Source organism: Arachis hypogaea, chromosome 16 (assembly GCF_003086295.3).
Source record: "Arachis hypogaea cultivar Tifrunner chromosome 16, arahy.Tifrunner.gnm2.J5K5, whole genome shotgun sequence".
NCBI classification, from domain to species: domain Eukaryota; kingdom Viridiplantae; phylum Streptophyta; class Magnoliopsida; order Fabales; family Fabaceae; genus Arachis; species Arachis hypogaea.
In genome coordinates, this window is record NC_092051.1 from 141,522,910 (window position 1) to 141,585,527 (window position 62,618).

General features: G+C 35.4%; 3 protein-coding genes and 1 long non-coding RNA gene across 7 annotated transcripts; 2 read left to right on the top strand and 2 right to left on the bottom strand.

The window, feature by feature from the left end:
• Positions 1-18,535: 18,535 nt before the first annotated feature.
• On the bottom strand, positions 18,536-20,592 carry LOC112755391 (uncharacterized). The gene is made up of 2 exons (XR_003178985.2): positions 20,244-20,592; positions 18,536-18,791 (listed from the first exon to the last, which is right to left on the bottom strand). It is a non-coding gene; the product is annotated as an uncharacterized lncRNA (long non-coding RNA).
• An 8,227-nt stretch (positions 20,593-28,819) lies between these two features.
• Positions 28,820-36,880, bottom strand: LOC112755392 (uncharacterized). 4 transcript variants are annotated; one of them, XM_029293742.2, is made up of 3 exons: positions 36,373-36,880; positions 36,041-36,258; positions 28,820-31,052 (listed from the first exon to the last, which is right to left on the bottom strand). In XM_029293742.2, the coding sequence occupies exon 3, from the start codon at positions 30,986-30,988 to the stop codon at positions 29,618-29,620; it is 1,371 nt and encodes a 456-aa protein (XP_029149575.1). In that variant the 5' UTR covers positions 30,989-31,052; positions 36,041-36,258; positions 36,373-36,880; the 3' UTR covers positions 28,820-29,617. The 4 variants fall into 4 exon arrangements, 3 of the variants coding, with proteins under 3 accessions (XP_029149575.1, XP_072077459.1, XP_072077458.1); XM_072221358.1 differs by lacking the exons at positions 36,041-36,258; positions 36,373-36,880 and adding exons at positions 31,527-32,021; positions 33,318-34,314; XR_011874604.1 differs by lacking the exon at positions 28,820-31,052 and adding an exon at positions 33,774-34,400 and having other exon boundaries at positions 36,373-36,828.
• A 2,618-nt stretch (positions 36,881-39,498) lies between these two features.
• Positions 39,499-46,262, top strand: LOC112755395 (uncharacterized). The gene is made up of 5 exons (XM_025803456.3): positions 39,499-40,050; positions 40,331-41,652; positions 41,817-41,886; positions 43,670-43,802; positions 45,942-46,262. The coding sequence occupies exons 1-5, from the start codon at positions 39,976-39,978 to the stop codon at positions 45,968-45,970; spliced, it is 1,629 nt and encodes a 542-aa protein (XP_025659241.1). The 5' UTR covers positions 39,499-39,975; the 3' UTR covers positions 45,971-46,262.
• Positions 46,263-53,006: 6,744 nt separating this feature from the next.
• Positions 53,007-56,970, top strand: LOC112755396 (probable GTP-binding protein OBGM, mitochondrial). The gene is made up of 6 exons (XM_025803457.3): positions 53,007-53,284; positions 54,641-54,863; positions 54,999-55,107; positions 55,375-55,457; positions 55,544-55,606; positions 55,737-56,970. The coding sequence occupies exons 2-6, from the start codon at positions 54,729-54,731 to the stop codon at positions 56,883-56,885; spliced, it is 1,539 nt and encodes a 512-aa protein (XP_025659242.1). The 5' UTR covers positions 53,007-53,284; positions 54,641-54,728; the 3' UTR covers positions 56,886-56,970.
• Positions 56,971-62,618: the final 5,648 nt, after the last annotated feature.

Sequence of the window (62,618 nt, forward strand, 5' to 3'; positions counted from 1 at the left end):
AATGATTAACGATTGATGTTCATGAAACTATGTTATACTAAATTTTATATTTTACAAATATTTTATTTAGTATAATTTTTTAAACATAAAAATGTATTATTTTTAATAATATCATACTTTCACTTTTTTTAATTATTCTAAAAGTATATTTTATCGAATACTAATTAAAGTCATCCTTCTATTTGCTTTTACTAATATATTATCTAACAATTATATAAAATTAAAATTGTATTAATGAATTTAATATTAAAGTTAATTTGACTTTTTATTTAAAGTATTTTTTTATTTTTTTAGTCTAATCAACCAAAACTATTCAATTATGAATAGTCACTTCTATCTTATTTTATATTATTAATTAACTAAAATTACTAAAATATAATAATATAATTGTTCGGTAGTCGGGTACTGGACGGTTCGGGTAGGTATCCTGGATGAAGAGGGGGAGATCTCACCTGGTCGTACGTCACCGGGTTGGGGGGAGACGATGTCCCGAGCACTTCGCGTGAGGAGGGGGTGTCACCTGCAAGGACACTCCGACGCTCTAGTCAGTGATGTATGCAGGCGAAAAAAGGGTAAGTGGTATGTAACGTACCTTTAGGGAAGGGCAGGACCTTCCCCATATATACCGTGTCAGAGGTGGGCCCATCAAGGACAGGCCCACCTTCCTTGATACTTCTTTCACACAGCTGTAGCGTAGCTGTCAAGGACGCGTGTCCGGGTCGGCGACTGGGCATCTCGCTCCTGACCGTTCGGGTCGGGTGGTGCTCGGGTCGGGCCGGCCCACTAGTAGTTTGGGTCAGGCCGTAAGAGTGCCCCAACGCGCCAGCAATGATCGTGAAGGTGGTTGGTGGCGCGTTATCTCTTATTCCGTGTGTTGTCGCCAGGTCGGCCGCCCGTGGAGGAGACGTGCCTCTTGCGCGCGTGTCTGTTTGTTGCTGAGGTGACCGTTTGTCGCCTCGTTCTTCGCACGGAGCATTAAATGCTCATAATGGGTTGGAAAACTCTGTGCGCAAAGACCATTTTGCCCCTAGGCCTTTCGCGCTTCCTAAGTGGCAGTTTTAAACAGTTTTGCATTTGTTTTCCTTTCCCACTCTTGCTTATCATATTTTCTTCTTCTTCACTCCCAAATATCCCAAAGCCTCGTTCTAGCATCCTTGTGCATCTCTTTTTTCTTCCAAGTTTTCGCAACCAATCCATGTAAACATTGATCCAATTCAGACAACGGGGCGCAGTTCACTGATAAGAAGTTTGTAGAGTTCCTCGCCGGCTTGGGCATCAAACAGAAATTCTCTTCGGTAGAGCACCCCCAGACAAACGGACAAGTCAAGTCCGCAAATAAGATCATCTTGCTGGGCCTCAAGAAGCGGCTAGACAACAAAAAAAGGAGTGTGGGCTGATGAGCTCGCCTCAGTCCTCTGTTCCTACCGTACAACCGAGCAGTCCGCCACGGGAGAAACCTCCTTCTGCCTGACATACGGGGTGGACGCAATGATATCCGTAGAGATCGACGAGCCGAGCCCACGGTTACTTCTCAAAGGGGTGGAAGAAGCTGTAGAGAAGGACTTAGTAGACGAAACCAGGGAGAAGGCACACCTGTCAGAAGTAGCACTAAAGTAAAGAATAGCCCTACGCTACAACACCAAAGTGCTCAAGAGAGATTTCGAGCAAAACGACCTCGTCCTACGACGCAATGACATTGGCCTACCGACCCAGGGAGAAGGCAAACTGGCGGCAAACTGGGAAGGACCCTACAGGGTCAAAGAAGTGATTGGCAAAGACGCCTACAAATTAGAGAATTTCGATGGAAAGGAAGTCCCAAGAACCTGGAATGCGGGTAACCTGAGAAGGTTTTACCCCTAGCTCAAGCATGCCGTCCAGACGATCTAGCAAACTCGATCACTCTGTATTCGCCATGGTAATAAACTAGTTTAATTACCGGTTAATATTTACTTGTCATTCCTACCAATTCTACTTCTATTATCTTTTCTTTTTCTACCCACACATTACACGACAACAAGTTCCACGACGCGTTAAACGGAACCTCGATACGGCACCCCGGGACTCATCACCCCGGAAGCCATCTAAATTAAAGCCATAACAAACGGCTACAACGATAACAAGAGGCCATGACCTGGCTTCGCCAGAGTTACCAACGAAACGGTAAACAAACAAGAACGGCAAGCCAACGCCGGTATAACGGTAACAAAATAAACGCTACCAAAAGTAAAGAAAGACGATAATCACAAGCTGACCAGGCAACTATTAAATTATAACAGTTTCAAAAATTCTACAACGATGCCACAAATCCATACAAAGCTTAAGCCTAAGGTACAAGAGCTCATTTCTTAGGCATATCGACGATCTTCCCATCTTTGATTGTCTTGAAAACCCCGATTTCCGACGTATCGAAGTCCGGAGCCACGATCTTCACCTGGGCCTTGAGGGCTTCCTCGGTCATGAAGATCGCGTTTTTCCCTGCTCTCTAATCTCTTTATGCCTCTTCTTAAGCCCTTCAACCTCGGCTTGAACAGCCTTAGCCAACGAGACGGCCTCGTCACGTTCTTTCTCCAAAGGCACCACCCGACCTTGCGCGTCATTCAGCTGGCTCTCTAGAGTCATCTCTCGCTCGGTTAAACGGGACACGGTCTCATCAGAGACTTTCATCATCTCCTCGGCAGATATAGCTTTCTCCTCAGCAGGCTTGAGTTTTTCCCCCGCCTCGGACAGCTGCTCCTGAAGCAATTCGACTTGTACTTTGAATTTGTTGTTGGCCGTGGCAGCAGATTCGAGCTTTCTTCGTAGTGAATGCATCCCCGACAACTCGAACTCGGCCTTTCGAGCTATTACAGCTCCACGGAGAAGCGTGCGGTACATCCACCTCGCCTGCCCCGCTAGTTCGGTGCCGAGGAAGTGATCTTTCGTGCCGGGGATCAGTTGGGAGTCGATGAAAGCCCCAGCATCGAAGTTTCTCTCCATCACAGTAAGAGTTCCCTCAGGGCTGGAGGACGCCCTCTGCCTCTTGGGAGTGGGGATAAGCTTCAAGTCGGGATCCTCTTGTCGGGAGGAGGACGAATGCCCGATGCCGGCCGTTTCCTCGTGAATTGGGGAAGCATGCGCCCCGGCAAAGTTTTTGTCAAACATCCCGGTGTCACGAGGTGAAGGCACTGACTGATCCTTTTTCTCCACAGGAGGGTTCTCCGGTTTCTTGTCAACCTTCTCGTCGGCTTTCTCCTCATCACTCTCCTCTAGGAAGGTCTTATACAAACCCTCAAGCCCCGTCACCAAAGCCGACATCTCCACTGCAACGGACAAACAAACGCAATGATATCCGTAGAGATCGACGAGCCGAGCCCACAGTTACTTCTCAAAGGGGTGGAAGAAGCTGTAGAGAAGGACTTAGTAGACGAAACCAGGGAGAAGGCCCACCTGTCAGAAGTAGTACTAAAGTAAAGAATAGCCCTACGCTACAACACCAAAGTGCTCAAGAGAGATTTCGAGCAAAACGACCTCGTCCTACGACGCAATGACATTGGCCTACCGACCCAGGGAGAAGGCAAACTGGCGGCAAACTGGGAAGGACCCTACAGGGTCAAAGAAGTGATTGGCAAAGACGCCTACAAATTAGAGAATTTCGATGGAAAGGAAGTCCCAAGAACCTGGAATGCGGGTAACCTGAGAAGGTTTTACCCCTAGCTCAAGCATGCCGTCCAGACGATCTAGCAAACTCGATCACTCTGTATTCGCCATGGTAATAAACTAGTTTAATTACCGGTTAATATTTACTTGTCATTCCTACCAATTCTACTTCTATTATCTTTTCTTTTTCTACCCACACATTACACGACAACAAGTTCCACGACGCGTTAAACGGAACCTCGATACGGCACCCCGGGACTCATCACCCCGGAAGCCATCTAAATTAAAGCCATAACAAACGGCTACAACGATAACAAGAGGCCATGACCTGGCTTCGCCAGAGTTACCAACGAAACGGTAAACAAACAAGAACGGCAAGCCAACGCCGGTATAACGGTAACAAAATAAACGCTACCAAAAGTAAAGAAAGACGATAATCACAAGCTGACCAGGCAACTATTAAATTATAACAGTTTCAAAAATTCTACAACGATGCCACAAATCCATACAAAGCTTAAGCCTAAGGTACAAGAGCTCATTTCTTAGGCATATCGACGATCTTCCCATCTTTGATTGTCTTGAAAACCCCGATTTCCGACGTATCGAAGTCCGGAGCCACGATCTTCACCTGGGCCTTGAGGGCTTCCTCGGTCATGAAGATCGCGTTTTTCCCTGCTCTCTAATCTCTTTATGCCTCTTCTTAAGCCCTTCAACCTCGGCTTGAACAGCCTTAGCCAACGAGACGGCCTCGTCACGTTCTTTCTCCAAAGGCACCACCCGACCTTGCGCGTCATTCAGCTGGCTCTCTAGAGTCATCTCTCGCTCGGTTAAACGGGACACGGTCTCATCAGAGACTTTCATCATCTCCTCGGCAGATATAGCTTTCTCCTCAGCAGGCTTGAGTTTTTCCCCCGCCTCGGACAGCTGCTCCTGAAGCAATTCGACTTGTACTTTGAATTTGTTGTTGGCCGTGGCAGCAGATTCGAGCTTTCTTCGTAGTGAATGCATCCCCGACAACTCGAACTCGGCCTTTCGAGCTATTACAGCTCCACGGAGAAGCGTGCGGTACATCCACCTCGCCTGCCCCGCTATTTCGGTGCCGAGGAAGTGATCTTTCGTGCCGGGGATCAGTTGGGAGTCGATGAAAGCCCCAGCATCGAAGTTTCTCTCCATCACAGTAAGAGTTCCCTCAGGGCTGGAGGACGCCCTCTGCCTCTTGGGAGTGGGGATAAGCTTCAAGTCGGGATCCTCTTGTCGGGAGGAGGACGAATGCCCGATGCCGGCCGTTTCCTCGTGAATTGGGGAAGCATGCGCCCCGGCAAAGTTTTTGTCAAACATCCCGGTGTCACGAGGTGAAGGCACTGACTGATCCTTTTTCTCCACAGGAGGGTTCTCCGGTTTCTTGTCAACCTTCTCGTCGGCTTTCTCCTCATCACTCTCCTCTAGGAAGGTCTTATACAAACCCTCAAGCCCCGTCACCAAAGCCGACATCTCCACTGCAACGGACAAACAAACGCAATGATATCCGTAGAGATCGACGAGCCGAGCCCACAGTTACTTCTCAAAGGGGTGGAAGAAGCTGTAGAGAAGGACTTAGTAGACGAAACCAGGGAGAAGGCCCACCTGTCAGAAGTAGCACTAAAGTAAAGAATAGCCCTACGCTACAACACCAAAGTGCTCAAGAGAGATTTCGAGCAAAACGACCTCGTCCTACGACGCAATGACATTGGCCTACCGACCCAGGGAGAAGGCAAACTGGCGGCAAACTGGGAAGGACCCTACAGGGTCAAAGAAGTGATTGGCAAAGACGCCTACAAATTAGAGAATTTCGATGGAAAGGAAGTCCCAAGAACCTGGAATGCGGGTAACCTGAGAAGGTTTTACCCCTAGCTCAAGCATGCCGTCCAGACGATCTAGCAAACTCGATCACTCTGTATTCGCCATGGTAATAAACTAGTTTAATTACCGGTTAATATTTACTTGTCATTCCTACCAATTCTACTTCTATTATCTTTTCTTTTTCTACCCACACATTACACGACAACAAGTTCCACGACGCGTTAAACGGAACCTCGATACGGCACCCCGGGACTCATCACCCCGGAAGCCATCTAAATTAAAGCCATAACAAACGGCTACAACGATAACAAGAGGCCATGACCTGGCTTCGCCAGAGTTACCAACGAAACGGTAAACAAACAAGAACGGCAAGCCAACGCCGGTATAACGGTAACAAAATAAACGCTACCAAAAGTAAAGAAAGACGATAATCACAAGCTGACCAGGCAACTATTAAATTATAACAGTTTCAAAAATTCTACAACGATGCCACAAATCCATACAAAGCTTAAGCCTAAGGTACAAGAGCTCATTTCTTAGGCATATCGACGATCTTCCCATCTTTGATTGTCTTGAAAACCCCGATTTCCGACGTATCGAAGTCCGGAGCCACGATCTTCACCTGGGCCTTGAGGGCTTCCTCGGTCATGAAGATCGCGTTTTTCCCTGCTCTCTAATCTCTTTATGCCTCTTCTTAAGCCCTTCAACCTCGGCTTGAACAGCCTTAGCCAACGAGACGGCCTCGTCACGTTCTTTCTCCAAAGGCACCACCCGACCTTGCGCGTCATTCAGCTGGCTCTCTAGAGTCATCTCTCGCTCGGTTAAACGGGACACGGTCTCATCAGAGACTTTCATCATCTCCTCGGCAGATATAGCTTTCTCCTCAGCAGGCTTGAGTTTTTCCCCCGCCTCGGACAGCTGCTCCTGAAGCAATTCGACTTGTACTTTGAATTTGTTGTTGGCCGTGGCAGCAGATTCGAGCTTTCTTCGTAGTGAATGCATCCCCGACAACTCGAACTCGGCCTTTCGAGCTATTACAGCTCCACGGAGAAGCGTGCGGTACATCCACCTCGCCTGCCCCGCTAGTTCGGTGCCGAGGAAGTGATCTTTCGTGCCGGGGATCAGTTGGGAGTCGATGAAAGCCCCAGCATCGAAGTTTCTCTCCATCACAGTAAGAGTTCCCTCAGGGCTGGAGGACGCCCTCTGCCTCTTGGGAGTGGGGATAAGCTTCAAGTCGGGATCCTCTTGTCGGGAGGAGGACGAATGCCCGATGCCGGCCGTTTCCTCGTGAATTGGGGAAGCATGCGCCCCGGCAAAGTTTTTGTCAAACATCCCGGTGTCACGAGGTGAAGGCACTGACTGATCCTTTTTCTCCACAGGAGGGTTCTCCGGTTTCTTGTCAACCTTCTCGTCGGCTTTCTCCTCATCACTCTCCTCTAGGAAGGTCTTATACAAACCCTCAAGCCCCGTCACCAAAGCCGACATCTCCACTGCAACGGACAAACAAACGTGTTAGTCGTGAAGCCGGCAAAACCAAATAAAAGCGATAACAATGCAAAAAACACAAGGCAAAGCAGCTCACAAATATAATTCCTGGCGACCTCCCGCTCACCCATAAGGAGGTGGGGGTTCACATGGTTCTTCCCGAAAACAGCCCACAACACGTCGGCAATTCTCTTGTCCGTGGCAGACATTCCCTTATAAGTCACCTTAATGAAGGTATTAGACCCAGCCCCAAAACTCCAGTACGTTGGGATAAGCCATTCCCCCTACAACGACAACCAAAAGGGGTGGCGACCTTTGACTGGACGCACTTTAAAATACTTATCTTTGAACCCATGATATGAGTCCTCGAACAAGCCAAAGATCCTCCGACCCTGGGCAGATCGGAAGGACATGAACCCCTTCCTCGCTTTCCCCTCCTTGAAAGGATTTGTAAGGTTGAAGAAAAAGAGAAAAACATCAACAGACACCGGCAGCTCTAAATACTTGCATACCATCTCGAAACAACGGATGGAAGCCCAACTGTTCGGATGCAGCTGTGACGGCGCAACGGATATCCGGTTAAGGAGCGCCATTTGAAAAGAGGAAAACGGGATGTGAACTCCCACCTGGGTGAACACGGCCTTATAAAACCAGATCCAGTCGGCAACCCGGGGGGAGTGGAAATTAATTTCGTATAACTGCTCGCTGGGGGCAGGGATGAAGACATCGTAATTAGCCTCCTCGTCTGTCCCTCCGCATAGGTACTCGCTTTGTCGGAACTCCGTTAGCTCCTTCTCGGCCATCTGGTTTGGAGAGTCCTTTAAGTCGGAGGTGGAAGCTCGTGAGACGACGCGAGGCATACGTACAGTGGGGTTACCACTCGGTTAGTCTAACAGGCCGAGAGCTCGGAAAAACCCAGAAACTATACTCAACCTATCCAAAAACTAAAATCAAGTATGGCTAAGGCACAATCCAAGTCAAGAAAGTGGACATCCTGGAATGGTAACCCCCTAACGCACCTATTTAACACTAAAACTATCTAACATACGAATCAAACAAGCATCAAGGACAAGAAGCAAGCACAAACAACAAACGTACAGAAAAGTCAACAATAAAGATAAGAGAACCTTGAAGCAGAGAAGAGAAGGGATCAATGTTTACCTGGATTGGTTGCGAAAACTTGGAAGAAAAAAGAGATGCACAAGGATGCTAGAACGAGGCTTTGGGATATTTGGGAGTGAAGAAGAAGAAAATAGGAGAAGCAAGAGTGGGAAAGGAAAACAAATGCAAAACTGTTTAAAACTGCCACTCAGGAAGCGCGAAAGGCCTAGGAGCAAAATGGTCTTTGCGCACAGAGTTTTCCAACCCATTATGAGCATTTAATGCTCCGCACAAAGAACGAGGCGACAAACGGTCACCTTAGCAACAAACAGACACGCACGCAAGAGGCACGTCCCCTCCACGGGCGGCCGACCTGGCGACAACACACGGAATAAGAGATAACGCGCCACCAACCACCTTCACGATCATTGCTGGCGCGTTGGGGCACTGTTACGGCCTGGCCCAAACCACTAGCGGGCCGGCCCGACCCAAGCACCACCCGACCCGAACAGTCAGGAGCGAGACGCCCAGTCGCTAACCCGGACACGCGTCCCTGACAGCTATGCTACAGCTGTGTGAAGGAAGTATCAAGGAAGGTGGGCCTGTCCTTGATGGGCCCACCTCTAACACGGTATATATGGGGAAGGTCCTGCCCTTCCTTAAAGGTACGTTACATACCACTTACCCTTTTTTCGCCTGCATACATCACTGACTAGAGCGTCGGAGTGTCCTTGCAGGTGACACCCCTCCTCCTCACGCGAAGTGCTCGGGACATCATCTCCCCCCAACCCAGTGACGTACGACCAGGCGAGATCTCCCCCTCTTCATCCAAGATACCTACCCGAACCGTCCGGTACCCGACTACGGAACAATAATTCTTTTTTATATTTTTATATTCAGTCCAATATATTTAAGTTATATAATAATCACTTCAATTTTTATATTTTATAATATAATACTACATACATTAATAGTGAAATAACATAGTAAATTGTCATATTTTAATATTAAATATAAAATTAATACTACAAAAATCTACTTAATATACTAAAACTAAATTTTCTCCCAACTAATAAAAGTAAGATGTCAATTTCTCATGAATTTATTTTTTTCCGAAAATAAAAGTATTATTCTCTCTTCTAAATATATTTAAGAAAAATATCTTTATTATAATTATATTACAATTATATTACAATTAATATTTAATAAATAATGCATGATTATGCTAATTTAGAAAAATATATTTATTATAATTATATAAAATCAATATTTAATACATTATCAACTAATAAAAGTAGGGTGTCAATTCCTCATGAATTTATTTTCTCTCTAAAATGAAAGCGCTATTTTCTCTTCTAAATTTATTTTAGAAAATATCTTTATTATAATTATATTACAATTAGCATTTAATGAATAATGCATAATTATACTAATTTAAGAAAATATATTTATCATAATTATATAAAATTAATATTTAATACATTATTAAACTAATTATCAATCGAAAATCTTTTTAATCATTTTAATTATATTGATATAATTCTAACTCTCATTCATTATATAATAATTTTATTTATTTAGAGTCATAATTAAATTCGATATAATTGTAGCAAGTATCTACAATTAATAGTAATATGATACTATAATTTTAAGTTGTATAATATAATAAAAAAGAACGTAGTAATTTATATTTGCTTTCTATATAGCAATAATATTATGTATATTTATATATCTCCTCTTTTAGCTCTTTTCTAAAAATATTGGCATATAATTAATGTAGATAACATATATACTGAGCAAGTATTTCTATTGAATTAATCATAAAAGTTAATAAAACATAATGGTATAATTTTTACCTAATTGTAGCAAGTATCTCCATTAAAAATATTGGCTAATTATTACTGTGTATAATTAATGTATATATATATATATATTGTTCTTCTATTTTTTATTTTTTATACCTAATGGCTACTAGCTATGATTCTATCAATAGTATTACCTATGGTAGATTATGTGATGAAATAGTTTGGAAAATAAATGTAAGAATTATAAAGTTATGGAAAGTCTCATTCAAATTTGACAAGAACAAGACAACTTACATAAAAATGGTTCTAATGAATGTTAAAGTTAGTTGATTATTTTTTATGATTTTTTCAAATGATGCTAGGTCCAATTTATAAATATTTTTTGTTCGTATTTTAAATTTATTTGATAAGTAAACCCTTGCAATCAAAGACATTGCCATTTTATAAGTGCTAATAATTTTTATATTTAATTTGTTTTACAGTGTGATAAAATTTATTGTTCAATCAAGAATTATTTGGCAAAGATGTTTAAGAATGAACTGATTGAGGAGAAGGTCTATGTCTTCTCAGATTTTATGATTGAGGAATGAAGTGAAATTTATCTTCTGACTGCACACGTGTGTAGAATAAATTTTAAGGAGTCGCGTATAATAAATACGGTCGATGATCGTAAGATTTCTGACAATCATTTCAGTTTTCTTACTCATGCTGGTATATTGAAACAAACAAATAAACAATCCAACTTATTTAGTACATAGTTAATTTGTATTAATATACACAAAACTGTTTTTTTTTTATTTTTGCCAAGAAATTATATAATAGCATTATTTTATCGATAACATAAATTTTAATAGTTTATTTATACAAATGTTTAAAATTGTATTGCGACTTTTTAAAGGTATGTCCTTTTATTAATATATTGTTAGTTTATTATTTAATATAAAATAAATTGGTAAAATTTCTTTAATTTATAAGTAATTTATTATGTTATTCATTTATTTGTCCTTAATTTGATACTTTTAATTCATTTTTTCTCAATTAGATGTTATTGGTCTCTTGACTAGAAAAGAAAAGCTTATATCATGATCAAAAATAGGAAGAAGTGACCATTACATTGTGGTTGATCTTCATGATTTGGAGTATGTGAAATTTTAATATTTCACAATGAGATTTTATTTTGTAACAATTATCTATACATATGAAAAATATTTTATCTTTATTATATATTATTACTTATTTCTCTTAATTTTTACTTTTATTTAGAAATAAGGAAAAATAAGGTGCATACTGTGAGATCAATTTACAACCTAATTATTCAATTATCTACTTGATCACCAAACAACCGAATCATATTTATTCTCCAATTTACAAATTTTAACAAAGACATTGGTAAGCATATTGGTTTACCTTTTATTTAACATATTTGTTTATGTTATATTTGTAATCATATTATATCTATTTTTACGAATATATCTTTTTAGAAAATACACTTAGTATTAGTATATGGTGTATTAAATAAATATTAGAGGTTTTAAATTATGCAAATGTTTAAAATTGTATTGCGACTTTTTTAAAGGTATATCATTTTAATTAATAATATATTGTTCGTTTTATCGTTTAATATAAAATAAATTGGTAAATTTTTTTTAATTTATAAGTAATTTATTATGTTATTCATTTATTTGTCCTTAATTTAATACTTTTAATTCATTTTTTTTCAATTAGATGTTATTGGACTCTTGACTGAAAAAGAAGAGCTTATATCATGATAAAAAATAGAAAGAAGTGAACATTACATTGTGGTTGATCTTTTTGGAATATGTAAAATTTTAATATTTCACAATAAGATTTTGTTTTGTAACAATTATCTATACATATACAAAATATTTTATCTTTTTTGTTATATATTAATATTACTACTTATTTTACTTAATTCTTGCTTTTATTTAGAAATGAGAAAAAATAAGGTGCACACTGTGAGATCAATTTACAACTCAATTATTCAATTATCTATGTTATATTTTTTCAACTGAATACATACTTATTTTTTAATTTGCAAAATTTAATAAAGGTATTAGTAAGCATATTGGTTCAACTTTTTATTTAACATATTTATTTATGTTATATTTGTAATCATATTATATCTATTTTTACGAATATATCTTTTTAAAAAATACTCTTAGTATTAACATATGGTATATATTAAATAATATTAGTGGTTTTAAATTATTTATTATTTATTAGAGAACTTTGTGCATTAGAATTCTCTAATAATTTGTTTATTTTAAACTGATTTTGATATGTTCTTACTTCATAGTAAAATAACAAATAAAAATTTGTTGGTGAAAAGTATTACTAGATTATTTATGGTCACATTGGGTATATATGTCTGATTTATTGAAAAAAATTGATAACTAAAATCGATTAATAACTATTTTAGAGTTGATACACTTAACACTAAATTAAAAAAAAACAAACAATACGTAACATGTTACTTTTTTATTAATCAAATTATTATAATTAAAATTAATTTTAATAAAATAACTTAAAATTATAATTTCAATCTTATCACGTACATGACACAGGTTATTATACTTGTTTTATAAATAGAAGAGAGGAGAATGTCATTTTAGAATCTCTAAAAAAAGAAGAGTAAAATTTTCTCTAATATTTATTAATAAATTGATGGATTTTATACTACATTTATATTTTGATAATTAATCTCATTGTTACTATTATTATATGTAATCAATTTATAAAAAAGTGAATTTAAAATCTCGTCACTACCTATTTATATACCAATATTAATAACAAATAAATGAAAGATTATTTAATATTCAATACTTTTATGTTATTTTATTTTATATGCTTTCATATGTTACAAGAAACTTTTTATTATTCTTATATAGGATAAGTTATTAAAATTACACTCGATTTTAGGAGATACTGACAAAAATAATCTTCATTTTTTATAATAAAAAAAATATTAGAAAATATGATAAAAATAACCAAAAATAATATATTTTTAAAAAAGTTACCAAAAATAATATATTTTTTCTAATGAATGCGTGTAGTATGATTATGAATATCATAAGAAAACTGAGTGAATCATGGGAAAATTACAATATCATAAATTCATACGACTTGTTCTTTCCTTCATCCATCAAGAAAAAAGACAAAATTATAATGTTATCCTATACTTTTTTTAGCTTTTTTTTAACAAACATTGGATGTTTTTAACTTCTAAGATTTATGACTTTTTTTTTTTGTTAAGAAAGAGTTGATTGCTCAATTGCTTAATTCGTAAACATTAAAAAAAAATAATAAACATTAAATATCTTTTTATATTGTATTATTTTATATAACTTAAATATTCACCAACTTTTTTTCTATTTTTTTGTTATTCTTTCTAACAAAGCACCCTTTAGCCTCTAAGAACTCTTGTGGTGGAGGAAAAATAAAAGAAGAAATACAATTACCCCTATTTGCAATGCATACTGGTAATTCGATAATAAGAAGTCTGAAAACAAAGGAAGAATGTCTTGATGATGTCCTCAATTTAGCGAGCACATGCAACCTTAGCACCACCTGGTACTTTGTCCGTTTCGTCACATACTTTAGAAGAAAATTTTAAAGCTGGGCATATCCAGATAAAAAAATTATGAAAAAAAGATAAATTAGTTCCTAAGTTTTTATTTTGTAGACGAATTTGTCTGTGAAGATCTAAAAATACAAAAACGTCTTTTATTATTCAAAACGTGTGACGAATCGATCCTTCCGTGTAAAATACTTTCCCAAACGTAACGGAAACGGATGATGTGTCGCTTAGTTGGCGTGTGTTGGACCTATGTGTCAAGATGGTACCATTGAGAAAGCTTGGTGTGGCCGTTTTGAAAAAAGTGTTGGACAAATAGGTCCTTATGACTTAAAATAGCAACGTTTGAGAACATTAGCTGTAGTCCTTGAGTTTCAATGTAATTCCAAAGAAGCCATATGAATCACACACAATTACCTGATGCCCTAGCACACATATGTATGATCTTTTTCCTAAAAAAAAAACGATTGATCTTCTCCCCTTCGTCGTTTTCGTGGAACGTTGCACCGATGAAGCTTCATTGGTGGAGTTGACGGTGTCATCTATACTGGTAAGCATCCTTATTACGAAATTGATTGGGACTGTTACTTTCGAATGTTATCTGCTATGCATGTCTTGGATTGGGGTTTAGGTGTAACGTAGTGTTGAGAGGGACATGGAAGATGGGTTGTGTGGGGTTTATGGCTTAGGTAGTTGTTAATTTGCTAATGCTTAGTGCTAATCGTTGAGTCAAACAATGCTGCAGATGGATGATATTTTCGTGGTTCCTGTTTTTCATCACGGGGGCTACTTTCAAAGGGCCCCGACTGGTGAGTTAGTTTACCTCGATGGTAAGGTTGAGAGGTTCCCATCGATAGACTTGAATTTTGTAAATTTCGGTGATTTGATAACATTGTTCAAAGATCTGGGATATCAATCATACAAGGAGGCATACTGGTATGATCCAAAGAGCAAGGATATAGAGTCATGGCTACATGTTCTGAGGGGAGATGCAGGCATCAACTAGATGCACCAAGTAAAGATGACAAACAAAGATACTGATGAGTTCTATATATTTTTTTTTTATCATCCTATTGATGACTTAGAGCCTGTAAATGGTGCTGGTAAGGAAAACGATGAGGTAGAGGAAGATGATGTTCGTGTCGAGGTGGATGAATTGGATCAGTCGTCGACGGAACACAATAGTTACGAGAGTGCAGAGGATGAGCTGTATGCACCTCCACCTCCCGGTAATGAAGGTAACAGTGAGAGTGGGAAAGATGTTGTCAGTGGGTCTGTGTCTGGCAAAGGGAAGAGGAAACAAGTGCCTGATTCCTCTAAGAGAACCCCTCAACCCAGGAAGCAACCAAGAAACAAGCTCGACGTGTGTCTCAGAGAACAAGGTCTGTTGCAAGAAAGAATAGGTCTGCCCATGAGCCCAAGGCAGGTGGGCCTGGAGGACAGCCCAATGGATCTAGGTCTGTAGGGGAGCCCAATAGATCTAGGCCTGCAAGGGAGCTCAATAGGGCCAAAGGACCAAGGGCAGCACTTGTAGACTATATCAGTGATGTAGACACAGATAGTGATGATATTGTATGGGAGTATGAGTCTGAGAAGCTACATACACCCGTTTCTTCTGAGGATGAGGGAAACAAACATCATTGGCCTGAGTTCAATGACCAATATAGTTTCGGAGAGAAAAAATTTGAGCTTGCATTGGAACAAGGTTTGCAACAATTGAGAGGTTCAAAGAGGTTGTAAAGGATACCTTTATTGCTGAAGGCAGGGAGTTGGTTTGGATCAAGAATGACAGGGAAAGCGTTAGGGTTGGGTGCAAGGACAAAGAGTGTCCTTGGATTGCCCACTTGTCTTACAATCAGCAATTACAATGCTTCCAAGTCAAGACTTATAGAAATGAGCACACTTGTGCTAGGGACCTTGGAAGCAACACCGCTGATCAACACTGGATTAGTAAAAAGGTGGAGAAGAGGATGGCAAAACAACCCGCATATGACAACTCATGAAACTATTGATTTTTTAAGAGAAGACTTTGACCTTACTGCACACCTAAAGATGGTGTATAGAGCTGTGAAGGAGGCAAGGGAGATGATGATGGGTAACGAAAGGGAATAGTATGAAAAATTGAGGGATTACTTATTAGAGATACATAGAAGTAATTCTGGGTCTTCTGCATTGCTAGACCTGACTCCTCAGCCTCAAGCACCCCCTACATTTGACAAGTTGTATGTTTGTTTCGAAGCCTGCAAGCGGAGATTCAAGAGTGGCTACAGACCATTGATCCACCTGGATGGAGCATTTCTTAAAACATACCATGGGGGACAACTACTTTTTGCTATTGCACAAGATGCTAACAACCAGTTCTACGTGGTTGCATATGCAGTTGTAAGATCTGAAAACAAAGAATCATGGAAGTGGTTCCTAACACTATTGCAAGAGGATATTGGTGATGTTGGCAACCACAGTTGGAATTTTATGTTGGATTAACAGAAGGTTAGTTCCCTTTTTGTCATTCCCTGTTTGTTGTGTCAGTCATTTAGTGAATTATATATGTTTGTAAACATGGCTTGATGCATTCATTGTTATTAGGGACTGCTACCTGCACTGAAAGAGGTAATGCCTAATGCACATATCAGAAACTACGTCATGCATATGTGAAAGAATTTCATAAACCGATTCAAGGATCTGTATATAAGAGAAATAGTGTGGGACTGTGCAAGATGCACCACCATCTCTGAATTCAAGACAACCATGGAAACACTCAAAGAAGTGAACAAGGATGCTTGGGCCTACCTTATGAAATTTGAACCTGCTACTTGGGTTAGAGCATACTTTAGCCATGGTCCTAAGGTCGACAACCTAACAAACAACATGTGCGAGTCGTTTAACGCAAAGGTGGTGAAGTATAGATGCAAGCCCATACTTACAATGTGCGAGGAATTACGGTGCTATATAATGCGACGAATGGTTCAACACAAGAAATTGCTGGAGACTCATGAAGGAAAATTGGCGCCAGTGCAAGAGAAAAGGATAAAGAGGCTTATCAAACCAAGCAACAAATGGACAGCACAGTGGATTGGTGATAACGAGCGCAAACATTTCGAAGTCACTTACAAGGGATCCAAACTTGATGTGGATCTGATCAAATACAGCTACTCGTGTAACAAATGGCAACTCACTGGTCAGTCAAAGCTTGAATTTCAATTTTAACGTGCTGTGAATCATAGTTGCTGTGAATTTCAATTTTAAACATAGTTGATGTGAATCTGATTAAACATGCTGTGAGTTTCTATTCTAATCATTGTGTGAATTTTAACCTTGGACATGCTGTGAATTTCAATTTTAAACATAGTTGGTGTGAATCTAATTAAACATGCTGTGAATTTCTATTATTTTTTGATATTTTAATCATGTTTATGCCATTATGTTGTTGTCAAACTGCTGTCCTACCATGAAGGGATACCATGCATTCATGCTATAGCAGCAATAAAAAAACAACATGATAACCCCGATGATTATGTCCATCCATGGCTATGTATGGAGTCTATTAAAAAGACATACAAGCATTTAATCCAGCCAGTAACTAGTGAGAAATACTGGACAAGGTCTGAGTTTACTAAGCCTGCTCCACCTGTGTTAAAAAGGCCAATTGGACATCCCAAGGTGCATAACAGACAGAAAGACCTAGTTGAGGCTGTTATTGATGGTGACAAATTGAAGAGGAGTTTCTATGTCATGTGTAGCAAGTGTGGTGAGAGGGGACACAACTACAAGACGTGCAAAGGGACCCCATCCAACCCAAATTCGAAGCTAAAGGTGAAAAAACCAAGGAAGAAGCCCAAGGACTCCCAATTACTTGTGGTTCTACCATTGTCACAGTTAGCCCCCCCAGGAAAAAGGTAATCCTTAGTTACTCAGGGATGTAATTGTCCCCCCCGATAATAAACTTAGGGATTTAAGTGTCTATTATAATTTTATTTAGGGTGTTTTCTGTCTATATTTTAACTCTTCAGGGTTTTAAATGTCTTATTCTATAAAATGCTTCATTGGGACTGTTAACACTAAGTGTCTTGTTTCATTTCAGACTGTGGAACAGAGTCACCCTGCTGCTACGAACCCTCCTCATGTTGAACAAAATTCTGCTAATCATTCATTTGCTAATGAGGTATGGATTTTGGTGGCAGGAAGATATTGTTGCTTGCTATTTTCATTGCATTCACACTTGTTTCGACCTTGATGCAGGATAATTCGAATGTAAACGCTGCACCGATGTTTGAGCAAAAATCTGAACCCTCAGTAGCAGCGGTTGCGACACAATCAATGCCTCCGAAAGCACCATTAAGGCCCCCAGCCCAGTCTTCATCACGCTGTGCACCAAGGACATTTAGGCCTAAGCAAACAGTTAGGAGAAAGCATATGGCAAACAAACCCTCTCAGCCTATGCCACCTCCTTAGACTGAACAGCATCTCCCCTCTCCACAACAACTAACTACATCAGGAGCATCTCTACAGACTTTCGCAGCAGCAAGCAAAGAACTCAACGGCTGTTTAAGTTCATCCCCACTCCAGGATTAAACAAGCTGAGTAGTTAATGCTACATGTTTAGACTTTAGTTATGATATCAACATCTTTTTTGGAAACGCTGTTATTTTACAAAGCAACTCTTTTTGGAAACAATGTGATTATGTATAGCTTGCAGGCTTAAGTTATGCCTTACTTTGGCAGTAGGCATGTTTAGACTTCTTTTGTCGACATTAACATCTCTTTCATGAGATTAATTTATGCTTTACTTATATAATCATATCTCTAAATAATTATGCCATTAACTTGCTTAGGGCAATCACTTTGCTGAATATAACATAATTTAGCTTACAACACTTTTGTTCGAAAAGCATACAATAAAAAGAGAACTCATCCCATCCCATATTACATTACATCAAGGTTCTGAAAACCGAACCGGTCATCGAACCGTTTTAGTTACTGGTTTACTGGTTTATAGGTTCAACCGGTTTGACTGTGGTTGAACCGAAAAAACCGTTTTATAATAAAATAATAAATAAAATATAAATAAACACACTAAAACATAATTATAGTCTAATATAAATTTTAAAATATCATCCAAATTAAAAGTACTACATAAACCAAAATGTTATAATCTCATTCAAATACATACTCAAAAATCAAATAACAAAAACAACCAACCAAACATAAAATGACAACATCTAAGTTTATCATCAATCATCAAAATCCGCTATAACTTGCTGCAGTTTTGCTACATTAATCCCTCACTTATGTAAACCCTTGTGGCTTGCGAGACTTGTTTGTGGATATGCCTAACAGAACAACCAGAGGAGATGAGAGGCCTTGTTATGAATGCCAATAATGAAATGAATTGAGTAGGTTTAACATGACAGGTTTAACATGGCAAGAGTAGGTTTATCATGGCAAATTTTCATCTTCCACTCAATGAACAATTTATTAAATCAACAACAGCAAAACACAATATAAAAGTCAAAAGGTCAAGAACAACACCAAAACAATAATTTATCAAATTAACAAGTTAATAAGATCAATCAAAACTGAAAATTAAAATAGCAAGAACAATATTCAATTATTTATTCAATCACTATATCACTATATCAGTTCACACTTCACGGTTCACAAAAAAACTATATCACTATATCACCATTTCAGTTCACGGTTGAATTACTTGAATCAGAGTTCGCATAGCTTCACTACATACATGTTCTCACTACAATTACTCTTGTTAAAAGTTAAAACCCCTTCTTTGTCATAGATTTTATTAGGGCTGTTTAGTTCGATTAAGCATATACTGTAAGTTTCTCTAGATCTATGTAACAAGCATGTAGGTTATATAAGTATCCTCGGATATTATTTCTCTAAGTATATGTAACAAGCATGTAGGTTATATAAGGGGATAAGTATCCCCGTTTATTATTTCTTTTTCAAATCTGTCGATTGTAATTCCATGTCTGATTATAAATTTCAATTTCAGTTTCAATTCTATGTCTTTATATTTATGTAACTGTTCTATTGAAATCTAATTTGGTTGATCGAGTTCTCATCAGATTAGGGGAAAGATTAATTGAATTTTAGTAACCATGATATTAAAGAGAAGCAATTTGACCACATATCAGATATCACTATAAAAGAGACAATGGTTGCAGAAGGAGAGACAGACAAAGACAGCGAGAGAAGCAAGTATGTATACCTCAAAATTCAACAAAGTAGCAAGACCTCTTCTGCAATTAAGCTCATCGTAATCACTGAGCTAAACTTTCTCAAAACATAACAATTATCAAAATTTATCACAATCTAAACTCATATCTAACAAATAGCTCAAAACTCCAGGCCATCAACACATACCAACACAGGCAACAAAGATCAAACAAATCATCAAATTGCTGTGTGTAATAGTAACAATGCATGTTGCAATTGCTCAGATACATTCTTTTAACTTTGACAAAAACTTCATTCAACTCAAGAGAGGGATAATAAATCTTGAATCTTCCTCAGCAAATCCAAATCAGCCATAATAGTAATACTAAATTGTACCTTCTGATTTGGCAACTAATAAAAAAACCAGAACAAAAAGTTCAAAGTAAAAAAAATAAAATTAACAACCCAACCAAAGAACAAATCAGAATCAACAATAGGGAGGACGACGGAAGAATAAAAATAAATCAGAATCAAACCAACAATCAGAATAAAAAAGTTCAGAATAAAAACAGATCAGAATCAAAATCAAACAGAGGCTCAATTACAGATTCAAATGCAAGGAAGGATGACGGCGCTGGAAACGGAGAGCTGGCGACGGTGGAACAAAGCTTCGCGACGGAGGCAGGAGACGAACCCGACGACTATGCTTCCACTGCTGAGAGTCTGAAACGTTAGCTGAGTGAGGGACTGAGTGAGCTTCGAAGCTCCAACCAGCGACGGCGTTAGGAGTAGTCCGGCGGCTGAACGAAAAGGAGGGACTGAGCTCGCCGACGTTGAGAGGAACGGTTAGCTCGAGGGTGATGGGAAGGACGAGGGAGGGTCTGTTGCTGCGCCGTTGGAGAGAGTGTTGGAGTGAGTTAGGGTTGGTAACGGGTAAGGTTGGGGTTACTGAGTGCTAAACGACGCGTTTTGAGAGTTTTTGGGCAAAGTGAAAAAAACCGGCCGGGTCCCGGTTCGGTTCGACTGACCGGTTACCGGCCGGTTTAGCGGTTCAACAACGGTTTTCATTTTTTTCGGTTTTAACATATAACCGAATCGTATTTCTCATCGGTTCGCGGTTCAACCGGTTCGACCGGCCGGTTCGAACCGGTTTTCAGAACATTGCATTACATCATTTTTTTTTACCTTCTTTTCAGCTAAGTTTGGCAATAACAGAAGCAAAAATTACACTAACCACTACAAGAATAACCAAATACAGATTAACATTTTTCTTCCTCTCTAGATGCAACAACTTCTTCTCCAAATCAATTAGTCTCTGTTCCACTACCTTCTTCCCAAGATACACTTTCAGATCATCAACCTCATTCTCAGTAATAAACTTCTCAAGGACTCTTATTGTTGAAACATGGTCATCCAGCCATAAGAAGAACTTGCAGTGACTGGGATTTTTCAGCTGCATGTTCATCATTCCAAAACAAACAAAACATAACCAACTCCCATATAATCAAACTGACTAAAATAAAATCACCAACTTACCTTAAAGAATGGACATCCAAAGAACAATCTATTGGTGTTCGTTGTCGTCCTCGATTTGTACAATATGGTGTACACCCCGCATTTACACGTCGGAGCAATCTCGTCCTTCTCCTCTGCAGCTTCCACGCATTTCACGGTTGGCGGCAGTGGAACGCGTCGTGGGCTGGATGAAGCTCCGTCGCTAGCCATTTAATACTGCACAATACCACCACCCTCAACCACTCACAGAAATGAACAACAGTAATGGCGAATGAGTTCCATTTGAAGACATAGGGCAAACAGAAAATACGACGTCGTCTTTCCATCCAGGGACGCATTTGTCCTTAACCTCAATCCACCTTTTTACCTGTACACCGTTACAGTGGCCTAGACCCAACACACGCCAACTAAGCGACACATCACCCGTCTTCGTTACGTCTGGGAGAGCATTTTGTACAGTAAGATCGATCCGTCACACGTTTTGAATAGTAAGGAGCGTTTTTATATTTTTAGATCTTCAGGGACGAATACGTCCACAAAATAAAAGTTCAGGGACTAATTAAAAATATAATTATCCTTTCCGAATAGGACCTTTCCATAATATTTGAATAATATCACATATAATTGTTAGGTATAGTTTTTTCTTTTTTTTTATATATATATGGATAATAATTTTTATATATGAATAATTTTAATATAAAATATAAAAATATTTAATTATTTAATTATTTACGTTATTGTAATAGTAGTATAAAACGTTATTGGCGAAAAATAGAAGAAAAGAAAATGGGTAAAAGAAAAATAAAAAAAAATAAATTTTTTATATATTATTTGGATGAATAAAAAATAAATAAAAAAATAAAATTTTTTTTAATAAAAAAATAAAAATAATAATAATAAAATAAAATTATATTAAAACTTATATCTACATTATATGTAAATTAAAGTGTGCATTATATGTTAAATAATAAATGACAAGTTACGTATATAAATTATTTGAAAATAAAATTGATCATATTAATTACAATTTTTTTTATCTTTATAAAAATCATTATAGGTCCCGTGGTTTCCAATTAAACGTTAATCCATTACGATGTAACGGTTTAGTGGAATTTCATTTTGGGCAGAAATCGCCTGTAGGTGCAGCAATTTCTGAAAAAATATCCAAAGATCGCAAGTGGCTATAACAATTTCGAAAGGGATATTGCCTTGCACAAATTGTGACACACAGCAGCGGTTTATACATAGGAAAATTGTCTATATGAATAAATAACTTAAAAAATATTTTTTTTTATACAAAGAAATAGATATTTAAATAATAATAATAACAAATATTTTTTAATAAAATTTTAATTCACAATAATTTTAATGATAATACCAAAAAAAATTATTATATAATTAGTATTTAGTATTTTATTGTTTATAATATAGTAGGTAAAAATAGAAAATAAATACGAAATATGTGTCATGTAGGTATTGTTGTTATTTTATATTTTTGTTATTCTTACTACAACTCCTTCCTCTTTTATTGGGGTCTATAATTTATTGTACTATAAAAAAAATAGCAAACTGTATAAAAAATAAAGTTATATATAAAAAAATAAAATTAAAATTGAAGCTCTATATTACACACAATGTTAAATACAAATTTAATAATAAAAACAAAATATAAATCTATTTAACATAAAATAAAGTATAAATATTTTTATTTATTTATTTTTTATTGTATTTTATAAATATTCTAAAATATTATAATTTTTATATATTTAATTTAAATTATTTATCTAATACATATAATATTCAAATATAAATCTTTATTATAATAATATGTTAAACTATTAAAACTTATATTAATAATTATTAATAACAATATAACTAAGAATAGTACTAGAAATATATAAAAAATAATTTTTTTTCTTGTAATAAAAAGAATTTTTTTTATGTAAAATAATATGTTAAATAATAAATCTATCTTTATATGTCAAATAATCAACAAAACCACGCTGTATTTTCCATTGTTTCTTCCTTTTTCCCTCCTAGCAGCAAACAAAATCGGAAAACCAAATCAATGCTTTAAAAAGATAATGCATCTCATGTACATACCCCCAAAAAAATAATTCATCTCATGTGTTAAAAACATTTTATTATATTTGATGCATGATACATGTTGAACAAGTTCAAAAGATAATACATATACATAGGATAAATAATTATTTCTAATATCAAAGATTATAATAATTTAATTGAACTTAATTATTAAATATTTTGTTTAATTGTATGTAGAACCTTATTCTTCTTAATATTATAAATAAATTGATTAGTTATATGGGTTAATCGTATTCGCTCAAAAAAAAAAAAATTCAACCAACTTTAAAATCAATTCTTTAATTTTTACTCAATAATTAATTTGATCTACCTTTGTATTTTATATTTATGATAATAGTAGTATTATGTTTACAAGAGTTTCATATTTAAAGATTTGAACTTTTAACAAGGCTATTTTTATCATTTTTTCTTAATTAATACACATGTGCATATTTAATATATTATTATTTATATATTAAATAGATATAAGTTTACATTAATAAATACATTTGTAAGTATTAATTCACTAATTGTTATCACTATTTTGTCTAAATTATATATGTTTATGATGTGTCATGGATGCCGTTAATTTTTTTTGTTTTGTTTAAACATGGAAAGAAACAAAGCAAACACTGTCCTATATCCGAGCGAATAATTTGCTGGAGATTAACACAAGGCTCAGACCAAATAATATTATTAGAGTTACTCTTGGCACCATATCTAGCCATCCAATCTGCAGCTCTATTTGCTTTCCGGGACATCTACTCAACGTGACAAGCCAAAGACGAGATAAAATCTCCTAAATCTTTTGAACCAAATCTGTTGCTTCAAATGAATACCCACTTGTAAGTTCATGCATGATGGGCAGAATGTCAAGGCAATTCGTTTCACATATAATATCCCTCAAACCGTAATCCCAAGCTAAAACTACCCCCCTCAAAGCAGCAAATAATTCACATCTGATGATAGACCAACGGAAAATGCTTCCAAAGCAGCCCGAGATCCAATCTCCCTTAGAATCTTTAATAATATATCCAAATCCCGCTAAATTTGAATCATATACAAGCTTGCATCACAATTAACTTTAAAACTGTTGACTGACGGTGGTTCCCAACACAGGCAATTTTAGAGAGACCTAAAGGTATTGTTTCGATTCTTGTAAACCTGTAAATCTTTGGCGGTAATTCTGGTCAAGGCAACAACCTTATGGTCTGTCCAACGGTTGTCAGTATTAAATATGTCATTGCACCTATGTCTCCATACCCACCAAAGTTCTGCACCAAAAGACGCCTCATTATTAGCCAAGACCTTCCAAAACTACTCTTCAAGAGCAGTACCATCCGTCGAGTCCAGGATACTAGGATCCAGCATATGCCAAATTGCCTTTGATGGTTCACAGTCTCTAAGGTAATGCTCCATAGTTTCCTGCGCCTTGTTACACCTCTTACACATATTTGAAGAAGTTAAATGCTGTTTGAATCGAAAGGTTTCAGTTGGTAGAGCATCATGTAAGCCAAGCCACATAGTAAATTTGAACTTCTTTGGAATGTTTGTATTTCACAACCAGGTCCAGTTACTATTGACATTTCAATTTAATGTTTTCTCTAATAACGATTTATAACCCTCCCTTGCACTATACTTTTTTGTTGCTGCAGGCCACCACTCCCACTGTGGCTCTAACTCAGTCAAATTAGGATATCTCAGACCACGAATAAACTGCTTAATCTCATGCGGAATAGGCGTGGTAAGACTATTAACCTCCTAAGATATCCCTTTCCACAAGTCAGCCACTATAAAATCTAATTCAGAAATATGCACATAAAGAACAATGTTGCAAAGCTTACCAAAAATAGTTCACTCATCATACCAAACTGATTTGTAGACATCCCCAATATTCTAATGAAGCCCTTTCTTAAGATGCTCATAGACATTAACCATGTTCTTCTAGGTAGTCGATGAAGAATTTCTATTGTTTTCGTTCGCTCATACCGAATTGATTCCTGAGATATTTATGCTACATAACTTTTACCCACAACTTCTCAATTTTGTTTAGACAATTCTATACTAACTTTTTTAGAAGTACTATATTAACACAGGAAGTATTCTTAATACCCAATCCTCTTACTTTTTAGGAGTTATTGTCTTTGACTTTAATATATATTTTTTATTTTTATTTTTATTTCTTATTTAAAGGCATGCATGCATGTCTGTGAGACTTAAATGTATATTAGAGATAAAGAGAAGATGTTAGAGGGAAAGATGAGTAGTAATAGTAATATAAAAATGAAATTATATATTCATATATTAACTTTGTACATGATAATTAATGCTTATATGAAACTAAAGAAACTAAACTAAAGATGAAATTTATTCATCTATATATTAACCATGTACATGATCATGCTTATATAGCCTAAAGAAACTAAAGATGCATGAATGGAACTCTATTAACTATGTACAAACTATAAAGTAATTAAACTAATACCCATATAGCAATATTAATTATTACAGTCACTGCCTTGTATAAAAGTTGGCATGCAATACATGCACTCTTAACACGAAATAGTACTTTGTCAGTGTCACATGTTTTAGAAGCAAATTTTAAAGTTTGGCTTATTGTTGTATTGTTACCACTAGAGGAGTCATCATTATTTTTCTTTGAATATGATGATTTATTATCATTTTTGTTGTTCTTTGAATTTTTAGAACTTATTATTATAATAACTAGAATGAAAAAAAAAAAATAGAAGATAGGAATAAATTGAGTTTTCTCTTAAGCTAGTGAAATATATTTATAATGCCCAAAAACTTAGTTAATAAAATAATTATTAATATAATAACAACAGTATATCGTATATAATGCCCAAAAACTAGTGGAATGACCCGTGATGAATAAAGAATAATGTTTGCTAATCTTCGTGAATGCACAAAGCCAACACGATGATGTGGAACTTGTGGACCCATTCCATTGTTGAACCATATCCTCAATTAATTAAAAAGAAAGGTTATTTACACATTAAAAAAAATCACTTTAATAAAGATATTAAAAATATTTTTTTTAAAGATATTTATATGTATCATGTCTTTTTTTTAAAGATGTTTATATGTGTCATGTTATTATTAGACATTTTTATTAAATCGGTTAATAATTTATTTTTTAATAAATCAGACAAAATTGATTTACTATAGTAACAATAATAAACCCAATTATCTGTATTATAATTATTAGATCCAATTTGATCCAATCGATTTACATAATCTAAACCGAATATCTTTAAATATTTTGATAAAAAGATAAATATATTCTTGACTTTTTGTTTTGCAGACATTTAAATTTCTAAAATTTTAAAAATACAATTAGATTCCTAAAAAAAATTAGATTCATTGTTATTGTTATAAAAAAAAATAATTTTATTCTAATTTGTTAAAAAAATTCAAAAATAACGGATTTATTAATACGTCCAATAATAATAGGATACGTAAACGTCTTTACAAAAAGATATTTTACATGTTTTTATGGAACTTCCCTCTAAAAAAAATCAAAAGATTTTTTTTTAAATCACAACTATTCGCATAACAATAATAGGATTCTTATTTGGTGATTGCCCCATATTCTAATATTTGGTGATAAGGAAATTAAATTTGATAATAACACCATGCAATCCACTTTATCTAATTAAATTTATATATTTCAAGCAAAACAAAAGGTTTATTTTTTTTAATCATAACTATTCACATAACAATAATTAGGATTCTTATTTATATTTCTTTGAAAAGTATGAAAATTTTATACTTTTAAAAAAAAAGGTTAAAATGTTTGGGAAAATGATAAATATATTAAAAATACAAAAAAATATAATAATAAAAAGTTTGTGAAATAAAAAAATTAAAAGTAACAAGAGGAAGAAAAAATTAGTGAAATTGAAAATGTGAGTATAAAATTTAAGTGTACAAATAATTTTTTTATAATATAAAAAAGGTTATGTAAATTATAGTATTATTTATTATTCAATACTCTTTTGTCCATTTATTATCTATTAAATGACGAAATAAATTTTACATTCTATTATATTTTAAATTTTATTTTATTTATAAATATCCGTTAAGTGAACAAATTAGTAACGATATATAATTCCTCTAGGAAAAAAAGGTAACCATAATATTAATTAGCCAAATTCAAAACAAAATCTTCGTTCTAATGAATGCTAGTATGATTATGAATATCATAAGAAAATTGAGTGAATCATTGAAAAACTACAATATCATAAGACTTGTTCTTTCCTTCACCCATCAAGAGAAAGATAAAATTACAATGTTATCCTATACTTTTTTAACAAACATTGGAAAATGTTTTTAACTTCTAAGATTTATGATTTATTTTTTTAAAAGAAATAATTGATTGCTCAATTACTCAATTCGTAAACATTTAAAAAATACAATAAATATTTTTAATATATAGTTATCATTTTTAATTATTATAATATCATAATAATAGCATAAGTAGTAATTAAAAAAATTAATAACTGACAATAATAATAATAATTTTCTCACAGCAAATTAAATATCACATATAAATAAGACAGGCATTTTTTTTATTTTCATAAACTTCAGATTTAAATTATCTTAAAGAATAAAACCCAAATCAGCCCCTGATAATTATCTCGAAAGACAATGAGGCCCCTGACAAAAAAAAACCCCAACCCGGCCCCTGACACAAAAAAAAATCCCAACCCGGCCCCTGACAATTACTTCGAAAGGACAACGAGGTCCCTGTGCAAAAAAAAATCAATGTTATTTTTTTTGGCACAGAGGCTAATTAGTTCCAAAAAAAAATTATCAGAGGCCAAATTGAGTGTTTTTTTTCTTGAGGGCCTCGTTGTCCTTTCGAGATAATTGTCAGGGACCGGATGGGGTATTCACTCTATCTTAAATTATATTTTAATAATAGATGTTATATTTTTATTTAAACATTTCATTCATCTAATTTATTGTTTATCTTACCGCCTAATAAATTGATTATGGCCATTTACCAATTTTTAAATATGTTAAATTATTTAACAGTCTCGACTATTAATTTTATAAAAAATTAATTACACGTAAATTTTTATTTAATTTTTTTTATACATCATATTTACTCTGTGTTAACTGCATTAGAAGTTACAATAATAAAATTGTTATTTTCTTTATATTTAATTCAATATATTTAATAATAAAATATTAAAAAATTATTAAAATTTATTATTTTAACCGTCATTTAATGTAGTTTTTTTAGTTTTGTAATTCAATGACATACTTTATTCATATTTTTAAACATTGATGACTAACTAATAACTAAAAATAATGTTTGATGATTTTCTAGCATTTTTTATTTAGTATTATCTAACCGTTCACACTAGTAAAATATTTTCATTAAAAGTATTTAAATAAGAGTAATAGATAATTAAGAAATTAAATCCTCTCATTTTTTTTTATTTAAGAGGATAAAATATGATCTCTTACCATATATTTTATTAGTGAAACTAAAAGAAAACATAAAAAAATATTAAAAGATTAAAAATCACATTTCACTGAAAAAAATGAGAAGATCAATTTTCGATAATTAATTATTAGTTTAAATAAATAAGAAGAGAGTATATTGTATTTACATAAGAAAGAACATGAATGATCATAGTAATTCCAACTACACTCCCTAAATATTCTAAACATAAGAAATTAACCAATGACACAAGGTTATAATAAAATTGAGGACATAGGAATGTTTAGACTTCAGCAATGATATAGCCATGAATAGTCCATCCTCCTTGACATAAAAGCAATAAACTTTTTCAGCTCACCTAGCTGGTAGGTCATGCTTTGTCAATCCTTAAGTTCCATTCTAAGTTTTTATATAGGTTGGTTTGATTTCTACATATTTATACTGCACAATCATGTATAAACCACCTTGGCAGTCTAGGAATTGGTCCTAAGACAGAGCCAAATCAAATCTTACACTAAACCTTAATTTGATGAATAAAAGTCATAATAAAACTTTTCAACATAAAAAGGAATAGTTTTAGTTGAAAAACAATAATGTATTACCTTATTTTATCGCTTCAACAGGCCTATAGAGATCATTTTCCAAAGAAGCTTCTCTGCTTTTTCTTTTTCATTTTTCTCAAGAGCATGAACAATTGCGAAAGCAGTTACATCATCTAGAGCACAACCATTGTCATCCATTTGATAGCAAGCTTGTTGCTTTGTCGAACAAGCCCTCCTTAGTCCTTACACAGCCCATTGATCATAGCATCAATTGCTTTGACATCTCGCCAACCTTTATTATGGAGAAGGTTGAAAACCTCTTTAGCAGTTTTATGTCTCCCGTGATTATAGAATCCATCGATCAGTATGGTGTATGGCATAAGGACCAACCCCCCTTGCCAAAAATTTTCTGAAATAATTCAATCGCAGCATCAAGATGACTACCTTTACACAAACCGTCTAATAAGATATTGTAAGTAATAATATTTGGGGGCTGGCCTCTAGCATACATATCCTCAAGAAGATTTTGCACATCAGGTATTCTCCCTGATTTGCAAAAGCCATCAATAAGAGAATTATATGTTACAGTACTCGGAACCAAATTTCTCTGGATCATCTCCTTAAAGAGTGTTACAGCTTCATCCAATCTTTTGTGTTTACAATATCCATTTATCATAATACTATAACTCCAGACACAAGGAGCCAGACCAATTTTCTTCATATCACCAAATAAACTTGCTGCTTCATCCACTTTGCCAGTTAAAATGTATCCATATATTAATGCATTGTATGTGACTACATCAGGCTTGATTCCTCTGTCCATCAACATATCAAACACTTGTTTGGCTTCTATTATTCTTCTTTCTTTACATAATGCATTGACTATAATGTTATAGGTACATACATCTGGGTTAATGTCTTTAACAACCATATCATTCAACAATTGAGTTGCTTCTTTTAAATGACCGGTGCAACACAAACCATGCATCAGAGAATTGTACGAGACAACATCAGGATAAATTCCTCGAGAAATCATCTCTGAGAACAAATTTTGTGCCTCATTTACAAGACCATCTTTACGCAATCCATCAATAATTGTTCTGTACATTACTATGTTAGGCTTAACTGTATAACTCTCTAGCTTTTGCAAAAGCTCCATGGCGACTCTTGCTTGCCCCATTTTACATAGACCACTAATTAAGGTTCCATAACTAACCTCATCAAGCTGAAAACCTAGAGATATTAGCTTGTCATGAAACCCTAGGGCTTCCCTAACCTTGCCATTTATACAGAACCCTTTGATGAGTGTGGTCAGTGTTATAACATTCAATTCATGACCCATCTTGATAATCTTGGCCAATGCAGAGAAAGCAGAATTCATTTGACCCAAACGGCAAAAACAATTAATCAACATGCTCAGACTAATCATGGAAGGAGCGATACCCTTAAACTCCATTTGTGCAAAAAGAAAAATAGCAGTGGGGTATTCTTTCATGTTAACAACAGACATAAAAATCTTACCAAGTTCGAGTTGAGACGGAGTGCGGTGCTCATTGATGAGGCGAATGAAAAAGGCAACAGCATCATCAATGTTAGTGTGGAACCCAGAAACACTCTTCTTAGCGGTTAATATTGCTGCCAAATGGGAATCAGGTTTTGCATTTGAGAAAGAGTGCGAAGCATTACGAAGAGAAACAAGTTTGAGAAGGCCACATCTTCTGTTATTTATCATTGCAATTCGGCATGTTACTTACGGTTCTCTTTCTCTTTCTCTTCGCTTCTCAATAAGGTTTTGTCTGTTATGAAATAAAGTGGATGTGTTAGTTAGTGGTGCACATGATTTATCACATACTAATTGAGTACATAGTTACCCGCATTGCAGAATTGGAAAAGAATTTGACCCTATGCGTTACAAATTATTGTAACATTACTGTCTACAAGAGAAATATATATTGTGTTTATTTTATGTCTAAACTAATGGTATCTTTCTTGGATTGCGTAGGAGGAGTGGCATGAACACAGCATGGCAGAAAGAGAGATATGGTGAAAAATTGAAAACACAAGCATAGCTAACATTGATTAACAAACAGAACTACATATATCAACAAAGACCAACAGCCAACAACATCACAAAATCAAAATCAAATTCATGAAGCAACATAGAATTTTAACACAATTAAATTACATTATCAGAAACATATTATTAATTGGGATAAAATCAAATTCAAGAAGCAAAATGCCAAATCCAAGCAAAGAGCAGTGAATCTTACTAGGGACGAGGGAAGAAGTGGCCAGAGAGGCGAGGGCTGCCGGCGAAGAGGCAAGAAGAGACGCAAGTGGCAGAGACGCTGGTGGCAACGACACGGAGTAGTGATACAGGAGGAGAAATGGAGAAAGGTGATGGCGCAGGAATTGGACGGACTCAACGGATTAGCAATGCGGAGAGCGGAGCAGCGACGCCGGTGGCGAACTTGGAGAGGAGAGAAGGAAAAGGGGGAGAAGAGTAAGGTAGCAGCACAGCAGTGGCCTAGCGTTGGAACTTGGCCACTTGGGTGCGTATTGGGCAAGTAGGGTCTCATTCTTTGTCTGTTTAAAACTTTAAACGACAACCAACTTGGGTTGGTCAGCTTACTCGTCCACTTAAACAAATGTCGAGGATTCGAATTCCGTCTTATGCATCCAGCAACCCATTGGCTAGTGGCAGACCCATAAATGGAGCTCAGATCCGCAATAGATTAATCCTTATCTTGCCGGGCTGAGGGATACTGTGGGCAACCAAAAACTTTAAACGACGTAGTCTAAGTTTGTTTTTTTTTTTTAAATAAAATAAAATAGTTCGCCCGTTTCCAGCAGGTTCAATCATTGTTATCTAAGTTATATTAAGAGTAAATATCATTTTTGATCGTTCATTATTTTGCCAAAGGATAAATCGTCTATCCATAAGTCGAAAATCCTTAATTGACCCTCCAACCATCTGATTTAAGCAACTTCTGTAACCGGTTGCCAAATGGTGATATATTAACATGTCAAATAGTAGGTGGATGCCACATAGAAATAACTTTTAAATATAAGGAATAATAAACCCTTTAAAAAATTAAAATTCTCTCTCTCTCTTCTCCAACTTAATGTGCCCTTCTCTCTCTCCCCCATTCCTCTCTTTCTACCTTCTTTCCTTAAACTTCTCTCCACCAACAAGTTATTACTTGACCACCAAGTAATGTACCAAAATTAACCTTGAAAAATTACAACACTGACAAATCTAAGAATAAAATAATTAAAATTAACTTGTAACCATAAAAGATGAGTTACTCGACAAAACTATCCAAATTCTAAAAAATTATCTAAAATTTCCAAACCACCCTTCTTAACTTATTCTCCCAAATTCTAACCCTACTACACACCTCTCCCAACCATAGTTATCAGAATCAGTCCGGTGATCAAACCAGTAAGTCAGTTGAACCGGTTAACCCGGTCTTATTTAAGTAAAAATAGTCAAAAACTTAAAATTAAAATTTGAAATATATGTCTTTACTAATATTTGAACAACAATTAAGGCTCAAATTCTAAAATAGACATAAAATTAGTTAGTACTACTTCAATAGTATCTTAATTTGACACAATTAAGAATAACAATCCATAAACTATGTCCAAAGAGTAATTTCAAAGTCTAGTTATTTATCTTCATCTGATGTTCTTGGGATGATGATGGCTTTAAAATCCCATAAAAGAAAAAGATTCAATCAACTAAGTAACTAATAGCAAAACAAACCAGCATCATTACAGCAACACTAATCAACAATCAACTAAATTCATAATCAGCGAAACCAATTCAACAATTAACAAAACCACTGCATATTCAACAATTAAACCATATTCATAATCAGCAAAACCCCTGCATATTCATATTCATAAACCAATTCAAAAACCAATTCAACATTTCAATTCAACCACTTCCATATTTATTTCTAATAAGCTCATAAACCAATCAACAATAAAATTCACAGCAATAACATCAATGAATCAACTGGGAAAGAAACTGGAAAAAAAAAAAAAAAACTCACCTGTTGCAGAGGCAGAAGGTGGACGACGAGCAGCAGTTCAGGCAGCAACAACCACGGAAGAGGGGCGGCGAGACGCAAGCACTCACCAGGAAGCACAGCTGCAGGAAGAGAGGCAAGACGCGAGCAGTGGAGCACACCAGGCGTTGGGTACTGTGATGGCGGACGACGACGACACGCTGCACGGCTGTAGGAAGCACAGCTCGAGCACTCACCGCAGAGGCGCGGCGAGACGCGAACGGCCGAGCACACAGCACAGACGGAGGAGACAGGTGAGACGCGACTCGCGAGCACACGATGCGGAGGATCCAGCGAGAGGCGCGGAGACGGCGGCGAGCGTGCAGTGACGGTGAACCGAGGTGAGCTGCTAGCGCTGTGCCTGTGTGTATGGTGTGCCGTTTTCGAAAGTGAGTGAGAGAGCTGGGGATGGGGTGGGGTGGGTTCCGAACTAGCCTAGGGTTTTTTTTTTTTGAAAAATGTCAAACATGTCGTTTTGGGGTTGGTTTCTTTTTTTGAATCTGTCCGGGTTTGTCAAACCCGTCGGGTCATCGGCTTTTGCAAAATCCGCCTGAGTCAAACTGGTTCTCATCGGGTTTGTTTTTTATCCGGTCCAACGTCCAGACCTTGGCCGAATCGTCAGTTTTTCAGTTCAACCTTCTTAGTCGGTCCATTTTTTCAACTATGCTCCCAATCATCCTCAATCTCCAACATTTTGTTACAACTGCTCTAACCTCATATTTCAAGGCGGCTTTTTGGCCACTCTCCTGGCTGCCATTAGGAAGGATCCTATTCCCCCTTTCACCTCTGATGACGGTGCCCGCAATGACTAGAGTCACGTCCTTAGTGTCAACAGCGACATTAGCGCCGGCTTCTAAAGCTCCGTCAAGCAATGCCATCTCGCCTCCGCTATGCCGTGTCGTTCGACGATGGTGGTTCTGCCATTTCTGTGAAGGGATCGATGCGTCGGAAATAGAGGGTACAGTGGTTGGAGATTCGTTTACTGAAATTATGAAGATCTAGATCTGAAAATAGATCTTGATGTGGATTTTATTTGAATTCGTGCTGCCGCCAGAGGGTTGTTGGTGGCTGCGACATGGATATACAAGAGATGGAGAGTGACCTCCAAGAAACATTGAAGAATTTCTCTAAATAACAAATAACAAAATTTAAAATGTATGAAGTTTTTTTTATCTATGATTGATAGTTAAGAATTTCATTGAAGAAACTAACGCTACTGTAATATGAATGAATCGTGGTAATGGGTGATAAGTTCATTCAAACTTTTTTTTCTGGATTCAAGATCTCTTTTTCTTTTTTTAATCTAATCTTGTTGCAGCCGATGAGTTTGGAGTTGCAATTTTTAATTAAAGGGTGAATTATTGGTTTGGTATCTTATTTTGTTTTGTTTATTTATTTTGAATTTGCTTCTTTTTTCTGATGAAGCTTTCAATTCTTGCTCACCGCTACTCATAGTGGTGGGAAAGAGAAGATTAGAGATTGGGTTGAGGTGGTGTTAAGGGGGTGTTCGCGTTGCAATTTAGTTCGGTTTTAGAGAGAAAAGTCATTCAATCCAATCGTTTAATTAAACTGCAGTTCGGTTTGGTTTAATTTTTCCATCGAAGTAATCCGAACCAAACCAAAACAATTAAAATCATATTATCATACTATTTTACAAAGTCATAACATTGAAATTGACAAACACAAATATACAATAGCTAAAAAAGTCTTGATTCAATAAAATTTAACGACAAAAGAAATTTAAATAAAGAAGTTTAAAAGTTCAATAGTCAACACAACTAATCTAAAGTTAATCTTTTCAAGCCTATCATGTTATCATGTTGTTTTACTGCTTAAACAGGATAAGACAATAACTTCAGTTCTATAACACATGCTTATGTTTTTATTTTATTTATTTATTTATTTTGTGGTCACATACATAAAAATATGAAATCCCAGACATATTATTAATTAGTTATGGAAAACAATAATAAGTATATTTAAGTAGCTTCATATAACTGAAAATTAGCAGACTTATAATTATATTACATAGCCAATATAATAATAATAAACACAACAACATTAACAACTAGCTTACATAGGTGATCTATGCCTGAAAAATTTAATATAACTATTGAAAAATGAGGGGCTATGGAAAATTCATTTCCTGCTTAGATTACAAGTAAAACTTTTCATGTTATTCAGGATTATTAAAGTGTCAGTGTTCTTCTTTGCCAAAAAAATTTATGTTGACACTCAGGTTGATTTTATATCTGACTTTAAAAGGTAGCAAAACATGATACACTTTCTTATACCATCTGTAACTTTTATAGAGAGCATTATTTCATGTATGCCCAAATAGGAAGATTATTTATGATTCAGACTCTAACAAACCTACAACGTAATCCATAATGGAACTTATAAGAATAATATATTATTACAAATATGGCTGCTATATTATATTAGTATGTCATATCTAAACTCCAAAAAAATTGTCCTCTGTTAAGAATATGGTGCTTGACTCATATTTTATCTATCATTAAATAGGACATAGATTTCACTTAAATTTGATTCACATCTCATTTAATAATAAACAAAGTGTGAGTCAATACGATGTTCCATGTTGTGTACATAACATAACTCGAGCTCAAAAGTGACTAAGAAATAATCAATGTAATATTATTCATATATAAAGGTAGTTGATATTGAAGTTGTGGAGGGTGACTCACCATAAGATAGAGGAAAGAAGAGGCCATAATTGTGGAATATTTGTGCCAATAAGCATCAGCAATGGGTGCCACCAACAAGGGCATTATGGAAGTGAAGCCACACCAACTATTAACCATTTTTGTAGCAGATGAGTTCCTTAGCTTCACTACATCAGTTAGGTATGTAACCGAATTTGATGCCACCCCTTTATATGCAAACCTCTCTATGCCTGCAATTGCTGCAATACCCAACACCAATTAATCATTAAAACAAAGATGCTTCATAAATAACAATGACAACTATATATAACCAGAGAGATATTTATAATAATTAAATAATTAAATATACATACCTATGAGGATAATACATGACTTGCTGTGCTGTGTTGTGGGTGGCCAGAAACGCTGCTGGGTGGTGTTGTGCTGGGTGAGTGGGTGGTGCTGTGCTGGACTGCTGGGTGGCTCGATGCTGCGGGTGGCCAGAAACGGTGCTGTGGGTGGCGCCGGGTGTGGTGCACTGCTGGCTACTGGATGGTGTTGGGTGGTGTAGTGTCGACGACCGCGAGGGTGGTGCTGGCTGGGGCTGAGTGGTGCTGTCGGCGAGGAGGTCTGGGAGAAAAGGTTCGGCAGCGCTGGGAGGAAGGATTCGGCGGCGCTGCGAGGTGGTGGGAGGAAGGGCTTCGCCGGCGCTGGGAGGTGCTGCAAGAAGGTGGGTTCGCCGCCGGCCTCGAGACTCCAGTGCAGAGAGCGTCCGAGCGACACTGACAGAACAGAGCGGCTAGGTTACGTTTGGGGGTGGGGGGTTAGGCACGTTGGGGGGGGGGACTATGGGGGCAGGTGGGGTGTGGCGTGTGGGCCTGTGGGCTTGGTCTTTTAGGATTTTTTTAATATATTAATTCGATTCGGTTGAAATTTTTATTATCAGAACCAAAAACCAAATTGAACCACAATAAAAAAAAGCATAACATATTTTTTCGGTTTTTTTAATTTATTCGACTTTTTATGTTTTCGATTCGATTGGTTGGTTTATAAATTTTGAAAAGTATTGTAGGATTTAGATAATTTTATCCTTTTATGATTATAAATTATTTTTAATATTTTTATAATTAGATTTTTTAGTATCAAAATTATTTATAGTTAATTTTAGTATTTTACTTTTTAATCACGGGATATAATTAAGAATTGAAAAATAATATTTACTCTTATGCCAAAGAGATAAAATTAATCGTTTTATTAACCACTAATATGGATGAAAAAATTATTAATATTCATTAATTGACTATTAAAGTCCTCTATATTTCCTTGTTAAGCCCCGAAAAAACACAACAACGACATAATTTTGGTAGCATGAATTTAATTTTAATGTTATATAGATTATAGTGTTAGAAATTTTTTACAAAAAACTAAATGGATATTATCTATAAAAATAATTAATTCTTAGATCAATTATTTATAAAATTATTTAAATATATAAATATGATTAGATTTAAAATTTTTGATATTGTAGAATTAAAATTAAGGGCAAGTTACTTAAATAAATAGAATAGAGAAAATATTTACCCAAATGTGCAAAACTGGTTCTTGTTACCTGCATGTGCAAAAAGCCATTTCTATGTAATCCGTGGCAACCCACCACGGTTTCAAAACGTGCATAAACCGTGGCAGGTCCCAGCGGATTATGGCCAAAAGATATAGAGTGTAAACCGTGGTAGGTCACCACGGTTTACTAAGGAGAGATGGCGTGCATAAACCGTGGAGAGTCACCACGGTTTATGAAAAAACTTTTTGCACATAAAACCTTGTGGGTCACCACGGTTTATGTGTGGTAAATAATGGCCAGAAAACCTTGTTAATTTTATGTCCAAGAGACACAACTTATTTTTTATTTTTTTTATTATTCTTGTTAATTTTTTATAATTATATTTTTTATTATTATATTTTTCATCTCAAATTTTTTTAATGAAAAAAATGAGAATAAATTAGATTTTCATAATTTATTCTAGTTTATCACCAAGCAGAATTACAAGAACACAAAATTTTGTGTCTCTGTCCATCAGTGTCTTGTCCTATCCTATTTTCAGTGTCTTATCCTATTTTGTTGTTGAAAATAAAGGCAGCCTAATAAATACACACTATATAGTACATTTTATAAAGAAAAAAAAAATCATCTATTTCTATTGAATATTTATAATAAAATTTTTTCGTTCTCTTTATGTATTATTGACTAATATATACTATAAAATTTTTACATGTATTATCAATTATTTTTTCATTATGTTTATCCCTATTTTTCATTTTACACTATATTTAAATATTTATTATACTATAAAAAATATTAATGAACATAATAAAATAATTACTTATTAATAATTTTTTAGAGTACTCATTAATATTCTTATAATATAATAAATATTTTTTATTTTAAATTTAACAAATACTAATGTATCAATATACACTTATATGTGAATTTATTAAATCTATATAAAAAATTTAATCAATAAGCATGTTAATGAATATTAATATACCAATATTAACAAGTAATTATTTTATTATACTCATTAATATGTTATAGTGTAATGAATCTTTATTTTATAAATGAAGAAATAAAGATGAATATAATGAGAGAGGTCACCTTAAGCTTAAACAAACTTTTGAGTAGTTTTTATAAGTTCACCTAAGATTTTGAAAACTTCATAAAAATTCAAAATAAAAAATAAAAACATAGATTCCAAACATTAATGTTAGTGTAATTTATTTTTAAAAATATTTTTTTATTTTATAATAGAAAAAAATCCAAAAATTTCATGGTGTTTATTATTGGAGTCTAATTTTTTTCTAATTTATTTTACATAAAAAATTTTAAATATTTTAAATTTATTAAATTTCATCATTTTAAATTAAATATTAATTTTTTATTTTTTAATAAATAGACATCAATTTTTTAAGCACTATAAAAATCATTTTTTTAGTATTATCTGATTTTTTTTTCTATTGTACTCTTTCTATTATAAAAAGCTGTTGTTGCTAAGACATAATTTAAGATTCTGCTCATAAATTTATTGTGCTAATAAATTTATTTTCTATTGGACATAAAATTAACAAGATTTTCTAGCCATTATTTACCACACATAAACCGTGGTGACCCACAAGGTTTTATGTGCAAACAAGTTTCTTCATAAACCGTGGTGACTCTCCACGGTTTATGCACGCCATCTCTCCTTAGTAAACCGTGGTGACCTACCATGGTTTACACTCTATAACTTTTGGCCATAATCCGCTGGGACCTGCCACGGTTTATGCACATTTTGAAACCGTGGTGGGTTGCCACGGATTACATAGAAATGGCTTTTTGCACATGCAGGTAACAAGAACCAGTTTTGCACATTTGGGTAAATATTTTCTCTATTCTATTTATTTAAGTAAATTGCCCTAAAATTAAATTATTTTAGTATATAATATTAATTTTATTTTATTTCTTTGGAAAATAAAGATTTTGTTTTATTTCTGAAAATTTTCCATATGTAACAATCTAAATTAATTTGAGAGAAGAAAACAATGCCGGTGGTTTAATTTGGAGGTCTGGGTCGAATGGGGGTCGTGGATCAGTTGAAATTGTAGCAGATTATTTAATATCAGTTCATGAAGATGGATGCCAAAAACAAAACAGAAACAAAAAATAAAAATTGTAAACAGCGGCGGAAGACGAGCAACGAACGACGATGACAGAAGATGAGTGAACATCGCGGGTGGAGGAACAAAACGACGAAGGAGAGGACTCTTCTGGTGGTCTATGTGTTCTTGCCTATACACCTAGGGGCAAAATAGTCTTTTCGATTTTAGATTACAGTCTCACTTTCTGGCCAGTGGGTTTTGCAGTTGCAGTGAACGAGCAAGACGAAGAAGCTTCGCATTCCATCGTTTCGTTCCAAACTGACGAAATTTTCAAATAGTGAATAATGAGAATCAAGACACGTGGCGGACGTAGAAGGCTTTCGTGCTCTGCAGATCCTCCTTCTCCGATCACCAAGCAGGTTACCTCTCCCTTCAACTTCAACTTTTAATTTCCGAACCCGATTTCTCTGTATTATATGCTCATTTGTTCTAACGATTGCTGATAGTTTGTCTGTTTTGCAATTCGCAAAATTTTGTTGTCTTGTTAAATGGCATACGCCAATTTTCTTATTGTTGTTATACTTGTTTTTGAGAAGAGAGGAAAGGGAAGGGAAGGGTTTATGAAGTAAAAGTTGTCCCATTACTCATGAATCCCTAGTTATGATGGTAATGTATTTAATTGTTAAGCATTTTGAACAGGATGAATACGTTGCAGCCGAGTTGGAGATATCACATGGGGGTGGGGGTGATGATGCAAAAGATGCTCCAATGGTCGATTGCATTAATCAGCATTACAATGAAAATCACCTTGATGTTCTCAATCATGAACAGGACAAAAACTGTGCAACCGAATTTGAGACATCACATGGGGGTGGTGATGATGATAACGTGAAAGATGTTCCAACAGTTGAATGCATTGATCAACATTACAATAAAAATCCCCTTGATATTCTCGATCATGAGGATATTGATTTTCTGGACAAGAGTATCTGCTTATGCTGCAATAAACGTGGGGGAGTGTTAGTATGTAGTGGAAGTGGTTGCCCTGTGGGGCTCCACCCCAAGTGTATCAAGTCCGAACCTAAGTTTGATGATTTGGGTAAGTTCTACTGCCCTTATTGCTGGTACAGTCGGAATGTCAATATGAATCCAGAGTTGAAGGAAAGGATCTTCTCAGCGAAGAATGCTTTGTTAGACTTGTCGGATAAAGATGTGGTTATGAATGACAGATTGGTGAAGACCAAATCGGCTGATAAGAGGAAAGAACCTGATGATGGAGGTGGGATCCCATTAGGCAGTGATGGTAGGCAGGGAACAGATGAAGTTGGTGCTCAGCTCTTGCAGCCAAAGGTTGGCCTGCCAATAAAATTGCAAAAAGACGCTAGTGTTCAATGTGATATAGCACTTGAAGATCAAGCTTATTCTGATGGTGATTTCAGATCCTGTGGTGAAGAAGTTATGCCAGTAGATATTAATCTGGTTGAGGGTTCTTTGGACCAGGACAAATTTGGTAGACCTGGAAAAGTCGAAACAGATGAGACAAAATCTTTGGAACTGAAAGAAAGCTTTAAAACAGGTGACTCAAGACTAAATAAGGAGGATGTACATGAAAGAATTATTAATGGCAGAGAGGAAGGAGGACATTTGGATGCTTTGCATTTGGGAAAGCATATTGAAGGACATTCGAAGGATATAGCATTTGCCCAAGGGACGCAGGAAAGTTCTGTAAAATCTGGAGATAAGGGCAGGAAGACTGGCAAAGAAAAGATGCCCCTTAAAGAAAACGAGGAATCTGCAATAGGTAGTTCTGTGAATGAAACTAATAATTCAGATTCTGATGCCATCTCAGGGAGAAGCTGCTGTAGCAAAAGGAAGATCCAAAAGACAGCATATCCTCAGTATGTTTACAAGAAACCATTATTACAGGGGAATAACTTCAAAGAGGAAAAGGGCAGTGACATAAATGAGGAAGTTACCAGCTCCAGATTCCGAAGACGATCACAGAGTTCGCAAAAGCAAGAGTGAGTCATTCATTTCTCTGTGTGTGACTAAATGCTTGCTTCATTATTCATTTAAAGTTACCTTCTCAAGAGCATTACCTGTGTGCACTGTTAACTATTTTTTTGGCAAACTTTTGCTCCCTCTTAGTTATGTAGCAGACTTAAATGTGTAGTCTTTCTTGCAGAATGAGAAAAATTCCATTAGCAAGGCGAAACATGTTAATTTGGATGGCTGAAGAAGAAAAAATTCTGCAGGTATAAGTTTTTTTTTTTTTTTTTTTTTTTCAAGTCATTGTTTCTATAACCGACTGAGTTATTGTTGCTATGCTCTAACCCTGCCACGGGGTTCAAACCAGTGTCAGTTATGTGCACATGCGCGCACACACACCCACCCTGCACCATTTGAATGTTTGGTGGGTGTTTTTCAGAAGTAAAGATGAAGTTCTTACACAACTATAGGTGTTGTATGTGTTAGTATAATGTATGTACATATTTCTGGTGGTTAGGACTTGGGACTAAACATGAGGTTCATTTCAATTAGATGTTTATCTTTTTATTTGTTTTTGGGTTACATTTAAGATTTAGGACTGATACTACTTTAGAGTGGTTTGCTTAGGCTGATTGTCAATTAACAGAAATTAGGGTGATGTAGGGCCAATAAAATGATTGGAAATGATCAAACAATGATTGGAGGAAATGATCAAGGAAATGATTGGAACAGCTTGCCTTACTGAAAGTACAGAGAATTATTTAATAAGAGTGACAAGATAGGTTGTTGAATAAGGGTAATATCTATAATTGGTAAAAAGAATAAAAAGTGAAATTTTTGAAAGTGGACAATTACTTGATGTGTAATTCTTATATACATCACGAAGGAAGAATGATTCTTCTTTCACATTAATTATCACAACAAAATAGTTGAAGAAAGAGAACATGTAATAATAAATAAAAGATAAATGAGTAGTTGTCAAACAATGTGGAGTATAAATTTTGTACTCCATGGAGGATAATTGAAACTCTCTTGGGGAGTACAATATATGACAAGGCACTATTGCACTGTTAGTCCTTAACTCTTTATAGCTGACCGCCTGACCCCTCCTAGTGAGAAAATTGCAATCAATGCTGTTATAGTTTAGCCAGAACACTAATGCAACTTTTAACTTCGTCTTTTATTTCTGATGGTGTGTGCATGAGGGTGTTCTGTCCATCAATTAACTATGTTGAAGGCAAGGAAGGAGAAAGGAGAGAACGAAGACTGAAACTGACTGGCGGGGCTTTGAAGGGTAGTCGTATGCGATATTAGAACTGATTCAAAGATATGGTGTTATAGGGACTCCTAAATAACCAAAGGCCAACACAAGGCCTCAATTTCTATTACTCACTGTGGAGAGACTGTTTCCAATTTTTATTCTGTTATGCTCTAGGTCACAATGCAACAACCATCCTCAGATGCAAGGTTTACTCTTCCAAATCATAATTGAATTAATATAAGAAAGAATAAAATCTAAAGAAATATAGATGTGGTTTGTAAGAAATAATTTAAGATGCTCTATGATGTTTCCATGATACGAGTAGGATAATAAAGATATATCTATGATATGCTTTATTTGGTATATCGGATTGCTTAGAACTTTTGACAAGTTCCTGTCGACTAATACTGTTGGTTTGGGAGAAGGACGGAAGCCAAATCTTTGACAAGTTCCTGTTGACTAATACTGTTGGTTTGGGGAGAAGGAATGAAGCCAAATCTTTGTGGCAGTGTAAAATCCACCGTCATGTGCATTTGGCCAAGAACAGATATTCAAATATGCTAGTCTTGCAGGATCGGATTTGACATTTGGCTTCTAAATGATGCAAATAGAATGATTTTATAGACGCGATAACAGAAAAAAAATCCAAATTTTGGAGAACTCAACAATATAAGAGATATCTTTTGATATACTGTTGATATTTAATATTTTTGACACTCCATTACTCAAACAAGTTTCATATCTGTAATCTTCAATTGATAGCATTAATTATGATTCTAACATTGCAGGAAGGAGTGTTAAGGTTCTCAAAGGAAAATCAGAGAATCCCTTGGAATAGAATTCTAGAATTTGGTCATCATGTTTTTGATAAGACCCGTTCACCTATTGACCTTAAAGACAAGTGGAGAAATATCAAGAAAGGTAAAATGACTAATCATAAATTTTGGTTAAATCTATTTATTGCTCCTTGCTTCCTTGTACTTTCATTGGCATGTCAAAATGGTCACTATAAGTTAAAAGGGTGCCAAATGCATGAGACTCCTACCTTGTGAGGTCTACAAAAGTATATTTAAAGCACCCATGCCCTTGCGAGTGAAGTGTCTACTTCTAACTGAATCCTTATAATTTTATACATTACACCCTTTGGGTGCGGCCCTTCCCTGGACCTTGTGATAGTGCAGGATGCTTGTACACTCGGCTGTTTTTTTTTTTCTAATTCCCTGTTCACGTACAAGTGTTGACTGTTAGTATGTTGTGAGGAAATATATGAGAATTAAGATAAACTCTATGGACTCATTCAATTGCATAGTAGGTTCAAATATGTTTATTGAAGATATGATGCTATTAATTTGCCTTTGCAGAACATTAAAATGTTCGTGTAAAATGGTTTATGATATGGTAGTCTCTGTGGTTAAGTTGATTTAGTGCTTAATCATTGTTATCCTCATTCTTCTAAATAAAATAAGTTGAGTTTCAGCACAAGATAGGTGAGTTGTGCAATGTCTATGTTTCAAGCCCAAAGGATTCTAAGGGTGAAGGTGTGCAATAAGATATAAAGTTTTGAGAAATAGTTTGTGACAACGTATTTATAGTTTACAAACTTTTGTTTAGTAAAAAATTGTAAGATTTAGAAAAAAGGTAAAATTTGAGGATTTAATTACAATTTTTTAAATTATTAGATTAATTTAACCTACTTTTTCATGATGATTTATGTTTGGCAGATTTATGGTCAATTATTTTGGTAGTTCGTATTCTATCTTTATGCTCTTGAAACTTCTGCTTTTGGGGCAAATAAAATAATAATGATAAAAAAAAGAATTTTGGCAAATTATTTTCACCTGTCTTTATTAGGTGCTATTCCTCCTCTCACTGTTCTCACTGCTAAGATCTCATGCTGCATAGTTAAGCAATGACATTTCTCTGGAACAATCTTGGGTTCTTGAGGAGCACTCAGCATGAATTGAAACTTTGGACCACCTGTTGATGGTTCTGCACTTCCATATCTTTATTAGGAATGGGAAACAGGCCAGCCCATCTTGTCCCGTGCCTCCAATAAGCACGGCGGGCCAGCCTGCCCCACCAAAATAGGCACTCTAAAAATTATAATCCGCCCCTTTTCTTGGTGGGCTGGCCCGTCATTTTAAAAAAAAAAAAAACTGTAATGGCATTGTCCTGCTTGTGCTTATGCACTCATTTTGTTCATTTTGGAGGTGGGGGGAATACTGACAATTTCACAAGGATCTCTTTGCCTCTAACTTGCTAGGAAAGATCTATGTTTATGAGTTAATGACATTTTTGTTCAGCTAATGCTCTTATCAAATTGTTTCATCTTAGCTCTAATCCATGTAGAGCGATATCACTGCCTTGCTACTTTCTTGAGCATTAATTTTCTAGTTGCATTTATCTTCTATTTGTCCTCTATACTTCGGTTTTGATGTATTGATGGCAGATTTCCATTTCATATTCTTAAAGAATCACTCACTACTGGGGTGTTGAAATTTGGCAATATAGCTAGACATAAAAACACCATATATTTGCTATTTTATTATTCTGTTGTCTTTGTCCTGTTACAACGCCAGAAAGAGGTAGAAGATTTATTCCATGATGTACTGAGATAATTCAATAGGATCTTTGCATAATTACGTCAATAACTTCTATGACATCTTTACCATTATAGATTATCTTGGTGAAAACTTTGTTGTGCATTTAAGATTATTTTCAACTATGCATGTAGAATGGACAGGTTGAGTTGTCTTTATGTGACCTCAAGGTCACGGGTTCAAGCTGTAGAAACAGCCACTGATGTAATTATCAGTTAGGTTGCATACATTACACCTTTTAGGTGCGATCCTTTTCTGGACCCTGTGTTTAACACGAGATGCTGTGCACCAGGCTGCCTTTTTATGTAGAAGGGACAAGTTGGTGCATACACATTTTTCAACTATGCAAATGTGCATGTAATTAACAAAATAATAGCGATATATGACTAGGACATGGATAACCAAAGAACTGCTTTTAGATTTCTCTGTTAAATAATAAATGATGTTTTAATATATGCAGGACAAAATAAGAAACAGATGAATGGATAGCCTTCGCAAAGCAACTGTGTAGCTGTGGAAAAACTGGGGTTTTTTTTTTTATTATTATCAAATGATGGTTTTTTTTGTTTGTTCCCATTTCGCCAGAAGTTGAAACATGTATAGAACTATATTGAGGTCTGTGTATAATTGTAGGCGCTTCAATAGGCAATAGTTATACTTTAATCAGGTAGTTTCAGATATTTTCAGATATACCAGGTATATGTCGGTCTACTCTGTTCTATCATTATGTCTTGTTATTCATATCCTAATAGTGCTTAGCAATAAGATATTACTTCCCCCATTTAATACTAACTAGAAAGAGAGCTGCTGGTTGAGTAGCATGTACCATGTAGATCAAGCATAGAAAATATGAGTTGTTTTGAAATATACAAAAATGTAAGATGAAAATTTTGTGGAGCAAATTTTATCCCTAAATTTTTATCTTTTAATTAATTTAGTTAAGTTTAAAATTGATCAATTTGGTTCAGAGTTTTTAACTGAGCTAAGTTGATTGTACTGTCACCAATTCAATTAAGTATTTATTTAGGTGTTATTAAGTTCATAAAAAAATTATTTTTAAATGAAAAAAAATTTTAGTATGTTTAACAAATTTTCAATAATAAAAGTAAAAAAAAAATTTAAGTTATAATTTATAATTTTAAAAAAAAAATTTTAAATAAAATATTTTTTATATTGTTGTACTAAAACATAAAATTATTTTTACTTTTTAAAAAATTAAAAAAAAATTTTGAAAAAAGTTTTTTTTTTTTAGTTCACCCAAACAAGTCCTAGTATTGATGTCATTGTTATTCTAATGTTTAACATATGATAAACAGTTTCATTAGGGAACCAACTAAGGGGTAAAGTTAATTTTAACCAACTAGTTGAAAAAACATGTCTGTTACAAAACAAAAAAAAATAATCCTTCACTTTCTTAATATTTCTCATTTCAAAATAAAAAATAAAAAATAAAAAAAAATGGACTTATTTGGCTTATACTTTAGTTGCCTCTCTAGACTTTTTCTATTTTCACCCTCTGGTTCTCTTTTATAGTTAGTGTATATATATATATAGAGTACACTTCTAGTTGAATAATTAAGGGAATACAATGGAAAGAAATATTACTCATATACTAAGAATTCAAAATCTTTTTTGCTGTTCAAAGTCTTTGTTTTCTGTTTCCTCTGCATAATTCATTGCAAAATTAACTTTTCACGTGGCATTAAGAGCTTAAATCTTGAATCCATGACGCTTATTGTTCCTGCTTCTGCAACCAACAACAAATATACACTCAATCCCATTACAAATAAATTGGATGACACCAATTTTGTGACATGAAAACAACAAGCTCTCTTCAAAATTAAGGGCCAGAATTTGGAAGATCACATTGTTGAAAGAAAAGAACCTGCAAAGCATGCCTCTGATGCTGAAAAAGCTATTGGTACCATCTCAAGTATGTACATTGAATGGATGCAAAATGATTCTAATCTTTGTTCTTGGTTTCCTGCATCTGTTGATGGTTCGTTCAAGAACCAAATTGTACATTGCAAATCTGCTATTTAAATTTGGCACAAACTTCATCAAATATTTGCTAAATCCACCAAATCAAAGATCAAGTAATTAAGAACTCAGTTCAAGAATGTCAAGAAAAACTCTCTCACCATCAACCAGTATCTTGCTACCATAAAAAAACTTATTGACTCTCTCACTGCTCTTGGGTATGATGTCCTGAATGAAACACATATAGAAGCCATATGTGATGGTCTTCTTGAAGATTATTCACGATGCATTACACTTATTCAAACCAAACCTGAACTCTTTACTATTGGAGAGGTTGAAACTCTTCTTATTTCTCATCAAGAAACGCTGGAAAAATTCAAACAACTTTCCATTGGATTAGCACAAGCTCAGTTAGCTCAATCAAATCTTTCCAATCCAAGATTTGCTGGAAGAACCTCTGGAGGACGAAGAGGTGCTCGTGGTGGAAGATTTGCACGCGGTGGAAGAAATTCATGGCAAACAACAAATCGTCTTTGCTGCCAAGTGTGTAATTGTCCAGGCTATTCCACTTTACACTGCTTCTATCGATTTGATCAAGCATACAATGGATACTCTTCAAATTCAACCGATGCTGGTTCATTTAATCCACCACCTCCTCCTTCTTCCTCCTTTCACCAGCCACAGTGCTACCTCACTTCCACCTCTTCCATTGCTGACACTGCATGGTACCCCGACACCGGTGCAAGCCACCACCTCACACATAATTCTGCCAACCTTGTATCTTCAGCTGAATATACTGGGCCTGATCAATTATATATAGCAAATGGATCTGGTATCTCTATCAAACACACTGGTTCTTCTTCTTTGCTTAATCCTCATAATAATCATCTTTTTGCTCTTAAAAATGTTTTACACATTTCTGAAATTGCAAAGAATCTTATCAGTGTATCAAAGTTTTGTTTAGATAACAATGTTTTCTTTGAATTTCACCCCTTCTATTGTTTTGTTAAATCTTAGGTCAACAAGCAAACACTTTTTCAAGGAATTCTTAGACATGGACTATATTCCTTTGATTTGTGTGCGCCAACAGCATTATATGATCATAATTTTCTTTTTTAGCTTCTTGTAATCTCAATCTTGCTTTGTGGCATAGAAGGTTTGGACATCCTTCTAACTCTATTGTAAAAAGTGTCCTCAAACAATGTAATATTCCTATTAAATATTAATCAAAATTCAGCTACTGATTCCTTTGTTTGTGATCATTGTTGCATGGCGAAAATGCAGGCTCTCCTCTTTCCCCTTTCTCAAACTGAATACACTTCTCCTTTTCAATTTGTGTTTATTGACATTTGGGTCCTGCTCCATCAGTTTCTAGATCCGGATTTCGTTATTATGTGAGCTTTGTTGATGCTTTTACACGCTATACTTGCATATATTTGATGCAGTCCAAGTCTCAAGTTTTCTCTATTTTTCAGCAGTATAAAGTATTGATGGAAAGGCAAACTGGCCACTCTCTCAAAGCCATTCAAATTGATAATGGCAAAGAATTCCTTTCTAGCACATTTAGGATATTTTTGCAAGACCAGGGTATTGTTCATCGCCTCTCTTGTCCTTACACGCATCAACAACAAAGAGTTGTTGAACGCAAACATAGACATGTGACTGAGATAGGTTTAACTCTCTTAACTACTGCTCAATTGCCTCTTCTCTATTGAGAAGATGCTTTTCTTACAGCTGCTTTCCTCATAAATCGGCAACCAAAGTCTTAGATTTAAGATTTTAAATCACCTTTTGAGAAGCTTCACAACATTAAACCCAACTATGACATGCTCAAGGTTTTTGGTTATGCATGCTACCCCAACACTAGACCTTTCAACCATCATAAAATAGATTTTAGATCTCAACAATGCATCTTCATTGGCTATGCTCCTCAATCCAAAAGCTTCAAATGTCTTACTCGTGAAGGAAAAATTCTAATTGTAAAAAATGTTATCTTTGATGAAAAACTATTTCCATCTTCAATTTTCTTTTCATCTAATTCTTTTGCTACATCTGATTTTTCTTCTTTGTCTCATACAATTACCTCTGTGCCTCCTATACCTCTTGTTCCCGATTCTAATTCCTTACCTATCACGGCAGACTCCACTTCTTCTATTTCTAATTCTACTCTTAAGACTAATACACTTAACACATATGATGTTCTTCATCCTGCTTCCACTTCTCCATCCACTTCTAATATCAATGTATTGAATTCACCCTAACTACCTATCTTCAATTCTATTCCCTCTACTTCCTCGGATCAGCATGCTACTCATGATTCTATACCTATATCTGGTCTTGAAATTCAGTTACCCTAGGCCCCCATTTTTACTTCTTCACCTACCCCTAAATCATCTAATACATATAGTATGGTTACCAAATCGAAATCTGGTGTTCTTAAACCAAAAGCTTTAGCTGCTGTCTCTAACATTAATCTCACTCAATATCCTTCCAAGACTCTTTCTCAGGCTTTATCCTCTGCTCATTGGCACCAAGCCCTGATTGAGGAATATATGATGCTTTGATCAAGAATCATACATGGCATCTCATTGACCCTCCTTCCAATTCTATTATTATTGAATGTAAATGGTTCTGATAAAAGTATTAAAAAATATAAAGCCCACTTGGTGGCCAAAGGGTGTCATCAAGTTGAAGGGATCGATTTTAACCAAATTTATAACCCTGTGATTCATCCTTCTACAATTCGGATTGTTTTCTCCTTTGCTGTTACATATGGTTGGCCGCTTTGCCAATTTGATTTTAACAACGCCTTCTTGAATGGTGATTTAACCGAGGATGTTTTCAAGTTACAACTTCCTGGCTTTGTGTCCAGCAACCCTTCAATCCTTCATTAGTGTGCAAGCTTGATAAAGCCATTTATGGCCTCAAGCTAGCTCCAAGAGCTTGGTTTGCTAAACTCAGTTCTGCTCTCTTCACTTATGGTTTTTCTAATACCAAAGCTGGTACCTCTTTATTTGTTCGACATACTAAATTCTACTACTTATTTACATGCTTATGTGGATGATATTGTTATAACTGGTAATCACAAGACTGAAATTGATGCTCTAATCACTGACTTGAACTCTAAATTTTCTCTTAAAGGCTTAGGTGGTTTAAATTATTTCCTTGGTTTAGAATTTAATATGCTTGGCACTGGTGAACTTCACATTTCACAATCAAAATATATTCTTGATCGGTTAAGAGGTACAGGCCTTTCTAGTTTCAAGTCTGTCCCCACCCCTGTGCTATCCTCTCTCAAGTTGATTTCTGATGGGTCTGAACCATATAAAAATCCAATTCTCTATAGGTCTCTTGTTGGAGGGTTTGCAATATGCAACCTTAACTCATCCAGAGATCTCCTTCTCTGTGAATTGCATTAGTCAATTCTTGAGAAATCCCAAGCAACATCCACTAGACAGCCTTGAAAAGGATCTTCCGTTATCTTTCAAATGCGTATCATCATGGATTATGTTTTCAAAAGTCTACTGATCTTCGTGTTTTTGTCTTTGGGGATGCAGATTGGGCGACTGACATTGAAGATTGCAGGTTCAAAATTAGAGAGTTTTGAGAATTTTAGATTAGACATTTTGGTTTTTAACCAATTTTTTTTTACTCTCAAATTTTGAAAATTTAAAGTGGATTGAAGATTATTTAAACACAATTTGGTCTGATTTGTATTAAGTTTTATAAGAAATTTACTCATATGAAAATATTTTTATATTTGGATTATATTTATAATTGGGTGAAAATTCACATGTAATTATTTTTATGTGAAGTAAATAGTTGAGAATACTTAGATGATTTAACATGTTGAAGACAACTGCATCTGAATTTTTACCTTATAAAATATATTTTATTTTGTTAATAAGGTATTTTTTAACCAATTTAGTTCATTAGTTCGTTTAAATAAGTGTTAGAGATTCGAATCCTACCTTATACATGCAACAATCTATTAGTCAATAGAGAACTCTTAAATAAAATTCAGATTCGCAACGGATTAATTTTTTGCCCGTAGCTATACCATAAAAAACTAGAAGATAAAATATTTTTATATTTTTTAAAAATAAATTGATTATACAACAATAGACATCACTTAAAAATGTCTATTTAGTATTTACAGATGGAAAATGATTGGATATTTTTATTGGATTTGGCTCCTCTGAAGTTGTTCATTTACTTTAGAGAAAAAAGTAACGCAATCTAAACCCTTAATAATATAAATGGTTCTGATTCTCTTAGATAAATAAATACATTAAATGTAGACTGTTTAATAGGATTCGTTGAAAATACTGCAGCAACTTCCAAGACCGCGTGATTTCTTCTTTCTATTTATCTTCTCTCTCTTTTATTTAGTTTTTTCTTTTTTTTTTCAACAAAAAAAATAATTTCATTCTATCATTTAGTTACTATATTTTCTTTAACCATTCACACATTTAAATTTAAAATATAACATTAGACATGAAACAAACATCATAAACACATAAAAATACATAAAAATATAAATAAATTAATTTAATGTATATCAATATCAATTTATTAGAGATCTATTAAACCAACATCATATCATTAGTTACTCTAAACATTCTTTAATTTGTTCTCAGTTACATTCTTATTTCAAGTATAAACAAAAAAAATTGAGTACATTTATCTAAAAAAGATTGAGTACATTTATATGAGTATTTTTTTATATTAAAATAAAAAATAAAAAAAACATTTCTTGATCCATTTTAAATTAATTTATTTTATACTTTTTATCAGATTTTTCAAAAAATTGTTCAAGATTTAAAAAAGATGAAAAATTATTAGTGATTACTATTAATCTCTTTCATGACAAAACTTTAAATGTAAGTTACAGAAGACAAAAATAAAAAAGAAAAAAAATAACCAAAACAACAACAATATCATAGAAGAACATGATAATAAAACATAAAAAGAAAATTAAATGTTGTGAAATAATAGAATCGAAAATATTTTTTTGTTGAAGAAAAAGAAAAAAAAACTAAATAAAAGAGAGAGAAGATAAATAAAAAGAAGAAATTACGCAGTCTTGGAAGCTGCTGCAGTTGTCGCACGATTTTCAACGAATTCTATTAAAGAGTCTACATTTAATGTATTTATTTATCTAAGAGAATTAGAACCATTTATATTATTAAAGGTTTAGATTACGATATTTTTTTTTCTAAAGTAAATGAACAACTTCAGAGGAGCCAAATTCATTTTTATTATAATATCAATGCCCGCACTTGTTTTCTTTTGAAACTTTAAACTTTAAAGACAAACTATTTCTCTTTGTTTGATTTTGATCAGATTTTTATTATTTAGATGCACTGTATATGTGCATTCTAAGTTTATTTTTGATGTAAATAATATAAAATATTTTATATCATCATTCAGTTAAATTTAAAAATTAATTTTAATATAAAATAATTTTATATTTATATATAATTATTTAATATTAAGTAAAAAAACTATTTTTTATATTTTATTTTTTATATCATCCATGACTGATTGTAACGTTTTACACACACTCATTTTCACTCACCAAGTGACCTACGCTCATCGGTCACTGTCCCCCGTTACTCACCACTCCTCATCACTCTCATATCTCGGAACCGCTCATTCATTCGTCGGAACGATTCGCTCACTCGTTGTCTGTCAGAACAACTCGCTCTCTCTTCTCATTGACGAAGAACGAAGAAGAACGACAAGCTGGCGATGGCGAACTGCCTGGAGAACTGAGATGGCAGTGATAGCGAGCTGAGACAGTAGCACCAAACAAAGATGGTGTGTATGGATTTTCTGGTTCTGTGAATTTTTTGGGGTTTTGGGGGTTTACTAATTTTTTGAGTTTCTGCTTCTTGCTTCATTAGGGTTTGCTTTCTGATTTTGTATCTTGCTTTGTTAAGGTTCGTTGATTTTGCATTTTGCTTCATTGTGATTTTGTTAAAACATTCTAAATTATTGTTTGCCTGTAGTTTAACTGCAGTGGTCCTAAAAGAATCTACGATCTATAATAATGGCTTCATATTTGATTAAGTTCCTTGTGAACATTATGATTTCCTGTGCATCCTAGTTTCATTATGGAGAGGGGTGAAAGTCTATTTATAAAACCATGCTGATCATACAAAACTGTTTGAGCTTCGTGATAATGTGTTATTACACATTAGGAATATTAGGTCTCTTGATCAAGTATTATAATAAATAAAACAAATTGGTTTTTGTAAAACATTAAATATCACAAGGTATTTGATTTACTTGTAGATGAACAAACTATTCTTATATTCTTTAAAATCAAAGTCTCGTGAGATATTTTTGCTTGAAATTTTGAAAGTTACATTTATTTTATGATATAATTATTTTTTAGTTTATAATTTGATATCGTTATGTAATATTTTCTCTTGTATTGCCACCCTATTTTGTGCAAATTTGTAATACCTCATACCTCTACCCATGTAGCTTAGTTTAGGGAGGATATCAGACATTTATGTCAAATATTGAACCCTGTTCACTCTAAAGAATATCCTTTTCCATGATCTCTCTCCGTAACTCTCTTAAAATATTATATTGGGCCTATTCACTCTGAAGATTGTCTCCCCTACAATCCCTCACTTTTAATATATTTGATGTTTTATCCTTGATTCCTTGTTTCCACTGATAGTTGGTGTCTCCAAAAATTGGATAATGTATTAATGGTATTGCTTGTGATCAACCATAGAAATGGACTTAATTAGGCTCTTACAGCTTTGTACAAAATGTTGTTGTATGGAAGTAGCTTTGATGTTGTATTATGTACTTAGTGTATCATATTATGCATTGGTTATAAATCTGTATAAATTTGCAATACTGATGCACATAACTAAACTATTAAAGAAACTATAAAATCATATAATTATAAGTCACCAGCACCTGATCCAGTGAAGATGGCTCTTGGTAATATGATTTTCAAATTTTATTCTCATCAAACTGAAAACTTGTATTCATCTTTTAAACTGTACTATTAGATTCTTAATTAATGTTTTTCGGATATATTTTTGTTAAAATTTTAATATCGATAAAATTATAGTTATTAATTATAACATGGTTAATAAACAATATATAAATTATATGTTCAATCTTCTTTTTGCATTTTCCTTTTTGAAGGTTTGAAGTTTCAACCGAGTTTAAAGGACTAGCTTGGTTCTACTTCAAAAAGTTACACTCTTATCTAGTAATAACTGAACATCCACAAATGTTGGTCTTTCAAGCAAGATCTATACGACATGTAGAAGCCGTTCGACATACGTGTGGATCTAGATGGTCATTTACACTTTATTCTCATTACTCAGATACACCTCACAATAAGTCCAAGCTTGCTCCTTTACAGGTTGAATTTCCAATTTATTATTACTATTACTACTAATAATCTCTACTGGCTTAATCCATAAAAAATTAGAGATGATTGTGATATATTTTCTGTTTCTATGCACTGTGTTGGGCTTTGTCCATTTTGGTCTTGTAGGAAAGAAAAATGATAGACAGGGTCAAGATATTTGCAAAAGGCGGAGATGGTGGGCATGGTTGCTCCAGCTTTCGCCGTAGCCGACATGATCGCTTGGGCAGACCTGATGGTGCATTCCCTTTTCTCTTTATGAAGTCTTAATGTGTATCTTGGTGATTTCTTTCAAAATACAATGATATTTCCAATGATAGTTTCTATATATGCTTTTTAAGAAAACCATAAACACTACACAGAAGTTGTCATCTATTTATTCAATTGACTGCTCTGTAGTAAAACTTATGTTATCCATGATACTATCAAATTTTTTGGTAGGAAATCTGGATAGAGTACAATGGAACAGATAACAATGATACTTTGATGTCTGTGTTCAATTAAGGTGGCAATGGTGGCAGAGGCGGAGATGTGATTCTGGAATGCTCTCCTAGAGTTTGGGACTTTAGTGGTTTACAACGTCACCTTGTATGCACTTATTCTTCTAAGATATTTCTCCGTAATGATGAAATTTCTTGTATGAAAAGTTAATGGCAGTATTGGTCTCCCTGTAGATAGCTGAGAAAGGAGGACAAGGAACATCGAAGAATAAGATAGGAACAAGGGGTGCAGATAAGGTAATTGGTCTTATCTGTAAAATCTGTTCTTTATGCATGTAACATGTTTCAGAAATTCGTTTCCTTTGTTTGACCATCTGTGTGCAATACACAACTCTGATTCCATTCCAAAATCATGTTCTTTTAGTAGGTTGTCCATGTCCCAGTTGGTACTGTACTGCATCTTGTTAGCGGTGATAGTCCTGCTATGGTCAAAATTCAACCCTCTGCAGATGTTGATCCTTGGGAAATTCCTGGTGCACTTGTTGGTGATCTTTCTGACCCTAGCAATGGTGATTTAGTATCCACTGTTTCTGGTGCAGAAAGAGTCAAAGAAATACATGGTACTGGCTGCAGCTTATCAGAAGCTGCTGAAACAAATGCTCAGAAATCTGTAAAATCAAGACAAGTTGCACCAACAGATGAATTTCCTCAGCTTTCAACTGCTAGCGGAACTTCCAAATCTGATGCAGAGGATATAGGAGAAAAACGAGACATGCTATACAATGTTGCTGAGGTAACAGAAGAAGGTCAACAAATTGTCATTGCTCGTGGAGGAGAGGGTGGTCTGGGCAATGCATCTACTTTCAAAGACTCAAGGAAGACTTCAACTGCAATGACAGGGTCATGTCAAGACATATCTAATGCCGAGGATCATGACGGCGATCACTCCTCTCTGAGAGCCGGCTTGCCTGGTTCCGATACTGTTCTTGTATTAGAGCTCAAGAGCATTGCTGATGTTAGCTTTGTAGGAATGCCAAATGCTGGGAAAAGCACTCTGCTTGGAGCCATATCAAGGGCTAAGCCTAGTGTTGGTTCCTATGCTTTCACCACTCTTAGGCCTAATTTGGGAAACCTGAACTTTGATGATTTATCAATAACTGTGGCTGATATTCCTGGTCTCATAAAGGGCGCACACCAAAACCGTGGACTCGGACATGCGTTTCTACGCCACATAGAACGTACAAAGGTTCTGGCATATGTGCTGGACTTGGCTGCTGCTTTAAATGGAAAGAAGGGAATTCCGCCATGGGAACAGCTGAGAGACCTGATTCTTGAGCTTGAGTACCATCAGGAAGGTTTATCAAGAAGACCATCGTTGATTGTGGCAAATAAGATTGATGAGGAAGGTGCAGACCAAGTATACGATGAGTTAAAGAGAAGGGTCCATGATGTTCCTATATTTCCGGTGTGTGCTGTTTTGGAGGAAGGGATACCAGAGCTTAAAGCTGGCCTCAAAATGCTTGTCAATGGTGAAATGTCATGTGGTCTTTGCTTAGATCAAATTTTGCTTGCTTAGATTGATACTCAACTCAAAGTCTAGGGTTTAGGGTGTAAACCAAGATAAACTCTTAAAAAGCAATAATCATTATAACCATTTGATATGTCCACTTTTTTTAATGAAATATTTGATGCTTTCCTCTAATGCAAGTAATAGTAATAATAATAAAACAAAAATTAGACACCGTAGTTCCTCAAGAATCTAACAAGTCAACAATAGAGAATAAATATTAGACACCGTAGTTTAAGGCAGTTTATTTTAATCTAACAAGTCAACAACAGAAAACACGTGATTAAAAATTTAAGGCAGTTTAATCTTACATTCAGCGGATCCACCTAGTATATTAAGAATATTGTGCTGGTTGATTGACTTCTAAAGACTAAAGTTGTTTCTTATACATTGAAAATAAAGTCTCTTTTTGTATGTAAAATTTTAGAAAAGTTTTAAGAATATTTCTGTTTTTAATTTGTTTTAGTTTTATGCTTAATATTTTAAATGTTTTAATTACATCTTTGGAGGTTGATGTAAAATTGCTTATGTGACGATTCTAACTCTAAGATGCCATGTTTGCTGAAATCTATTTCAAAAAATTAGTTAATTAATTTAAAATAATATTCAATATTTAATTTGAGTTGAGATCACTTTTTTGCAACGTGTGTAAGGTTAGATCCGCCTCTCAAAAAAGTTAAAAGTATAAATTTTTTTATAGTGTTACTTTTTAATTTGAGTTGAGATCACTTTTTGCAATATTTAATTTTTTTTATAATTTTTTTGCAATATTTAAAAAATTATTATTACCGCTCCTATTTTTTATAACGTTAATCAATGCATAATTTTTTATTATATATTTGTATAAATTTATAAAAGAAGAATGACATTTGTCAATGACAATATATATTGGGACACTCTACTATACAGATTAAAATTGTATAAAAAGAGAATATAAATTTTTTTTATAATTCTTTTTAATTATTTTATTGTTTAAAATATGAGTTCTATCTTTTTCAATCTCTTACATCTTTACTATATAATTCACCTATATATTTCTAAATACAACAATAATAACAACAAGAATAACAAAGTCTTATCTCACTACAATATATATTTCTAAATATTTATTGCAAACATTAATGACAATAAAGTTTTACAATCTCTCTTTAATTCTCGCAGAAGCAGTTTTTTGCCTACTTCTCAACAAATGGGTGATAATTTCTGCTTCTAAATCTTCTTAGAAACACAAATTTACTTATTTTTTAAAGTACGTACTTTTTTATGAGAAAGGCTAATGCGTTTAAAAAAAGTAAGTTTTTTTTATTCTAAAAGGACAAACACATGAGTATAATAATTTTAAAAACGATATTACACACCCAAAATAGTAGAATTAAAATTTTATACAGAAGTGTTAACGAAATTATACTATAAAAAGTACTGAGCCCTACTTATTTTTCTAAACGTTAATGATGTTTCCAGCAAAAAAGAGATGATAAAAGTTCTAATTATCTAACCTTTTTCTATAATTTTTTTCAACAAAACTTTTAATAAAAATAAAGCACTTTTGGGATAAATACGAATTTTAGATGTCATCCGTACAAGAAAATTCTGTTCTGATTCTGATTCTGAATTTGACTTTTGCCAAAAGAAAATGTCTAAGTTTCTCACCTCCGCGATTTAGAGGTATTTGGCAGAACACAAATGCTGGTAGCTGGGTATTGCGATTTTGATGCAAGTAATTAATGCCAAGGAGCAAAGACAAAGGTGATTACGCAAGCTAGGACTCATTCAATAAGCTTACCTTCTTTTGTTTTGGGTCCGAAATAGACTTTAATTTTGATGCATGGTATAACTATTACATTATTTTTTTAGATAATTATTCACGCAGTGAATGAAAATAATAATTATTTTTTTATATTGTATATGTATAAACTATTTTACACTAAAAATACAGATTTTTTATTTAAATAAATAAAATAAAAATAATAATTACCGAAATAAATAATTTTAAAAATATTTACCATTTTGTATTCTCTAATCATATCTCGTTTACACTGTGAACAAATGTAAACGAGATGACAATTTATGTATCTCATTTATAATGTAAATAAGATATGACATGTCAGCCGAACCATATCTATCTCGTTTACACTGTAAACAAGATAGACGTATATCGTTTATAGTATAAACGAGATATATAGAAGACAATCCCAACAGCTATAAAATGATGTGTAACCTATGGTATTCTTCACAAACTTTTTCTATCCTTTTTGTGTCTCATATTTCTCACAAACATAAGACATTAATGGCCAGTAATAGTTCATACATAGTTGTGCTTGTTTATCCCAATTGTCGTATGAGAAATGGCGACAACGGGGTGACATTTGAGTGTGAGGATCCGATATTGTTTCGCACTCAGCGTGTGGGGACGTTGTCAGATTTGAAGAGTTTGATATTGAGCAAGTTCGGTGGTACACAAGCGAGGAAAATTGGAAGGGTGGCGTATAGGTTGCTGGCACCCATGGGTAACAGAGTCTTCCGGTTTCGACTATTCCGACTTCTAGGGGACGAGCATGTGCGACTGATGTTCGACAACCATGGGAGGATCATGGTGGAGCAGGTAATGGAGCTTTCAGCAGAGGTGGGACACAGTGGTGGTGGGAGTTCTGTACACTCGACCTATGTACAGGACGACCGACCCCTCGCACCACCGCCCATTCATGTCGCCATTCCAGTAGATGAGGCAGAGGAGGGCGAAGAGGAGTCAGACGAGGATTACGTGGCGGACAGTGCGGACAACGACTTGTCTGAAAGTGGGGATGGGGATGAGTGTGTTCCGGAGACACCTGTTCAGACTGTGGCGCGCCATGTCCTGCCTCGACCTCACCCAATTTCGGCGCTTTCGGCAGTTCCATCTCAGGATCACAGTCTGGATCTGGACGCCATGCATGAGAGGACTCCGTTTCTTGACACGGGTGAAGAGGATTACAACCTAGACAGCGGTGTAGAGTTTCGGGTCGGCCACAAGTTTAGAAGCTGAGAGGCAGTGCTTCAGGGTGTGAAAATTACAGTATTCGGAGGAGTGCGGAGTACCGGGTGATCGAATCGGACCCGTTAAAGTACCATGTGCAGTGCCATCAAGCTGAGAATAGGTGTCAATGGAGCCTCCGTGTGGCCCTTCGGCAGAACCGCGGATACTGGTAAGCTTAAATTTACTTGCGCTTTTCAGTACTTCTCTACGATATATTAAGTAGGTGTACGATATGGCTAAAGCAATATTATTTTGTTGTGTTCAGGGAGGTTCGGAGGGTGGGTGGAGTGCACAGTTGTTTAGCACCCACCATGTCTCAAGACCATCATCAGTTAGACAGCAGTCTGATCTGCAGGGTCATCTTGTCGTTGATTCAGTCCAACCCCTCTGTAAGCATTCCGATTTTGCAAGGTGCGGTCCAAGCAAGCTATCACTTCAAACCATCCTACAAAAAGGTGTGGATGGCCAAGCAGAAGGCAATTGCACCTATATACGGGGATTGGGAAGAGTCGTACAATAAGGTTCCAAAGCTGCTTCAGGCACTGCAGAGTTGTTTTCCTGGTACCATTTGTGACCTACGCGTCAAACCGTTCTATAATGGATACCTCATGGTACGCGACTGCAGCATGTTCGACAAGGTATTTTGGGCTTTCCCGTCATGTGTCGAGGCCTTCAAATATTGCAAGCTGTTTGTCTCTGTAGACGGTACGCATCTGTATGGCAGATACGGTGGTGTGTTGCTTATTGCGGTGGCGCAAGATGGGAATAGCAACATCCTGCCTATTGCTTTTGCCATTGTAGAGTCCGAGAGCACCGAGTCATAGTCGTTCTTCCTAACTAATCTAAGACGCCACATCACCGTACAAGACGGCCTGCTGGTTATCTCCAACAGATCTTAGGCCATCAAGGCCGCGCTTAGCTCCGATGATAGTGGTTGGCATCCTCCAAGAGCCTTCCATGCTTACTGCATCAGGCACATGATTGCGAATTTAATGACTCGGTTCAAGTCAGCCGAGGGGAAGAGATACCTCATTAATGCTGCTTATAGTCCAAGCAAGGCCGGGTACGAGTGGTACATGGATACCTTGAGAGGAGTCTCCCCGTCGATGGTGGACTGGGCTAGTCGTTTTAGGAAGGAGATTTGGCTACAACATTGTGACAGTGGGCGTCGGTTTGGTCACATGACGACAAATTTGTCCAAGTGCATCAACGCAGTATTGAAGGGGACCCGATACTTGTTGATTTCTGCCATTGGTCGCATCACGTACAAAAGATTGCAGAAGTTGTTCGTGACGAAGGGCAGAGAGGCGCAGTCACAGCTGGCTGCTGGATGCCGATTCTCACAGAGACTCTTGGCCGCCATTAAAAAGAACAGAGAAGGAATATCGAAGATGCGTGTCACTCATTGTGACAGGCGGGCCTCTGTGTTTGTTATAGAAGAGCTAGAGCCGTTCGAGGGATGGGGGGGAGGTTCCTTTTGTGTTCGACTATCGGAGGGTGAGAACGTCTCTCGGCTGGCTGGCAGTGGGCTGGACGTCGGGGGGCAACTCTACCAGCCTGGGGTCCTCCAAAACCTCCTTCCCCAATAGATGCCACACAAGGCAAGCCCCACGCCACCAATTGTAGTACTCTCTGGTAGGCCTGGTGTCAAACGTATGGTGCACGGTGATCCTGCGACCGGGGTCGAGCCTCTGGGTCCAATCGTCATACCACTGCTGGAGTCGCTCTGGCCACCAGACATCCTCACCACGGCCAGTGGTGGTCAGATACCTATTGTTCAACACAGTAAGTAAATAAACTAGTATCACTATCAGAATAACAAACAACTACAGTCGTATAACTTTCAAGAAATTATCCACCATTCATACCTGTCAAGATTCACTGGAGTGCCTAGCACCTGCTGCTCCCCATTGAACTTTCGTTTCACCCGATCAACGTGGTGAAACCGGACAATGTTAAAGCAGACCAGCGGGACGGTTGACAACCAGGTACCCCACTCCTCCTCCTCACGGAACCAGTGCGGGTACAGAGATCATAGACTCTCCATGCAAACTGAATAAAAAATATGTCCGACATCAGTAACCATACACTATCTATCTAACTGTCAAAAGTATACCGTAATACAACACAGCAAGTATTTAAAATCACAATATATTTTATTTCATGACTAACCTCATCAAACCGTAACCAGTCGATCGAAACCATCCAATGCAGGACCCTAGCCTGATGCTGATCCCTACTCTGCTGCTGCAATCCAACCAACCTAACAGTAACGGAGATATATATGATTCGTTAAGTAACAAACCATATGAATTGACAACAACATTTAATGCAAATACAAAAATAATATTTGGTTACCTCGCAGCTAGCGGATACTAGTAGATTCCTTTATTTGGTAGACACCACTGAGGAAATCTCTAATAAATCTAGCTCATCAAAATCGGAGTGCAACCGGCGATGTCCGTGACGCCTCACTCTGCCGCCAAACAGAGTGACTGGTATGTCCAGGCCAGCACAGCCGAGCCCCAAGATAACGCCCTATACTCTGCGAAGTCCCGGAGAAGCGGTAGCCAACGTATGTGCACCAGGTTGTTGGACTTGTCTGTCAACAGATACCCTCCGATCAGTAACATAATATAGCATCGGGCATACTGTCGGAGGGTCTCCGGGTCGTCGGTCGGGGGCATCTGGCAGACACGATCATGCAACCACACCAGCTTCAACGTGAA

Bases quoted from the DNA above. Each gene is read 5' to 3' on its own strand.
- LOC112755396 (XM_025803457.3), top strand. From the start codon at position 54,729: ATGTTGGTCTTTCAAGCAAGATCTATACGACATGTAGAAGCCGTTCGA. The intron at 54,864-54,998 runs GTTGAATTTCCA...TTGGTCTTGTAG, and splicing joins CCAAGCTTGCTCCTTTACAG to GAAAGAAAAATGATAGACAG. The intron at 55,607-55,736 runs GTAATTGGTCTT...TTCTTTTAGTAG, and splicing joins GAACAAGGGGTGCAGATAAG to GTTGTCCATGTCCCAGTTGG.
- LOC112755395 (XM_025803456.3), top strand. From the start codon at position 39,976: ATGAGAATCAAGACACGTGGCGGACGTAGAAGGCTTTCGTGCTCTGCA. The intron at 40,051-40,330 runs GTTACCTCTCCC...CATTTTGAACAG, and splicing joins CTTCTCCGATCACCAAGCAG to GATGAATACGTTGCAGCCGA. The intron at 43,803-45,941 runs GTAAAATGACTA...TAATATATGCAG, and splicing joins GTGGAGAAATATCAAGAAAG to GACAAAATAAGAAACAGATG.
- LOC112755392 (XM_029293742.2), bottom strand. From the start codon at position 30,988: ATGATAAATAACAGAAGATGTGGCCTTCTCAAACTTGTTTCTCTTCGT.